At 43.6% G+C, this 72,089-nt stretch overlaps 1 protein-coding gene and 1 pseudogene across 1 annotated transcript; both read right to left on the bottom strand.

Moving 5' to 3' along the window:
• Window positions 1-14,563: 14,563 nt before the first annotated feature.
• LOC123403097 lies at window positions 14,564-19,473 on the bottom strand (annotated as a pseudogene).
• A 13,966-nt stretch (window positions 19,474-33,439) lies between these two features.
• On the bottom strand, window positions 33,440-35,253 carry LOC123404367 (flavonoid 3',5'-hydroxylase 1-like). The gene is made up of 2 exons (XM_045098284.1): window positions 34,318-35,253; window positions 33,440-34,227 (listed from the first exon to the last, which is right to left on the bottom strand). Exons 1-2 carry the CDS (start codon window positions 35,227-35,229, stop codon window positions 33,601-33,603), a joined length of 1,539 nt encoding a protein of 512 aa, XP_044954219.1. The 5' UTR covers window positions 35,230-35,253; the 3' UTR covers window positions 33,440-33,600.
• Window positions 35,254-72,089: the final 36,836 nt, after the last annotated feature.

Genomic DNA, 72,089 nt, shown 5'->3' with positions numbered 1-72,089 from the left:
CCCATCTCCTTCATATCTGATGATTTCTTCCTTGGATTGATCCCCCAAGGTAATCTCCTCCCCCATCCCTTCCCTTTCCCATCCTTCTATCCAATTGTATTAGGTTTTGGTTGAGTAGATTGATTTTAGTAGATTGATTTGAGTAGGTTCTTAGGATTTGACTAGTTAGGATATGAGTTAGGATATGAGTTAGTATATGAGTATATTAGTAGTAGTAGTTCATATTTGTAGTTAGTATTAATAGTTAGTATTAGTAGTTAGTAGTAGTAGTTAGTATTAGTAGTAGTTCATATGAGTTCTTAGGATTTGAGTATATGAGTAGTTAGTAGTAGTAGTAGTAGTTAGTAGTAGTAGTTAGTATTAGTAGTAGTTCATATGAGTATATGAGTCTTATTTGAATATGAGTATTAGTAGTAGTTCATAGTAGTTAGTATTAGTATTAGTTCATATGAGTATAGTTAGTATTAGTAGTAGTTCTTAGGATTGTAGGATGGTGTAATTTTTTGAATATGAGTCTTATTTGAATATTAGTTAGTATATGAGTATTTTTTTGTGATTTGTAGGATGGTGTGGCCTCTGAATAATGTTTATGACTTTGAACACCGGGCCTATTTCATGTCGGAGAAGAAGATGGTAAGTAGAAAATGATTAGTAGATGAGTAATTTTTTGAAAATGTAATAAGCACTTGATATCTTCTTCTCCTATATGTTTGCAGGAGCTTACGCCCTTGAAGATCCGGTCTCATGGGGCATCCTCTATAATGCACTACGATGAGCGATACACCCCGTACATCGAGATGACGGGACTCCTTCCATTCGTGCAGCTTGTGAGTCGGTCAACTCCCAATCTGAACGTTGCGGCAGTCACAACACTTATTGATCGTTGGAGGCCGGAGACACATAGTTTTCACCTCCGGACCGGAGAGATGACGGTTACTCTTCAAGATGTTTCCATGATCACCGCTCTTCTGATCGAGGGGAAGCCACTATGTATGAGCACTGATTCTGAGGGATGGCGGCAACAAATGGAGGCTCTTATTGGTATGTCGCCGCAGGAGCCGGAGGTAGAAGATGGAGGGAAGAAAGATAGAGTCCCTGCCGGCGCCACTTTCACTTGGATTGCCGCCAACTTTGCTCATTGTCCTGAGGACGCAGATGATGAGGTGATCCAGAGGTATGCTCGCGTCTACATGTGGTACGTCATCTCTAGGACTATCTTTGCTGACGGCACATGCAAGAATGCTCCATGGATGTGGCTGAAGGCGTTGACTGTTTTCGACAACAAGTTCAGCTGGGGCTCGGCCGCACTGGCTTACTTGTATCGGCAGGTAATAAATTGTTACTATTAAGTACTCTCTGTTATCTTTTTCTGCTAAACTGATGCATGTTTGTTGTTACTTGTAGTTGGACGATGCTTGTCGCAGGACGACAAAGGACGGTGGAGTTGGTGGTTGTATGCTCCTACTTTCAGTATGGAGCTGGGAACGCCTACCTGTTGGACGCCCTAAAAGCTCAAAGTGGAATACCTGGGATGACCACGGCAACCCTGTACGGCAACCTACATGGGCTTACAAGTGGGACTTGGTATCGGAGGTGGCAAGCGAAGTGAACCTATTGTACAAGCAATACACCAACGAGATGGATTCGCTTACCCCCGAGCAGGTAAGATGGTTTCAGAGTTGACTTCCAGCTTCTATGTTGCGAGTAAAATGAATTGTGGTATTCATCTTGTGTTGTAGGTTGAATGAGAGCCATATGGTGTCGGGCCAAACTTTGGTGATGCACACACGTTCGACCTGAATCCACTATGCGTGCAGGAAAGACATCTTTGGCTAATGCGTTGTCCCCTAATATGCAATTGGGCGGTTGAGTTTCATCTCCCGCATCGTGTGATGCGTCAATTTGGGTACTTTCAGCCACACCCGCCGGAGTGGGTGGACATGGACACACAACTTCACAGGTAACAAAAAATAAGTAGTGATTAGTTTTGTTCTTAGTGTTGAGCGAGCTACTGATGTGTTTTGTTCAAAGCAGGTTGGATAGGAGGAGGCAGCGAAAAATCAAGGATTGGCAGAAGCATCATAAGAGCTATGTCGTTATGTTCGAGCAAAGTGTGCAGGCAACTTCGAGCATACAACGAACCCAGTACTGCCAGCATTGTCCTCATGCGTTCAGCAACTACTTAAGATGGTTTCAGGCGAGTACTCGTGTCGAGATTTGTCCGCCGGCTTACGAGGAGGACATATTGGAAGAACCCACTGAGTACGATGCACTTGCCCAAGGCCGTTACAACAAGTTGATTCGCGAAGGGTACCAAACTTCCTTCGCCCCTGTCCTGAACTTTGTGGTAAGTGTGCTCCCCTATGAAAATTATGAATTCTAGTGGACCTATTCACTTGCACTTATTTGTTGTCATTGTCTTGTGATCATAGCGCAAAGAGGTCAAGAAACAAGCTGATGAGTCCGAAGATATTCTAGATAACACTGCCGGAGGAAAAAAGGGAGAATCTGCACTTCGTCTATTCATAAAGGTGTTGTGTCATTATTATTATTTTGCCCACGAATGCAACATTATAGGTTACCTAATATATGTCATTTATATTTGAATCTAATAGGAACAGGGCCAGAAGTTACGACGCCTATCCAACATTTTAGGTTGCCGTGACTCTGAATATGTTTCACCTTCGAGATCCGGTTCATCCGAAAGAAATACTCTTGACGATTCAGCTTCTTCGGGCGCTCGTATGGACGATGGTGACATTACCTCGGCAGCTAATACCCAAAGAAATACTGTAGAGGATGATGTTGACACTCCTGAGGTATGACATAGCCATACAATTTGCACTTTCAACCTTCAGCTTTGAACCTTCAAATTTGAACTTTCAACCTTCATATGTATTAGGCTGCGGACGACATGACGTTGAAGGCTTTCCAACGCTCCGCTTACATGTTGAAGCCCAGGAAGGAATTTAAGCGGTACTCACCGGATGATTATGCGAAAGGAAAGAATCCGATGGCCGGGGGCTCTCATTTGTCAAGGACGAGAAGCATGGACGATGAGGTTGAGGATGACGATGACGATGAGTCGGATGACCCGGAGCAATTTGTGGTTGCGAGAAGGAAGAAGCTAGTATCCAAGAGGGGACGAGGCCCCAAGATGTGAACCGGAGTGATTTGGAGTTGGTGTTGCACTTGTGTTGTGAACTATTTACTTTTGTTGTGAACTATTTCGAGTTGTGAACCATTTAGTTGTTGTTGCACTTGTTGTGAACCATTTAGTTGTTGGCTATGATGATGATGTCAATAATTGTTGCACTTGATGATTCCTTGGATTTCACATATATGATGATTTCACTTGTTGCACTTGATGCTGTCAGAAATGTTGTGTACATATATGATGATGCTGTTGCACTTGATGCTGTCAAAATTGTTGTATTGCTGTCTAAATTCAGATTCCAGCAGGTTTTCACATGTGTGGCGCCTAAGCCTTAGGCGCCACACATGTGCAACGCCTAAGCCTTAGGCGCCACACATGTGAAAACCTGCTGGAATCTCACCCCCCACTATTTCCCGCCACCTTTCCCTCCTCCGTTCCCGCCAAAATTTCCACGTCTTCTTTCCCGCCACCTTTGGCTCCTCCGTTCCCGCCAAAATTTCCACGTTTCCTTTCCCGCCACCTTTCCCTCCTCCGTTCCCGCCAAAATTTCCACGTCTTCTTTCCCGCCACCTTTGGCTCCTCCGTCCCCGCCAAAATTTCCACGTTTCCTTTCCCGCCACCTTTCCCTCCTCCGTTCCCGCCACCTTTCCCTCGTCCGGTCTATAAAAGGAGGCATTGGACTGCCTTCCTTCGTCATCCACCCTAGCTTGAGAACACTACCACCGCTTTAGTCAATATGAGTTTGCCTTGCTCGGATCAAAGCATCAGGCCTAAGAAAATGAAGAGTGCGAGTTTACCTCGGGGTGTGGAAGCAGTTGGATGTTGGTGCGGTGATCTCTGCAAGGTGAAGGAGGTGGAGGATTTTCAGATTGGTTGGGCATGAAGTTTTTCATGTGCGCCAATTATGAATCTGATCCACCCGAATGTATTTCTGCGTACATCAGGCCTCCGGTATGCTCAAGTCATCCAGATTATTGTTTATGTGATATTTTTGTTTACTTGAATCTGATCCTCCTCGTAGTCTCCTCCTCCTCTCTGCATGTACTATCGTTGGATTGACACGGAAATGCCGGACTGGGCGGTGACCGAGATTCGTGAAAGAGGTCGCCGTGCATGGGCTAGCTAGGACTTGGAAGAGCACCGCGAGAAGGCTGAAGCAGAGGAGAAAGCGGCGCAGAAGAAAGAGTGGGAAGAGTACTGTGTGGAGCAGAGGGCTTTTCTTGATGAGATGATAAGGAAAAACCAAGAAGAGAAACTACGGCTGGCGGAGGTTTACAGACAGCGGGAACAAGCCCGTGAAGCTGAGAGGGAGAGAAAGAGAGAAAGAGCTCGTGCGGCCAAGGCAGCAGAAGAAGCTAGTGATGGAAAAGGAAAACATCCACGTTGGACTCAGTAGATTTCACGAAGTTGTATGAGCAAGTTGTATCTTAATTTCAGCAAGGATAATGAAACAGAGTCTTGATGAAACAGAATCTTGATGAAATGAGAAACATAGTCTTGATGAAACAGAGAACAAAGTGAAACTAAGAGAAAAATGAGAACAAAGTGAAACTAAGACCAACATAGTGAAACTAAGACCAACTTAGTGAAACTAATACCAACATATTGAAACTAAGAGAAAAATTAGAACAAAGTGAAACTAAGAGTAGCCAAGTTACTCTGTTTCACATGTGTGGCGCCTAAGCCTTAGGCGCCACACATGTGAAATAGACTAACAGAAAGTGTGCATTTTCGATGCCAGTAGGTTTTCCATTGTGTGGCACCTAAGCCTTAGGCGCCACACAATGAAAAACCTACTGGCATCCAAAATGCACACTTTCTGTTACTCTATTTCACATGTGTGGCGCCTAAGCCTAAGGCGCCACACATGTGCAACGCCCAAGGCTTAGGCGCCACACATTCTGTCATGCTGAAAACTGCAGCACATAGTGGTGGAGGAGTTCAAATATACATCACAAATATACAACACATAGTAGTGGTGGAGGAGTTCAAATACATACGTTAAAACATACAACACAAAGCGCATAGTAGTGGTGGTGGAGTTCAAACATACATACGGTTCTTGAAGTAACATACGTCCAAAAGTGCATACATAGTGGAGTTTCATAGTAATAAAGCGCGGAACTGAACAAGGTTCAACAACACATAGAATAGAAGCATCCGACTCTATTGGGTCGAGCAAGGCCCCTTACCCTTCTTCTTCTTCCTCTCTTCTTCCTCTTCCTCTTCCCTTTTGCGCATTTTTGAAGCCTCTTCCTTAACCCTCTCCGTGAAGCGTTGATGCTCCCACTCTCTCTTTGCTGCGGCCTCTGCCCACATCTTCTTAAAGTTAGCTTCATATTCTTTTTTACGTTTCTCTAGCGTCTTCCTGTCATTCTCCTTTATCCTAGCCTCATATCTCTTATGCTCAAGGAACATTTGCCAGTCCTCATCCATCTTTGCCTTATGCTCCTCATCCTTCTTCTTTCGCGCTTCCGCTGCATCCTCCTCTCTCAACTTCTTTGCAGCCCTCTCCATCAACAGCTGCTCCTCACTGGCTGCATCCTTCTCCTCCCCCCACTCCGCTTTTGCCTTGTTGGGTTGAGAAGCGGCCATACCTACAAAACAGGCATCAAAACTCATAATTAGTAAAATAACACACAAAGGAGCATCAAAAACAACATGATAAAGATAAGTGAAATATGTGACAAACGGAAATGGTCCCCGTAGGTATCCACGCATACCAATCCTAGTAAGTCCACCACCTATCCCACCACTGCCTCTAGTAGCACCGCCACCTATCCCACCCCTGCCTCTAGCACCACCACGACCTATCACACCCCTGCCTCTAGCAGCACCCCTGCCTCTACCACCACCACTTCCTCTAGCACCACGTCCTCTAGTAAGCCCAAGTCGGCTAGGAACATGTTGAGTAGGAACTTGTTGGGTCGTGCTTGCTTGACCCGTCCCTTGTTGGCTCGTGCTTCCTTGACCCGTCCTTTGTTGGCTCGTGCTTCCTTGACCCATCCCTTGTTGGCTTGAACTTGGTTGGCTAGGACTTGGTTGGCTAGGACTTGGTTGGCTTGAATCATTGTTTTTGGACTTCTTCTTTCGCGTCGTACACCTTCTTGTGTTGTGCCCTGTTACACCGCAATCTCCACATTGTGATCTCTCAGTAGGCTCTTGGAATTGGTTGTTCCCCATTTCTCTGCCACCACCATGGCCCCATCTATCCATGTCTCCTCTAAAACGCTTTGTCTTTCGTCTTCCCAGTTTCACAACCTTCCACTCTGGGTCGGACCATAGTTGTACTCCATGATACTCCGGCCATTGTGATTGGTCAAAGTATGGTTCAAATCTAGGAGCCCATGTATGCTTCGTGGTCATGATCGAGAACTCGGACTCCCTCACGGTTAGTGGATGGTTGACGTCCACATTCCTACTGCGAGCTGCCGTGTACAAATGCGAGCATGCGAGATGAAGCAACCTTGGCCTCCCACAAGAGCAATCACACAAGGATAAAGATACCTTGAACGCCCTGTTTCCGTGTTGCTGGCCATCGTTTGTCGTTCCTCCGGGCTCATTCACTTCGTATGTCCAATCCTCGTTGTTGTACAGGGTAACCATTTGGGAGTCAGCCTTCCGTGATTGAAATACCATCCATTTGTCAACCTTTGATGGAAACTGGTACTTATACCTTTTCTTGTTCTCTCCCGCAATCTGATCATCTGTTTCTTGCGAGTACTTTAGAAAGTATGCTCTCAACTTGTCGAATGTGTATTGAACTATTGCCGTCACCGGCAACGCACGGACACCCTTCAACACCCGGTTGAAGCATTCTGCCATGTTACTGGTCATTTGACCATATCTTCGGCCATCTTCGTCATAAGCTCGTGCCCACTTGACCCGAAGTTCAATGTGCCTGTTAAGAAACTCAAGCCCACCTGCATCAAGTTTTTTGTTTACAAGCAAAGCATTGTACAATCTTGCAAATCGTTTGTCAGAAAATGCTTGACAACAATCTTGAAGATCATCCGCCAACTCCTTGCTACCACATGCCCGGTAGAAGTTTGCACAGAAATGCCTCATGCACCAACGATGATGCAAAGGAGCATGGCCGGGAATGACAATGTCAACCGCGTTAAGTATGCCTTGATGGCGATCCGATATGACACATATTTCCCTTTCAAACGGTAATACTTTGGTTCTCAAAATATGCAAGAACCATTCCCAGTTAACATTGTTCTCTGCCTCAACCAAAGCAAAAGCCAAAGGCATCAACCAGTTATTGGCATCACTTGCTATTGCAACCAACAAAGTGCCCTTGAATTGTCCGGTCAAAAACGTGCCATCGATGGAGATGACAGGACGACAGTGCTGGAAAGCCCTCACACATTGCTCAAATGCCCAAAATGCACGGCCAAATACGCGGACCCTATTTCCATTCATAATCCTTGTTTTCTCCCCATACGGCTCGACCACATGAACCATGCCCGGGTTAGTGTGGGCAATAGCTCCCAACAACCTAGGTATGCGGTTGTATGCTTCCTCCCAATCACCATACAACATCTTGAATGCGGCTTGCTTTGCTTTCCATGCCTTACCATATTTCACCTCGTAGTGAAAGAGGGCTTTCACAAGGTCTTGTACGCTTTTTATGCTCATTGTAGGAAGAGAGGAGATGGAGTTGGAAAGCCTATAAGCGATGAACTCGGAGGTTAGTTGCCTATGGCTTTGCGACGATAGGGCACCATCAACCCTCTTGCCTCGACACATGTGAGGCATACAACTGACAATGTTCCATCCTGGCCCTCCTTTCCATGGTCTTGCACGGACAATCCAAGGACACCCTCTATCCTCACATGCAACCGTGTAACGCAGCTTCATGTTTGAATGAACAACTTTGTGTGGCCTATAATGCGTAACAGAATATTCATCCAACCACATCTTCAGTTCAAAGAATGTTTCGAACTTTGACCCCGGCAAAATAATATTCTTCCCATGTGTGTCCCGATGAGAAGGTGGCCTAACTTCAAACAATATGCCTTCGCCTCCGTCAACCACGGCTTCATCCGCAAGGCTAAGATCCTCGAACAATGGTGTCCGGTGATCACGCTTTAATACATTCGTGAAAGCTTCAACCTCCTTTGCCGTGAACCCTTCTTCATCAACTTCTTCATTGGGACCCTCATCGTCAGACTCAGAGGCATAGCCACGTGAGTACGGAATGGAATGGTCCATTGTCTCTTGCAAATTATATTTGTCCAAATCACCAAGATTGTTGTCATGAAGAACATTACCATCATTCTCATCATCATCGTGCTCATCATTAGCCTCTACCAATGGTTCATGTTCAATGTTGACCTCTTCGTTAGCCTCATAGACACAAGAAAGAGGTTCAATGTTGGCCTCTTCGTTGATTGTTGCAGGAATAGCTTCAACAATCGAAGAGGCAACACGGTTCAAATCCAACAAGTTAGGAACATTTGTTTTGATGGCAAATAACTCTAGAGCCTTGTCTAGTGATTCGGCCACCGTATCCTTGTATGCAAGCCAACGTTGCTCGGAGTTGACACGCATGGTCTTCCAACGAATGTGCATTCCGAATCCCACATTATGCCTACCATCAAACTCAACTACATCACTAGGGTCCATCCAATTCAAATCCTTTCGGACTTGTTCCAACAATTCACCATAGCTAGGACACAAATCGAACACCATGTCAAGCTCATCCGGGTCCGGATCAATATTTCCTTTTAAAAAGGCATCCTTGTCCACGTGATGAACATAAACACATGTTCTTCCCATACCTAAACAACAAAACATACAACCTTTTTTATGAGCAATCATACAATTACAATAACCCTTGCCTAACTTCCAAATAACCCTAACCCCATCATAACCCTAACACAACCAAACATCCCTAACCCTAGCCTAACCAAGCCTAACCCTAGCCTAACCCTAAAACAACCATAATGCACACATCCAAACAACCCTAATCCTAACCCCATCATACCCCTTATCCTAACATACAAACAAATAAAACAATATCATATACATCCCACATTTCATGAAAAACTAGGGTTTCCTAAAATTTGCAAAAAAAAGAACACAAAATATTTTCCTTTGGATGAGAATGAGGGGAGAGGTGGGGATTACCTTAGGGGAGTGATTGGACAACAAATGCCCGGTCCAAACCTTCAGATGTGCTGATGTAGAGAAGGATTTGAGGGAGGGGGCAGTGGATGGGAGAGGGGCTGGGGGAGGGGAATGAGGGAGGGGGTGGGGAGGGGGTGGGGAGGGGGGCTGGCCCATGGCCAGTTAAGTCCATGTGTGGCGCCTAAGCGTTAGGCGCCACACATTACAATGTGTGACGCCTGAGGCTTAGGCGTCACACTGCCTGGGGGGTGGGCCCCTCCCTGCCACGTGGTCGGGGGTGTGGCGCCGAACCTCTAGGAGTCACACAGTACAGTGTGGCGCCTAGGTGTCGGGCGCCACACAAAAGGGTCAGGCCGGTGAAGTATTTCCCCCGAGGGGTCAATCCGTGAGTTCTTTCGCCCCAGGGGTCATTATTGTCAATTTTGCCTCGGTACAGTTGGCTTGAGCCTCCAGGAACTCACCCAGGTCTAAGGCCTATCATTCAGGACCAGCCTCATGAAAAAAGCTCCATAGGAAGCGGGTACTAGGATAGAAGGAAGAAAATATGGGACCCAGACTAAGAGACATCACAAAGAGGACACATATCATCACCCGGCCCATGATGCTGAGCCACCTCCTTTGTCCTTGAGGGGAGACGATTTCATATAATTTGTAAAACGAATATCTTATGTGGAACCAGGTCGTTTCATAACGATTGGTCCATGCTAGAATCGACGCACAACCTAGGTATCTGTAGGCCTAGCTCAGAAAGAAGAGCCGCGATAGGACGAGGTCCCAAGTCACCATGTCCGAAGAGCCCACCAACACAAGAGGGAGAGCCCCCCCCCCCAAATCGACCCAAGATAAGGCCTCCTCAGGATCAAATGTATGACATAATATGATGTTTTAATTCCCTCCTTGAACGATTAGAGGAAAACAATAGCATCAGGTCAAAAAAATCGCAAACAGGCTCGAAAACTCAATACGAAGTAGGGCATTGCCAAGCAACGGGTCAAGGCAGTTGGGCTTGTCCCACATGGAGATCAGTACCACGTGTACGCCACCTAGCACCTTATGTGTGAGTCCCACACCAAGGTTGAAATAATAACCATTTGTGCCTTAGTAGTTCATTTTCAAAACAAAATCGCGTGACCTATTGAGTTAGCTCGTGTTAAAATCATATATATCAAGATTTGTAGATAGCTCTCATGCGAGGCATCGACGTCGGGGCAAGACATTGAGATGTGGTGAGTGTGGGGTGACCATGGCCATAAAAGGATGTTGATGGTGGAGATAGAGAAAGAATCAAACTTATTGGGCGAGGAGGTTAGAAGAAGACGGGGAAGGCTTGCTGGAGGGGGCTGGTTTGGACTACGAGGGAATGGGTCAGAGATTGCTTGCGGCGAACAATTTATGAACATCGGTGGTTGAAGGTGGGTTTAAAGTGAATAGTGAGGTGCATCGAGAAATAAGAAAAAAATGTATTTACTGAAAATAATAATTAGTTAATGTTTCATAGGTAATTAATCTCAAAGAACCCTTTGTGTTCTCTCTACAAATGGGTAATACTGTTTAGGTAGTATCTATCTTTGTACCCCCTACCATGGTCTTAGACTACCCATAGCGGGGAGTAACTTTGACTAGTAACATGCGTATAGTCTATGTTAGTACCTCTTTAGTGGGATTAACATATGTGTCATTCTAACATCCCGTTACAATTGGCGGGATCTAGACTAGCCCCACAGAAGATTGAGAGCAAGGCCTAGAGAACATGTTCGCGTTGTCCCACCAGCGTGTGACTTGAGGTCTAGTTCTAACGTCCTGTACAATTGTTGGGTATGCAAAGCACATAGTAGGAATGTACTAAGAGTATCTACAGCCGAACGTCCCAAATCCACCTCAAATGCTCGGGCGGATGACCCGTTCACGAAAATGCAATCCAGACGGGCTTCTTGGTCCTCAAACGTTTGGGCCGACCGAAACCCCTCATATCCAGTCCAAATAGAATAAGGAAGAGAACCTTCCCAAATATGATCCGACAAAATCAAAATCAAAACTCAAAGATGATGCATACGAACTCCGTTTTCAATTAAATTGAGTTTTGACAAGAAGAAGAACACTCTAAAATCTCACATAGAGAAAAACAAATAAGAAACAAGAAAGATGATGTCAAGGATGAAGTGGTTTGAGCTTTCTATGAATGATATGATCAAGGTACTCACTCGATATCCCCCTCTTGATAGTACGACAATCAATCATATAACCTGGTCTCTCAACAAGCACCATGAGACCGGTAAAATAGAAAACATATCAAGGTCGAACCTCCACCTTGTGCATAATCCATTACGCTAGATGATGATGCTCTTGACCTTCTCAAGTTGGACCATCTTTCTTGATTGCACTGACTTGAAGAAGACTAATCAATTTCTCCTTCATAATCCACTATGGTTGAGCCTCTTTTACGCAAATCTTCACATGTCCATCATCACGAGAATGGACGACAAGCTTCAAGCATGATCTCTTCGTGATGCTCCACTTTAAGTTGCACATTGCAACCTTGATGACGATCACCATTTGATGTCATTCTCCTTGGGTTATATGAGATATACCTTTTGATGCAAGTCCATGGAAAGATACCTAACTCTATAAAGAAACCTCACATAGATCATGGGTTAGTACACAAAGAGTAATGGAAAATACTCACCATACGATGGGATCACTTAATCCCATTTGGTTTACCTTTTATGATTTGTGTGTCGATCAACGTGAATCACTCCTTGACTTAGTCTTGATCAACCTTATATCTTATCTTCTCTCTTAATAAAGATGTCTTCTTGAATAGAAACATAAATGTTCACACAATATTCTTCTTCAAGACATGCTTGCAATAGGCTCAACTCTTACATGACCAATCTTTAGATAACTCCTTGAATAGCCCCTTCGTCAACACATAATCTTCTACTTATAGACTTGAAGCTAGCGAATGATCTTCAATCAAAGTCTATGGACAAACCCTCCGAATGTAAATCAAGGCAACCATTATTCCATAGATATTATCATCAAATATCAAAATCAACCATGCGGTCACCATGCTCTTTGAATTACCTTGTCACAAATTAACCATGTTACACGATGACTAGAGGTAGCTTAAGGGTCAGTTCTTTCGGGCTACCTCTTCCCAGCTTAAAAGTAAGTTACTCCCTAAATTTGCTAAGGATTTAAAACTAGTTATCCCATAACTTGTTTAGAAGCCTCATTGAATGAGATTGACGACTTATGGAAAAAATTGGGAAGGATACGGCTAAGTTTTTAAACAGCCAAAGAAACTTGTCCTAACTCTCGTTAACCCTCTATTAAATAGGTAAGGAAATTCTCAAGCCACTAGACTGGTTGGGTTGGATTTGAAATTGCACGTGGGCATTTCTTGGGCCACGCTTTAAATATATCGACCCCAAAAACTCAAGCCCGACCCTGGCTGACCCAAAATAATTAAACAACATAATTTTTGTGCTCCCTCCATTTCGAGTTACCTATCTTAGATTTGTCTAGATACGATTTAGTGTTAGATACATACTTATCTAGACAAATTTAAGACACATAATTTGGGATTAAGGTAATATTAAATAACATTATTTTTATCAATTTTTAGATATATAAATACTATATTTTAGCTATATTTCTGATAAAACCTTTAATTTTAAAGTATTTCGGGTGGTCTTTTGTACTTTAAAATTTGGGTCAAATATGGAGCCCGAACCTGGCGCAACCATCATGTTTCTGGTTTGGGCCTTCGCTGCAGGCTTACCATGCTGAGATCTAGTTGAAAACGTTTGGATTTCAATGAACTTGTACATTTTGTATTAAAGCGTTGATGTAAGCAGCACGACGTAAGCAATTGAAGATTTTCATGGACAACCCATTTGTATGCACAGAAAATAAAACAAAAAATCATGTACTCTAGCCATTAATACATTTCTTGAGCATATTCCCCAAAATTATATTTGGTGAACTAGTAAACCATAGATCTGTATCAAATATTTAAGGGCACCTAGTTGGATACACACATTTACAAATACAACAAAATGCATCTAAATTCAAACCATAATAATGTTCCAGCTAAGTATCGACGAGTTGTCCTATATTTGTTAATTCTAAGGGGATTGATTACTTGATCCAATGGTTTCTTTGCGAGGAAAATTCTCAAACTAAAATTGAGAAATCCATTATAACATTCATTGCAAAATAAAATGTTATGTTGTGCACTAGTATATTTGCATGCTTGAGATGTAAAAACAATGTGCCTTCATATTTAGTAGCCCGGTTTTGTGATTAGTTAACACTAAATATAATAGGAAAGTAATATGATTTTTTGGCGGAGTTGATGTTCAGAGAGCAGGTTATACAAAAATCATATAAGTATAACAGTTTAATATAAATAAATAAGATATACATTACTAATTGTAGCAAATATAAACTAGATCAGATCGTGTTAAACTGCTCTTCAAATGTGAGACATTATGGAATTATGCAAAATAATTATTTAAACTAAATTTAATAATTGCGAAGGTGTAGGACACACTTCGATAATTGTAAATAGTTTTCATTTTTGTGGTGTTTTTACGTGGATTATATCTTACATGGATATTTCTCGATAATCAACTCAATTATAAAATAAATTAGATATCATTGGTAACTGATTTTTTGGTAAACTAAACGAGAACACCTCAAGGTTATCTCAAAGGAAGAGTTCATGAACATGAACAATGTTCCTCTTGTATGCGCAAGATGAACATCATTTTTGTTTATCACGTTGAAAAGGTGCTATGGTTATTGGCATGATCAAATTTATGGAATGCATATTTATGGTTTCTATCATAGTTTTAGATTTTGATGAAAGTGATATGTCTCCACTGTTTTTACTTAACGGTGTTATTGTCTGATCACCTCGATGATAAATTATCAATGTAAGGAAACTTTGCCACTTTTTATGCTTTTCATCATGTTTTATCTAGATGATGAATCTAAACACTATTTATTTAAAACAAAATTCCCTGTCATCAACATATACTATGCTTCCATAAACATTTTCATGTTTCTGAACATCAAGTTATTTGTTCGTGATTCCTGCAGCAATATGCAAGGTATCATAGTAAAGTAGGTTATTGAGAAGAAAGGAGTTGGTCTCACAGTTTTTCTAAAAGTGTTTCATATTCTTGTCTATTCTTTCTTAGCAACATAATCATATGAAAAATAAGAGATAGAAGTTACACCTTTGCGAGGACCGGTATGCTAGTTTCAATAGCAATCACAAGCAAAATACTTGCATGTCTTACATAACAAATCTTTGCAGCAAGACAAGCATTATGGCATATATGTATCTTCATTACGTCTGATTTATAATTTTTCAAGTGTCTAGAATCAAGAAATCCCACATTACAACTACAAGTCCACATTCCATATCGCACATACAGAAATGACTGCTCACATAATAAAGATGGTTATTTAGATTTATTATTCGACAGAAGTGTAAGCATTGTCATGCATTACTTTAGATATCTGACGTTGTGGTGCCCTCGTACTGCATTGGTCTTGTGCTACATATAATGTCCACTGTACGTTCATCTCAGAACATCCGGAAATCTTCTCAACTTTGGTCCATTCCCCACGCGTTTTGGCTTTATATCCTAATAAGTTAACAATGGAAATGTCATGCATCGGAGTTTTAAATAAAAATACTCATAATACTGAAAAGGGAATCATTTCCCATCCGCGCGCCGGCCGAACCGACGCGCCGGTCGTCCCCTCACGCGCGTGGACCCATGCAACATTTTTCCCATCCGCGTGCTTCGCTGGTCAGTGGATGCAACATTTTTAGTCTAAATATGTTGCAACCAGCGTCATATTTGTTGCAAGCGTTTTTTTACTAATTTTTGTCTCAGTAAAAAAACTGCATATACGTTTGGTTGCAACTCCAGTTTGTCGGATTTTTCGTTACAATCGATGTTTTTTACTTTTGCTACAACCGTGTTAATTTTTGCTACAACCGGCATCATGTTTTGCTGCAACCGTTCACTAAAAAAGTTGCGTACACGTCAGTAAATATTTGCTACAACCGGCGTTTGACTTTTGCTACCACGCACCATCAACTTCGTTTTTTTTGTTACGATCACGTAGATATTTTTTTGCTACAAATTTTGTTTTTGTTGCAACCGTTGAAAAAATTGTTGCATCGCATCGAAATTTTGCTGCATAGAGGAAAAAATGTTGCATGCGGATCCAACGGTGCGGACGAGCGGGGTTGGTGGATCCTGCGGCTCGCGCACGGCCGACCGAAAGTTTGGACCGGCGCGCCGGCGCAGATCAGTCCCCTACTGAAAATGCCTATAAATGAAGGAGATACTCTACTAGTACGGATCACCTTACAAACTAAGCAAACTATTACTGCCTACCAACTTCCTAACTACCAACTATGCTTTGCTGCCGGCATGCATGTTGGATATTTTTGCTGCTAGCCCTGACGCTTCGAGTGAAATCGGTGAATATCTCTTACTCTTGCTGACATGCATGCACTGCTGAAGATCATTTATTCTTAGGAAGCGTTAACCAGATTATTTGCAACAGTGTCCATTCTGCGTGTGTGGTGGGAAAACTGAAAACCCTGTAATATGCTTCCGCCGAGAGCTGTGAATCATTTGTGCTGGTTCCTACCATGGCTTGATAAAGTTGGGTCGGGGAACCCCTATGTTTTAAAAAAAAATGCAACACAGACATGGGTATATAGTCTATATGCAATTATACAAATATACTTATACTACTACTACTACTTCAGCCAATGACTGATTAAACTAACGTTTCCATGGAGTAATTGGGGACATATTTAGAATGCAAACCTAGCAATATGGATAGTTCACCACTTATCTGTTGTGATACAAAAACCTATACAAACATCTCAATTGATTGTCGTTGGACACCACCTTTTGGATTCCTCAAACAAATGTTGCACAAATAGATTAAGGTATATCCAAGATCATACGAAAGGCATCAACCACGACCTTGTTATATTCTTATTAAGAAGATGAAAAATTAAAGGTGCAACAATTAGCAGATATGATGCACATGGTTTAAAATGTCCAGATGACAGTGTGTTGGGGCTATTGTAGGATACCTGATCGAATATCGATGTAGGGATGGCAAGTGTCACCACTGCATTAGGGGCGTCTACTATTCCAGATATCCTACCTTCACATGGACAACATGACAGTAAAATATAGACCTGCATACAACCTGAAGTTAAGAACTTATGATAATATCCCTCTTACATGATACTAAAATTCGTTGTAGTAGTTAATAATCCTAGTCCCTACCTGCTCCTTGGAGCACCCAAATCTAGAAAGGTACTCAATGGCGTTGAGAACTGCACGCTTGTAGGCAACTGATGCATCAAGGAAATGTTGTTTCCCCGACTCATCCACGCTGATGCCCTCGAAGACTAACCATTCCGAGAAACGTGGCTCCACTGGACCTATCTCAAAGATAGGATTCACATGAAGTGGTGTTGGACCAACAGGAGTCAAGTATTCCTTCATCCCACCTCTTATGATCTCACACCTACATAAAATAAATCAATAGAGTTTCACAAACACGCCTTGAGAAGTAGATCGCATAGGCAATTATTTTGTTATGCAACTACCAAATTCAGTGGCTCCTCTAAGATTATTGATCAACTAAGAATTGCAGTTTGTTAGGTAGGATATTAATTAGCATGTTGTTAGAAGTATAGCTATATGCACTATTATATATTTCTCTCTGCCCATCTAAATCTTAAGCAAGCAGTTGTTTGGATGTTAAGATGCTTCCTGCTACTGTGCCAGCCTAGTTTCTTTATGAAGAATGGTGAAACTTAACAATGGGAATTTCTATTACATTAATGGATCTGGGTTGTCCAGTACACCGCTACTCCTATGAGATACGAGTCACATTTAAAACATAGTATAATGTGGCAAGTATTGAAAAGTGTAGAGAAGAACAAATTAAGGAAATTACTTTAGCTCAAGGAACCCACTCATTTCTATTGCTCCACAAAATGAGATTTCGCCATCACCTTGGGAGAAGTGCATATCACCAGTACTCAAATTTGCTCCTTCAACAAATACTGGTAGATAAACTTTGGAACCTCTGCTTAGATTCTTTATGTCGCAGTTACCCCCATTCTCTCTTCCAGGAATCGTTCTTGCTGCTTCACTTGCAATTTTTTCCCATTCAGCACTCCCTTCTTGCATCTGTGCAACATTGCATACGTTGTCAACATAGTTCTTTAACCATATATAAACAAAGTATTGATGAACATGGGGCTTGAGGTTGTTCTGGTAGCTAATTATATGAACCTGACCACTGAATCTGATTTGTTTTTCCTGATCGGCAATTTAATTTTTTGGAGTATATTTTATTAATATGTTCAGTTTGTCTCTTCTGACGGTGGTGTTATGTTTGTTGTTAACTTTTCCCCAACTGTTCTTTGACTCAGTGCCATGGTAGTTATCCAGACTTAGTTTGTCACCTCTGTAACGAGTGTTTACTAGAGGATTAGAGATCTTCTCAGCCGCATCATGCTTCATGGAGAAGAGTTGGGTGAGGTGAACAAATGGGGATCAACGGGGTGATCGAATGGCATGTCCATCATGATTAGATTCCATGTGACCATTTTCTGGGTACACACTGTGGCCATCTCTATTCACCGACAAAAACTTTTAGCAGTAGTACAAAAACACTATGTTATCTTTCAATTTTTGCAATGGTGTCTTGATGCCTTAAACTTCAATGTAGCACAGATAAACCCATCTATCCCTGAGGTCCGGTTATAAAACTCGTGCTGATTTTATTAATGCAAGGAAGATGAGGGAGCACCCATGCTTTCAAACACAAATACTTCAATAGATTTCCTAAATAAATACTATTCGTGTGCAAAACTACCATGCTGGAATAAATTATGCGCCAGATACAAGATTAATCATTTGTTATTTATTTTTTGAGAAAATGCAAAGCTTGCATCTCAGATGCATTGGCACTTCAGCAGAAAGAAAGTACTTTGTATATACAAGATGTTAAGGTGAAACCATTCATGAGGGAGCACATCATATATACCTTCCCAAGTAAGCAGTTCTCGGAGGTTGGTAAGCTAGCAAGGGGTCTCTGGTGTAGAACTTGACACAATTTCAGAGGCTCATGACCCGCCTCGACCAATTCTCGTTCCCTTTGGTTCCATATGTCAAGAAGGTCGGCTGACGGTGCAGTTCCCACTATACCAGGATGAGGTAACCCCGGAAACCGAACACCTGATATGCACAAGATGGACCTATCTGAGTGATCTCAAGATGAAATGCTCCATTTGTAGTAATATATAGCAAACACTTTTACCTGGTATCTAAGGGGAGTACGCGTAAATTCCTTCAAAATACCAAATGGCTTTTCTTGCACTCGGGAAGTGGTCGGTTAAGAAGCCGCCTCCATGCTCCCTTTCAAATATCCCAGTATAGCCCCACTCGTCACCGGGAAGCGGGCCGAGGTTGCAGATCTCCACTGCAAGAAGATCACCAGGTGAAGCTGGAACCCCTTCGGCATCGACCACTCTAAGGGGGCCACTGAGATAGTGAGGCTGCGGAAAACCCATTTTCAGCTTGGCACAATGAACACTTGCTTTTATTTGATGCATGCATGAGTGAAATGCTAATCTACCATAATAAACAGGACATCAAACCATAGTCAATGAACATGAGCAACCTCCAACCCCGATCTAGATATATAGAACGATCCTTGGAGCCTTGTCTAACAAATCAGGCAACTATTCATGAAACAACATTTCTTCCATAAAAATTAAGTAAGTTCATACTTACCGCTGCGAAATCCAGAGATTTGATATCATCCGCCGAGTCATCATCTCTAACCTGCCCTCCTGTGGCATCGACCATCTCAACACGGAATAATTCCCCTTGAGTCACATCAGCAACCGGAGGGATATCCGGGTGCCAGCGGTTGTGGAGAGGAACCTCTTGCTCCCATGGCTTCTTCTTCACATCTATGGGCACTACAAGCCTGGGAGTGAGAGGAGCCATCTCTTTGTTATGCCAGCGTCAGAGCTCCATCCCTTTGTAAGGCATCCTTCCTACATACATGCATTCCTGGAAAATACCGGCCGGGGTGGGAAATCTTTCAATGCATTCAGGCAGTGTGTGTGTATGTGTGTGGCGCCAAAGCTCGCTGATGCAGCACGTCTCGATCGATGTATTGTCACATCACCCACCGTCACCGTTTTCGAACGGTTCGGCAGTACTCTAATAATGCAGCCGGTGGAGGGTGGCGTATTGTCCGTCGTCTCTCACATGCATCTATGAATTACTCCTTACTAAAGTTTATATAAAGTTGAATCATTTATTTTGAAATGAAGGGAGTACTAAATTGAAACTGTGAAGCTGACCTTCTAGTGAAGTCTCTACATATATTCTGTTGAAATTTGGAGGTGGGCCTTAGGCCCACTAGAGAATTTCAGAAAATCTACAAGGGCCCATGTAGGTGGTGGCATGGCAAGGTGGTGGGAGTTTAGTCCCACCCCGCTAGTGGAGGAGAGTTTGGACCCCTTTATAAGGGTCTCTCTTCCACATGCTATTGGAGAGTGAGAAGAGAAGGTGCCCTCGCGCACTCCTCCTCCGCCGCGCCGCGGGAATGAGCCGAGCCGCGCTCGTGATCGTGATCCAAAAACCTAATGTCTGTAGGAATTTTTCGTTTGTGATAGAAGGTCAGGAAGGAAAGGTGTGTAAGTTGCTGAAATCTTTATATGGTCTGAGACAAGCACCTAAGCAATGGCATGAGAAGTTTAATACAACTCTGACATCTGTTGGCTTCGTTGTTAATGAAGCTGACAAATGTGTATACTATCGCCATGGTGGGGGCGAAGGAGTTATATTGTGCTTGTATGTTGATGACATACTGATATTTGGAACCAACCTCAAAGTAATTGAGGAGGTTAAGTCTTTTCTGTCTCAAAACTTTGAGATGAAGGACCTTGGGGTGGCTGATGTTATCTTGAACATCAAGCTGTTGAGAGATGATGAGGGTGGGATTACACTTCTGCAATCCCACTATGTTGACAAGATTTTGAGTCGCTTTGGATATTCAGACTGCAAGATTTGTCAAACACCATATGATCCTAGTGTGCTTATTCGAAAGTTTAAAGGCACAGCTATAGATCAATTGAGATTCTCTCAAATTATCGGTTCACTTATGTACCTAGCTAGCGCAACGAGGCCTGACATCGCGTTTGCTGTGAGCAAACTTAGCCGGTTTGTTGCAAACCCGGGCGAAGTTCATTGGCGTGCTGTTGGAAGAATTATGCGCTACTTGAAAGGTACTGTCAACCACGGGCTTCACTATACGGGATTCCCATCAGTACTTGAAGGGTATAGTGATGCGAATTGGATCTCTGATGCTGATGAGATGAAGGCCGCTACTGGGTATATGTTTACTCTTGGGGGTGGTGCTGTTTCCTGGAAGTCTTGCAAGCAAACGATCTTAACAAGATCGACAATGGAAGCAGAATTAACAGCATTAGACACATCTGGTGTCGAAGCAGAATTTCTTCGAGATCTTTTGATGGACTTACCTGTGGTTGAGAAGCCGGTTCCGGCTATCCTTATGAACTGCGATAATCAGACGGTTATTGTTAAAGTGAAGAGTTCAAAGGACAATATGAAGTCCAACAAACATATAAGAATGAGATTGAAGTCTGTCAGACGTTTGAGAAACTCCGGAGTGATAGCGTTGGATTATATCCAAACGGCTAAGAATCTGGCAGATCCCTTTACTAAAGGGCTATCACGTGTTGTGATAGATAGTGCATCGAGGGAGATGGGTATGAGACCCACATGAGTTGCCATGGTAGTAACCTAACCTATATGATCGGAGATCCCGTGAAGTAGGACCTGGGAAAACAAGCCAGTGGTGAACTGAGGAGAGTAACTTTACTAACCCACTCCGTTGGAGATGCAATACTCTCGGATACTGTATGGTAGGATGACTACTGTCTTAATATGTTCTAAAGCTTATATGTAAGCAAGATGCTGTCCTACAGAGCGATCTTTGGAGGAACACACCTATATGAGCTTGACTGCTGGTCACAGTCTATGAGATTTGGGTGATCTCTAGTAAACTCATGAATAGGCCAGGAGTGTGACTAATATGCTCCACCCGAGGGGTCACCTTCGGCAGCCTAGTACTAGTAAGACTTGTGGTGAAGCTCCTTTACGCCAAACTGACAATTCAAGGCATAGTCCATTGTTCAGTTGTGAAGGGGTGTAGCTACTTGTTCTAGGTGAAGCTCAACCTTAACAGGTCTTCACTGAAATGCTGGTATATTAAAACAGTGATTGGAACGAGGGAACACGATGTGCCCTTGAGATCTGGTGGGGGATTGTTGAAATTTGGAGGTGGGCCTTAGGCCCACTAGAGAATTTCAGAAAATCTACAAGGGCCCATGTAGGTGGTGGCATGGCAAGGTGGTGGGAGTTTAGTCCCACCCCGCTAGTGGAGGAGAGTTTGGACCCCTTTATAAGGGTCTCTCTTCCACATGCTATTGGAGAGTGAGAAGAGAAGGTGCCCTCGCGCACTCCTCCTCCGCCGCCCGCCTCGCCACGCCACGACGCGCCGCGGGTTGCGGGAATGAGCCGAGCCGAGCCGAGCTCATACCTACGCGCTTATTTTTGCCGGTCAGGAACGGAGAATACGTAACGGACAAGGAAACGATCTGAGACGTCGGATCGTGATCGTTACCGACTCGGACTCTCCACCCAGCCGCCTTTATAAGCACGCGATCGCCTACCCTAGCCGTCACGAAATCAGATCACATCTGCCTCACGCGTTCGTTCCTTGAACTGGTGCTGCCGCCGGCGACTCCGTCCCGTTTACCGCGTACACGGTCGACGGGAGAGCAGGCCTCCGAAACCTCGCCTCTCCGGTTCCTGTACGGGAGAGGGGCGATTAGGTTTTTGGGGAGCGATCACGCGACTGCTCGCCTCCGTCCGTCTGCTTCGTCTACGTCCGCGTCGCCCTCGTCATCGCCATGTCTTCACCAAGCGAAGCTGATCGTCTCCGCGAGGAAGCCGAGAAGAAGACGGCAGAGGATACTGCCTCCGCCGCCGCTGCTGCTGCTACGGCCAACTGGCCGATTGGAGGGTATGACTCGTTTATCCTCTTGTTCGTATTTATTCTAGCAGTACTACTTGTTTGCATAGATGTATCCACTATATGCGTAGTATGTGCTAGGTTAGCTCAAGATCAGTATGTCATTAGTCTAGTCAATGCCATGCTAGTTATTATTTTGTGGATTAATCTACTCGGAAAATTGCCTATTTTCTCAACAATCCAAAAACCTAATGTCTGTAGGAATTTTTCGAGTAATGGTTTTGCTGCTGCACTGAAACCGGATAAGTTTACCGGTACTTTTTTCAAGCGTTGGCAAACGAGAACCACCTTATGGCTCACGGCTATGAACGTGTTCTGGGTAGCCGGTGTCACTCCTACGGAAACTATCACTCCTGAACAGGAGAAGATGTTTAAGGAGGCCACCGTCCTATTCCTTGGAGCAGTCATTAGCGTGATCGGAGATAAGCTGGTTGATGCATATTTACATATGCATGTTGCCAAGGACTTGTGGGAGGCGCTCGAATCTAAATTCGGGGCCACCGATGCTGGGAGTGAGATGTATGTTATGGAGCAGTTCCACGATTACAAGATGGTTGACAACCGTTCTGTATTGGAACAAGCTCATGAGATAATATGCATAGCTAAGGAACTTGAGGTTCTTAAGTGCAATTTGCCGGGCAAGTTTGTCGCGGGCTGTATAATTGCTAAGCTCCCTAATTCCTGGAGGAACTTTGCTACTACTCTGAAACATCAGAGGCGTGAGTTCTCAGTAGAGGACATCATCGGCCATCTGAGTGTTGAGCAGAACTCGAGAGCAAAGGACTCCAATGGAAAAGCGGTGGAAAGCTCTTCTGCAGCCAATATGGTACATCAGAGGAACTTCAATTCTCACAAGCCCAAGGGAAAGAACTCTGTCCAACAGAATACCGACTTCAAGAAGAAGGGGAAGAAGCCCTTCAAGAAGAATAAGAAGGGAGATGGCTGCTATACTTGTGGTTCAGAGGAACATTGGGCGAACAAATGCCCAAACAAGTACAAGAAGCCGGCGCAGGACTCCAAGTCTGAAGTTTGGCATTCACGTCTTTGTCACATAAGTTTCGGTGTTATGTCGCGGCTAGCAAAACTGAATTTAATCCCAACTTTCACTTTAGCCAAAGGTTCTAAGTGCCACTCGTGTGTGCAAGCAAAGCAACCTCGCAAGCCTCACAAGGCTGCAGAGGAGAGACACTTGGCACCATTAGAACTCATACATTCTGATCTTTGTGAGATGAATGGTGTGTTGACTAAAGGTGGAAAGAAATACTTCATGACATTGATAGATGATTCCACTAGATTTTGCTATGTGTATCTGTTAAATACTAAAGATGAGGCTCTACACTACTTTAAAATCTATAAGGCAGAAGTTGAGAATCAACTTGAAAAGAAAATTAAACGAGTCCGGTCTGATCGTGGTGGAGAGTACTTCTCAAACGAATTTGATTCATTTTGTGCGGAACACGGCATTATTCATGAGAGGACGCCTCCCTATTCACCCCAGTCAAACGGGGTTACCGAGCGGAAAAACCGTACTCTAACTGATTTGGTTAACGCCATGTTAGATACATCGGGTTTATCCAAGGCATGGTGGGGGGAGGCTATATTGACCGCGTGTCATGTCCTGAATAAAGTTCCTACAAAAGATAATGAGGTCACTCCCTACGAGGAGTGGTCGAAGAGAAGGACGACACTCTCGTACTTACGTACTTGGGGCTGCTTGGCGAAAGTCAATGTACCGATCCCCAAGAAGCGCAAGCTTGGACCAAAGACTGTGGATTGCGTTAATTTGGGATACGCTAAGAATAGCGTAGGCTATAGATTTCTAGTAGTGAAATCTGAGGTACCTGACGTGAAGGTCGGTACAATAATGGAGTCGAGGGATGCTACATTCTTTGAGGATATATTTCCCATGAGAGATATGCAAAAGCACTTCTAGACAGGAATCTGAGATAACTCCTGAGCCTGCCATTCCTATGGAATATTATGAACAAACACATGATGAAAATCCTGAGGAGGATGACGAGGAAGCCCGTGGTAGGGGCAAGAGACAAAGGACTGCAAAGACCTTTGGTGATGATTTCTTCGTATACCTCGTGGATGATAATCCCACTTCTATTTCAGAAGCGTATGCTTCTCCAGATGCTGATTACTGGAAAGCTGCTATCCGTAGCGAGATGGACTCCATCATGGCTAACGGGACATGGGAAATCACTGATCGTCCCTATGGTTGCAAACCATTGGGATGCAAGTGGGTGTTCAAAAAGAAGCTTAGGCCCGACGGTACAATTGAAAAGTACAAGGCTAGGCTTGTGGCCAAGGGCTATGCCCAGAAAGAAGAGGAAGATTTCTTCGATACTTATTCACCTGTGGCTAGACTGACCACCATTAGAGTACTACTCTCATTGGCGGCCTCTCATGGTCTTCTCGTTCATCAAATGGACGTTAAGACGGCTTTCCTGAATGGAGAGCTAAATGAGGAAATCTATATGCAACAGCCAGATGGCTTTGTGATAGAAGGTCAGGAAGGAAAGGTGTGTAAGTTGCTGAAATCTTTATATGGTCTGAGACAAGCACCTAAGCAATGGCATGAGAAGTTTAATACAACTCTGACATCTGTTGGCTTCGTTGTTAATGAAGCTGACAAATGTGTATACTATCGCCATGGTGGGGGCGAAGGAGTTATATTGTGCTTGTATGTTGATGACATACTGATATTTGGAACCAACCTCAAAGTAATTGAGGAGGTTAAGTCTTTTCTGTCTCAAAACTTTGAGATGAAGGACCTTGGGGTGGCTGATGTTACCTTGAACATCAAGCTGTTGAGAGATGATGAGGGTGGGATTACACTTCTGCAATCCCACTATGTTGACAAGATTTTGAGTCGCTTTGGATATTCAGACTGCAAGATTTGTCAAACACCATATGATCCTAGTGTGCTTATTCGAAAGTTTAAAGGCACAGCTATAGATCAATTGAGATTCTCTCAAATTATCGGTTCACTTATGTACCTAGCTAGCGCAACGAGGCCTGACATCGCGTTTGCTGTGAGCAAACTTAGCCGGTTTGTTGCAAACCCGGGCGAAGTTCATTGGCGTGCTGTTGGAAGAATTATGCGCTACTTGAAAGGTACTGTCAACCACGGGCTTCACTATACGGGATTCCCATCAGTACTTGAAGGGTATAGTGATGCGAATTGGATCTCTGATGCTGATGAGATGAAGGCCGCTACTGGGTATATGTTTACTCTTGGGGGTGGTGCTGTTTCCTGGAAGTCTTGCAAGCAAACGATCTTAACAAGATCGACAATGGAAGCAGAATTAACAGCATTAGACACATCTGGTGTCGAAGCAGAATTTCTTCGAGATCTTTTGATGGACTTACCTGTGGTTGAGAAGCCGGTTCCGGCTATCCTTATGAACTGCGATAATCAGACGGTTATTGTTAAAGTGAAGAGTTCAAAGGACAATATGAAGTCCAACAAACATATAAGAATGAGATTGAAGTCTGTCAGACGTTTGAGAAACTCCGGAGTGATAGCGTTGGATTATATCCAAACGGCTAAGAATCTGGCAGATCCCTTTACTAAAGGGCTATCACGTGTTGTGATAGATAGTGCATCGAGGAAGATGGGTATGAGACCCACATGAGTTGCCATGGTAGTAACCTAACCTATATGATCGGAGATCCCGTGAAGTAGGACATGGGAAAACAAGCCAGTGGTGAACTGAGGAGAGTAACTTTACTAACCCACTCCGTTGGAGATGCAATACTCTCGGATACTGTATGGTAGGATGACTACTGTCTTAATATGTTCTAAAGCTTATATGTAAGCAAGATGCTGTCCTACAGAGCGATCTTTGGAGGAACACACCTATATGAGCTTGACTGCTGGTCACAGTCTATGAGATTTGGGTGATCTCTAGTAAACTCATGAATAGGCCAGGAGTGTGACTAATATGCTCCACCCGAGGGGTCACCTTCGGCAGCCTAGTACTAGTAAGACTTGTGGTGAAGCTCCTTTACGCCAAACTGACAATTCAAGGCATAGTCCATTGTTCAGTTGTGAAGGGGTGTAGCTACTTGTTCTAGGTGAAGCTCAACCTTAACAGGTCTTCACTGAAATGCTGGTATATTAAAACAGTGATTGGAACGAGGGAACACGATGTGCCCTTGAGATCTGGTGGGGGATTGTTGAAATTTGGAGGTGGGCCTTAGGCCCACTAGAGAATTTCAGAAAATCTACAAGGGCCCATGTAGGTGGTGGCATGGCAAGGTGGTGGGAGTTTAGTCCCACCCCGCTAGTGGAGGAGAGTTTGGACCCCTTTATAAGGGTCTCTCTTCCACATGCTATTGGAGAGTGAGAAGAGAAGGTGCCCTCGCGCACTCCTCCTCCGCCGCCCGCCTCGCCACGCCACGACGCGCCGCGGGTTGCGGGAATGAGCCGAGCCGAGCCGAGCTCATACCTACGCGCTTATTTTTGCCGGTCAGGAACGGAGAATACGTAACGGACAAGGAAACGATCTGAGACGTCGGATCGTGATCGTTACCGACTCGGACTCTCCACCCAGCCGCCTTTATAAGCACGCGATCGCCTACCCTAGCCGTCACGAAATCAGATCACATCTGCCTCACGCGTTCGTTCCTTGAACTGGTGCTGCCGCCGGCGACTCCGTCCCGTTTACCGCGTACACGGTCGACGGGAGAGCAGGCCTCCGAAACCTCGCCTCTCCGGTTCCTGTACGGGAGAGGGGCGATTAGGTTTTTGGGGAGCGATCACGCGACTGCTCGCCTCCGTCCGTCTGCTTCGTCTACGTCCGCGTCGCCCTCGTCATCGCCATGTCTTCACCAAGCGAAGCTGATCGTCTCCGCGAGGAAGCCGAGAAGAAGACGGCAGAGGATACTGCCTCCGCCGCCGCTGCTGCTGCTACGGCCAACTGGCCGATTGGAGGGTATGACTCGTTTATCCTCTTGTTCGTATTTATTCTAGCAGTACTACTTGTTTGCATAGATGTATCCACTATATGCGTAGTATGTGCTAGGTTAGCTCAAGATCAGTATGTCATTAGTCTAGTCAATGCCATGCTAGTTATTATTTTGTGGATTAATCTACTCGGAAAATTGTCTATTTTCTCAACATATTCTCTGAATATCAGCGTCGCCGGCCGGCCGGCCGGCAAGGCGATGATTGAATCCTGGATGATTACATATTTGCCGTTACTCGCTGCCCACTGCATCCGGCCAGCACAATGGCCGGTCCATCCTCGCCAAAACAAACAGGAAAAACCGTTATTTATTGATCAATCTTTGACTAGCTAGCACGTAGGTACACTCGACGGCCAGCAAGCCGATGGCTGTATCTTTCTCTTTGTGTTTTGACGATGGCTGGATCTTGACTGACTTGAAAAAACATATACCGGGGCGGATCCAGACAAAATTTTAACTGGGGACGCAATATTTGACTGTGGGCACACCTTCTATAAAGTTGCTCATTTTAAAGTGTTTTGTTTCAAAATGTGCATAAATACAAAGGAAATTCGAAAATTTGAGTGGGCCCCCACTCAGTTGAACTTAGGTCCGCCCTATATATACTAAGGCCCGGCTTGGTTGGTCATTTTAGGCCCCAATACACCTGTAAAATATACCTCTGTAAAAAAATATACGGATGGGCCTTGCATAGCTATTTGGAAACGTCATCATCCAACAACTGGTGGCTTTGTTCTGTTCTTTGGTCCCAATTTAATTTCGTGGTGTGCAACGAAACAGGCCGTAGTTTCCAGATCCAGCACAAAGACACAATACAAATCATTAGCAAATGCTACAGTTGAGATTATATGGGTACAATCCATGTTGAAAGCGCTTGGTGTCAAGAGTTCTGAAGCTCCCTCTCTATGGTGTGATAACTTGGGTGCCACATATTTATCTGCTAATCTAGCTTTTCATGCTAGGATAAAACACATTGAAATTGATTTTCCCTTCGTGAGAGAACGAGTAGCTCAGAATCAACTTGACATTCGCTTTATGCATTCCAAGGATCAAATTGCAGATGGATTCACAAAGCCCCTTCTCACAAGAAGCTTTGAAGACTTCAAACAATATGTCAACTTGATGAATTTGTCATTAAGGTAGATGTTAAACACAACATATGAGGCATGTGACAATACAATCCTGGAGGCGCACGACGAGTAGGTTCAGGATAGCTAGGTTGTTAGTTCGTTGTCATCCATCTTGTAATCTCTCTTATCCTCTCTTATCCCTTGTCTCCCAAGTTGTAATCTTCCTGGAATATCTCTAACCGATTGTATGTGCTGCTGTTGACAGGGAGGCGCCCCCCCCCCCCCCTGAGGTAAGACGCTTCCACCAAATCGCACAAGGGGAACCATCTCTTTGTTATGCCAGCATCAGAGTTCCATCCTTTTGTAAGGCATCCTTCCTATATACATGCATTCCTGGAAAATGCCGGCCGAGATGGGAAATCTTTCAATGTATTTAGGCACGTCTCGATCGATGTATTGTCACAGCCCGTGGAGGGTGCCGTATTGTTCGTCGTCTTTCACATGCATCTATGAATTACTCCTCATTAAAATTCATATAAAACTGAATCATTTATTTTGAAATGAAGGGAGTACTAAATTGAAACTGTGAAGCTGACCTTCTCGTAAAGTCTGTACATATATTCTATGGATATCAGCATCGCCGGCCTGAGGGCATCGTTTTGAAGTACGTGCTGGGTGGACGGGACAAGAGGAGGAGCGGTGTTTGATCTACCGTGAGACCTACGGTGTAGCCCGGCGGCATGGGCTGCGGTGGTTCGTCGACAGGCGCGTGTAGGCGGATACGTGCAGGATGGTGGCGCTGTCTGGCATCGTGGTGGCGTCGACGGCAGACCTCACAAGGATGATGCGTTTGTTCTAGCTCTGGAGAGGATACGGTGGTAGATGGTGGAGGCGGCCTCTGCGCCGGACCAGTTTGGGATCCATGTTGGGGAACGTCGCATGGGAAATAAAATTTTCCTATGCGCACGAAGACCTATCATGATGATGTCCATCTACGAGAGGGGATTTCAGATCTACGTACCCTTGTAGATCGCACAGCAGAAGCGTTAAGAAACGCGGTTGATGTAGTGGAACGTCCTCACGTCCCTCGATCCGCCCGGCGAACCGTCCCACGAACCGTCCCGCGATCCGTCCCACGATCCGCTCCGATCTAGTGCCGAACGGACGGCACCTCCGCGTTCAGCACACGTACAACTCGACGATGATCTCGGCCTTCTTGATCCAGCAAGAGAGGCGGAGAGGTAGATGAGTTCTCCGGCAGCGTGACGGCGCTCCGGAGGTTGGTGGTGATCTAATCTCAGCAGGGCTCCGCCCGAGCTCCGCAGAACGCGATCTAGAGAAAAAACCGTGGAGGTATGTGGTCGGGCTGCCGTGGCAAAAGTTGTCTCAAATCAGCCCTAAAACCCCACTATATATAGGAGGGAGGGAGGGGAGGAGGCAGGCTCAAAACCTAAAGGTTTGGCCGAAATTGGAGGTGGAGGAGTCCTACTCCAATCCTACTTGAAGTAGGATTCCACCTTCCCACTTGGAAACTCTTTCCACCTTGTGTTTTTTCCTTCTCAAACCTTATGGGCCTTAGTGGGAACTTATTCCAGCCCACTAGGGGCTGGTTTATCTCTTCCCATAGCCCATGAGACCCCTTGGGGCGTGACACCCCTCCTGATGGTCCCCGGCACCCTTCCCGGCACTCCCAGTACACTACTGATGAGCCCGAAACTTTTCCGGTAATGCACGAAAACCTTCCGGTAACCAAATGAGGTCATCCTATATATCAATCTTCGTTTCTGGACCATTCCGGAAACCTCGTGACGTCCGTGATCTCATCCGGGACTCCGAACAACATTCGGTAACCAACCATATAACTCAAATACGCATAAAACAACGTCGAACCTTAAGTGTGCAGACCCTGCGGGTTCGAGAACTATGTAGACATGACCCGAGAGACTCCTCGGTCAATATCCAATAGCGGGACCTGGATGCCCATATTGGATCCTACATATTCTACGAAGATCTTATCCTTTGAACCTCAGTGCCAAGGATTCATATAATCACGTATGTCATTCCCTTTGTCCTTCGGTATGTTACTTGCCTGAGATTCGATCGTCAATATCCGCATACCTATTTCAATCTCGCTTACCGGCAAGTCTCTTTACTCGTTCCGTAATACAAGATCCCGCAACTTACACTAAGTCACATTGCTTGCAAGGCTTGTGTGTGATGTTGTATTACCGAGTGGGCTTCGAGATACCTCTCCGTCATACGGAGTGACAAATCCCGGTCTTGATCCATGCTAACTCAACGAACACCTTCGGAGATACCTGTAGAGCATCTTTATAGTCACCCAGTTACGTTGCGACGTTTGATACACACAAAGCATTCCTCCGGTGTCAGTGAGTTATATGATCTCATGGTCATAGGAACAAATACTTGACACGCGGAAAACAGTAGCAACAAAATGACACGATCAACATGCTACGTCTATTAGTTTGGGTCTAGTCCATCACATGATTCTCCTAATGATGTGATCCCGTTATCAAGTAACAACACTTGCCTATGCCCAGGAAACCTTGACCATCTTTGATCAACGAGCTAGTCAACTAGAGGCTTAGTAGGGACAATGTTTTGTCTATGTATCCACACAAGTATTGTGTTTCCGAGCAATACAATTATAGCATGGATAATAAATGATTATCATGAACAAAGAAATATAATAATAACTAATTATTATTGCCTCTAGGGCATATTTCCAACAATCCAGTCTCAGTGGTGGCTGGGCTGGAGCATCAGACTATAGATGTTAGGATTTGATGCGATATCTGTTTGGTATTTGGCCCGGATATTCAGCACACCTTCATCAAGGAATAGGAGTAGCAACATGTGTTGCCTAGATGATGGCTTCAGGTTAACTGATGTATTACTTTGTATGGTCTCTGTGAATAATTAATAAAATTTTGTAGCATATAGGGTTTAGGGTTAGAGGAGGTTTTCACGTGTGAGGTGGAATGAAGACTATTTTTTTTCTTTTGTATCCTATGGAGAACTATTCATGTAGGAAGTGGAATAAAGCGTGAGGACTTCTTAAGATACTTTTTTTTCTTTTGTTTGTACAATAAAAAACTGTTCTGGCTAAGGATTTCATGATTAGATCTACACCGCAATAATTCGGTCCCACCAGATGAAACGGCTCGTAAAACCTAATTAACCTAGGAATTTCTTGAGAGTCTACAATAAAAAACTGTTCTGGCTAAGGATTTCATGATTAGATCTACACCGTAATAATTCGGTCCCACCAGATGAACGGCTCGTAAAATCTAATTAACGTGGGAATTTTTTGAGAGTCTAGAATTAGTATCTATTACCTAATTTTTAATAAATAATTAAAGAGATTATCGCTTCCGTCGGAAAACCTACCACGTTATTTTTATAAAAAAACCTTGTAATTTTTGTTATTCAACCGCGTTTCATCATTATTTTAATAAATCAAAATGATTATAAAAAGATTAAAAACGTGTATTTTTTTTCTCCCGTTGCAACGCACGGGCCCTTTTGCTAGTAGATATAGATAGATGGATGTATGCATTGTCTAGATGCATAGGCCGGGGGTATACCATCCTTTTCTAAAAAAAAATAAAAAAAATCAGCATCGCCGGCCGGCCGGCAGGGCGATGACTGAATCCTCGATGATTACATATTTTCCGTTACTCGCAGCTCACTGCATCCGGCCAGCACAATAGCGGGTCCACCCTCGCCGAAAGAAACAGGAAAACCCGTCATTTATTGAACAATCTTTGACTAACTAGCACGTAGGTACAGTCGACGGCCGGCAAGCCGATGGCTGTATCTTTTTTCTTTTGAGGCGATGGCTGGATCTTGACTGACTTGGAAAAATGTATATATTCATCCATTTCATTTCGTCATAAATATTAAGGCCCCGCTTGATTGGCCATTTTGGGCCCCAATACATCTGTAAAATATACCTTTGTAAAAGAAAATACGATGGGCCTTGCATAGCTGCTTGGACACGCAACCATCCACTATGTTCTACTCTTTCATTCCAAAATAAGTGACTTAAACTGACTCAACTTTGTACTAACTTTAATGTAAAGTTGGGTCACTTTTGAATCACTTATTTTGAGACGATGGGAGTAAAAAAATAGAAGACATGGGTTCCCTTTGTCTTAGGTCCATTTATGTCTCAAATAATGACACGTGCTATCATTTATCTTAATTCCAACACTATCTTTTTGAGCAAAGGATTGGACATCCTCCAAGAACCATCAAAACGCTTCCCTTTTAGTGCCCATTTCATTTCCTTGGACAACTTGCGGCATTTTCGTTCTGGGTGTCGATTTCATCTCTTCTTTTCCGAGTAGTTCACGTAACTTCACCTTGGTTTACTTGTCATTTTCATATTTTGGGTCGTACTTTAATTATGATTTTAAGTAATAAATTATGAGTTAAACATAATAAAAATAATATCATCGGAAACACATTCAAACATGAATCCAATATTATAATTTCCGATGACACGCATTAACATTTTGCTAGTCAAATATGTGATCAAATCTTGATTCACACGATGGTGCTCCACTGCTTTTGAGAAACAGTATGCTCATTGATAATTTGTACTTACAATACTTTTAACAATCCGCTTGTGATCTTGTACCTACTCTGAACGAATGTACCCCATTTGTTATCTACATCAATGCACCATAATTTGAATTACTAAATGTTTGTCAAATATTTCTACTGCCTGATTAAATCATGAGTCCATCATTGGCCAGTATTTGAGGAAGTTCAAGTAAACTTGAATTCCATGCTTCGTGTCTCAATAAATTTCCCAAAAATCGGACTATTCCATTTCATTGTAAAAATAGATGTGCGCCATAGCCATCATGGTTTGTCATACATGATATCATACATGATATACAAATATTGGAGATGCCCTCAGCAGTACGGTTCGAGTCCATGAGTCCATTCTGCAGGGACTTTTACTTCATTTATTCTACTAGCAGAAACATCATAGCAGCATTGAGCGTCATCAGATCACTGGTACGCGCCGGGTGCAAGGCGCTGGCGCACGATGGCCCTGAGAGGCACCTTCTTCTGCAGCGCGAGGCCGAACTCCTCCTCCATGTCCATCGTGCTCACCTCCGGCACCTCCCAGTCGAAGGCGTGCACCAGCGCGCCCAGCATGTGGTGCACCAGCGTCACCCCCATGCGCGCGCCCACGCAAATCCTCCTGCCAGCGCCGAACGGGATGAGCTCGAAGTGGCTCCCCAGGGGCTCCACCTTCCTCCCCTCCTCCGTCATGAACCTCCCGGGGTCGAACCTCGCCGGCTCCGGCCACACCGCCGGGTCGCGGCCGATGGCCCAGATGTTGACGAGCAGCCTCGTGCCCTTCGGGATGTGGTACCCCTGCACCGTGCATGGCTCGGTGGAGAGACGGGGCAGGCTGAGCGGCGTCGAGGGGTGCAGGCGGAACGTCTCCTTGCAGATGGCGTGGAGGTAGGGGAGGTGCGGGACGTCGGATTCTTGGAGGAGGCGGTCTCGGCCTACAACGCCGTCCATCTCCGCCTGTGCTCGTCGGAGGATCGCCGGGTTCGCCAGCATCTCCGCCAGCGCCCACTCGATGGTGCTCGACGACGTGTCCGTCCCCGCCGTGAACAGGTTCTGCATGCATGCAAGTGTCATGTCATGTGTGATAAGTGCATGCATGTCGTTGGAAATTTACAGAGAGGAGGGGATCGAGAGTGTAGGTACGTTGAGTAGAGCTTTGATGTTGATGTCTGTGACGCCGTTCCCTCGGGCACCGGCATCGTCACGACAGACGATGAGCCGGTCGACAAGGTCCGGCTGGCGGCCGCTCCCCTCTTGCAGTCTATCACAGTCAGTCACGGCCGCCTCGTGTTCGGACAGCAGCCGGCTCCAGACCCTGTCCAGCCTCGCGGACAACCGGCGCATCCTGCGGCCGAGCCCCTGCAGGTCCATCCACGCCACGGCCGGCAGGAAATCGCCGAGGTTCACCAGCCCGGCCGTGGTCATCAGCTCCACCACCATCTCCTTGAACTCCCTGGCATCCTCGCCCCCTGCCTCGTCCAGCACCCGCCGGCCCACCACCGCCTGCCCGATGATGTTGGCCATCGCGCAGAACAGGAACTCCGGCACCTCCACCGCCGCTCCCCGCCGGCTCATCGCGCGGACCATGCGGCCAACCTCCTCGCGGCGCTCGCCGGCCCAGTCGGCGAGCGCCTGGGGGCCGAGCAGGCTGAGGCTGCACTCCCGGCGCAGGCGGCGCCACCTGGGGCCGTAGGGCGCGAAGACGAGATCCTGGGCGCCGTAGGCCAGCACCATGGGCGCCACGTCGTCCGCGGGCCGGTCGAGGAAGCTGCCGCCGTGGTCCCTGAGGAAGAGGCGCGCCGCGTCCGGCGTGGAGGCCACCACAACGCCCTGCCTGCCAAGGGTCAGGTGCATGATCGGCCCGTGCAGCCTCGCCAGAGCGGCGAGAGCTCGGTGCGGCGCGCGGCCCAGCAGCGGCAGCGCGCCGACCACCGGGTAGCCCCGCGGGCCGGGAGGAAGCGGCAGCGGTGATGCACGCTTGGTCCGGAGGACGGTGCGCGTGAGGTAGTGGAGAAGGACGTAGAAGATCGCTAGGACTAGGAGCTCTTGAAACATGGTGATGGTAGTAGCACTGCCCAACTCCAAGCTCGACCTCGTGTGCACTGCCGATGGACATATGGATAAAGCATTTTATAGGGCGAAATTGACCGTACGACTCCCTCGTAGAATAGACCGTTTCAAGACTTTTGGACGAGGTAAACGTTTGTCGCCGGCCGCACGCGACCGCACGCACAGCTGATTGGTATGCAACATTTTTCTCGTCTAAATTTATTACAACCAGTGTTTATGGTAGATACAAACGTTTTTTATTTGCTATATTTTTTCAGTAAAAAAACTGCATATACCTTTGGTTGCAACTCGAATTCGTCCAATATTTGCTACAACCGGCGTTTTGACTTTTGGTACAACCGTGTTATTTTTGCTACAACCCGCATCATCTTTTGCTGCAACCGTTCACTAGAAAAGTTGCTTACACGTTCACGTAGATATTTCCTACAACCGGCGTTTGACTTTTGCTAACACGCACCATCAGCTTCGTTTTTTTCTACGATCACATAGATTTTTTTTGCTATAAATTTTTTTGTTGCAACCGTTGACGAAAATTACTGCATCACGTTAAAATTTGCTGCATTGAGGGAAAAATGTTGCATGAAGATCTAACGGTGCGGACGCACGACGGTTGACGGATCGGCCGGCCGCGCGTGGCCGACCGAACACTAGGGGACAGAGCCTTTAGTCCCGGTTCACCAACCGGGACTAAAGGCCTAACCTTTAGTCCCGGCCCTGTTCCAAGCCGGGACCAAAGATGCTCCACGTGGCCGCCTCTGATGACAATTTAATTTCAAATCACCCATCCTCACTTCTCTAGCGTGGATCATTCATTTCAAATCGTCTAACTTTCCGGTCGATCACCCATCCTTTCACTACTTCAGCCCGACCACGCTTAACTTTCTGGTTCTATCGCCCCTAGTTGCCAAGTGTGCACTTGTTGTTTTCTTGACAATAGTAAGCTATCAATCCTAAACAACTTGGGTCTTGATGTCATGTTACATGATTTAATTTTTTGAATTACAAACAATTATTAAAATAAACTTAATAAGTAACAATAATAGTGAATTTCAATGAAAACAACCTAATATTTTTAAATAAAATTATTTTTCTTTTTTTTTGGAAAAAACTTCTTTTCGAAAAAACTTTTTTTCCATATGGAATTTTGAGCAAGCCCGGGTGAAATCGAGTACCAATTTTTTCTAGTTTTTTTTATTATTAATTTTTTTTGGACATCGTATGCAAAAGTTATGGCCGTTTATTTTTTTTCCTTTTTTTGCAAAAACGGTAAAAATTCATATCCCAAAATTTCTATACGGACTAGACACTAAAACCTAACAACATCTCAAAGGATTTTATTTTTTGAAGATTTTATCATTTTTGTTTATTTTTTGAAGATTTTATCATTTTTTTTATTTTCTACAAAACTCAAAGTATCAAGGTTTCAGACGAAAACTCATCTGCTACAAAGGCATTTTTTAAAAATTAATTGAACTGTAGATTTTTTTGTGCATTAAATTGCACCATACTACGTCATGTTAAAATCTACAGAAAGAACTAACTAAAAATAATAAAAAACAACAATTAAATGACTAAAACATAAGTTGGAGCAAAACAATATTTTTTTAATTAAAATCCTAATTTAAATTATTCTAAAAATAACCAAATAAATCTTACTGTGACAACAATCTAACACATGAGTGGGAGCAAAAAGAATTAAATTAAAAACTATTTGTAAACTCAAGTTATTCAAAAACTGGGTTTGAAGCAAATTTAAACAAATTCAAATTTAAACCATTCAAATTTGAAAACTAATGACACAAACAGAAACTAAACAAAATTTTGAATCTAATGCAAAAAGAATCAATCAAAAACATCAAATATCCTAAAAGATATAAGCAATTTAAAACAGAAACTACAAACAAGAATTTAAAAAAAAAAAAAAATCTGAACACCTTTAGTCCCGGTTCGTGTCACGAACCGGGACTAAAGGTCTACCCTTTAGTCCCGGTTCAAGACACCAACCGGGACTAAATCCTCCTAACCCTTTAGTCCCGGTTCGAGACACGAACCGGGACTAAAGTTCCAAGACACGAATCGGGACTAAATCCTCCAAACCCTTTAATCCCGGTTCGAGACACAAACCGGGACTAAAGGCTCCTTACGGGCCAGGACCAAAGCCTCGTGCGATTTGGGGCGACGTGGTCGGGCCTTTAGTCCCGGCCCAGTCCAGGCCAAAGACCCTTTTTCTACTAGTGGAAAGTTTTGACCCGCGCGCCGAAAATGGTATATTGAGGACCAAGGTTCGGTAGGAGTTGCTAACGGCCCGCGCGCGTGCCGATATGAGCCAGTGAAGGTGGTTGTTGCTCACCAGGGGCCGCCGTACCCCAACAGAAATTATTTGCGTACGATCTCCGAATGACAACACTACTTTTGTTGTTCAAGTGGCGATTTGATCCCTGGGTGGTGATTAGCGTACGTCCGACAAAAATTGGATTGAAATGAATTAAATGCACATTTGGAGAATTGGTAAATCTCGCGGTGAGGCTATGTAACGGCAAAGGATCAATCGTTCGTGCTGCCATAGAGATACATACGGTGACTTCGGGTATAAAACTGTAAATTATTTTGTTGCAGCAATACAGAGTTACACATTTAAAATATTCCAACGGACAAAAGAAGTGTAATCATGGGATTTCAAATGAATTAAATGCGCATTTGAAGAATTGGTAAATCTCACGCGATGGGGGTATATAACGGCAAAGAATCAATCGTTGGTGCTGCCTTGAAGATATGTACGGTCACTTGAGGTATAGAACCGTGCATTGTTTTTTTTTTGCAACAATACAGAATCACACATTGAAAACATTTCAGTGTGTACATAAATACTAAAACACGACCCCAGTAACGCACCTGACCATGTGGGGCTTGTCGTCCTCCCTAGCTGCGGCCTACGGGTGATGGATCAAGACATGGTGGCCCCACTAGCCTCGCCATAAGAGACATCTTTGCGGTCTATAGACCAAGAGCTAGGAGGAGTGGGAATTTTGGATCAATCCATGACATAAGGAAATTCTTCCGGCTTCACCTTTGTTGGCATGGTTGTTGTCTAATTGTCGTGGACACAAAGGACAGTCGATGGAGTAATGTTTAAAAGACAACAACATATATTTTAGTTTTACTATTAATGTTACAATTTTATGGTTTAACGAAGAGCATGTGAGCTTGGGTTCCATTTTATATAGCTGGTTATGTATACATTTCTTAACTCTCTTATTAAAAAAGTCTCTTAAAAAACTCCTATTAAAAGGAACCATGTGAGCTCTACTTGTGGATTATAAATAAGGTGTAGAGTTTAGATGTTAAATGTGCACTCTGTTTGAACAATCTGAGGCACTCGGTTAATCATTCGAGGACCAAGAAATCATACGAGCACGACATCGAAATTTGTTAACGAGGTTCACCGACATAGCTACATCCCCGGAGCCTAACTACGGGTGTTACTCCCCATGACACCGTCACAATACCGCACCCCGACCACCGGGGTGCCGGCACACGCCGCCGGCTCCCCCGCATACATGTTCTATTATGTTGGCATAGATTACATTGTATGTCTATCCTCTTATTATATAAGAGGCCTACGGGTACATGTGTTCAAATAGGACATGACTCCTACCCTTTCTACACACAGTCCAAAACCAAGTCCAACTGTGACCTACCTTCAATAATAATATCCGACACAGTTTTAACAAACTCCACCTTGGCGAATATTCTCCGCCACCTTGTATTCGTCCATTCATCGAACCTTCATATACATTGGACTTGAGATACGCCATGAGCATCGCTGCTACTCCCAGACTTCATGTGAGTCCACCTGCAACTTTAGTCCCTTCTTGTCTTCTTCACAGTCAATACTCGAGCAAAATTAAGTTTCTCATTACTCTACCTTGTGCTTCCAACTTCCAGAGTATCCTTTCAACGCTGTCACACACCAATCGCTATCTGCGTGAAAATGAACAACTCACATATTAGACGTTGATACGTCTCCAACGTATCTATAATTTTCAATTGTTCCATGTTGATATATTATCATTTTAGAATGCTTTTGGGGTACTTATTTACCAATTTATATTATATTTGAGCACTAACCTATTGACCCAACGCCCAATTGAAAGGACGTAGACGTCGCCTAGAGGGGGGTGAATAGACGCTTTAAAATAATTACGGTTTAGGCTTGAACAAATGCAGAATAAAACTAATGTTTAATTAGTCAAGCACAAAACCTGAAACAACTAGGCTCACCTATGTGCACGAACAACTTATGGTAACCAAGATAAACAACTAAGTGATAGGAAGATATATAACAAGAAACATGTGCCTATCACAAAGTAAAGTGCAAAAGGCCTTGGGTATAGATAGCCGAGGCACGCGGAGACGACAATGTATCCCAAAGTTCACATCCTTGCAGATGCTAATCTCTGTTTGGAGCAGTGTGAAGGCACCATGCTCCCTAAGAAGCCACTAAGGCCACCATAATCTCCTCACGCCCTCGCACAATGCATGATGTCGTGATTCCACTAAGGGACCCGTGAGGGTGGTCACCGAACCCGTACAAACAAGGTTAGGGAAATCTCCACAACTTAATTGGAGGCTCCCAACAACACCATGAAGCTTCACCACAATGGATTGTGGCTCTGAGATGACATCAAATGCTCGGGGCAATCTCCACAAGCTAATTGGAGCCCCCGTCGCTCGCCCGGAGCTTTACACCATAATGATTGAGCTCCGAGGCACCACCCATCTTCTAGGATGCCAAAGCACCCAAGAATAACAAGCTCTAGGGTACCAAGCACCCAAGAGTAATAAGCTTCTCAAAGTTCACCTCCACGTATCACCGTGGAGAACTCAAAGCTATGCACCAAATGCAATGGCAAGAGCACACAGAGTGCCCAAGTCCATCTCTCCCAAATCCCTCCACAACAACTAATGCTATGAAAGAAAATGGGAGGAAGAATGAAGAAGAACATGAAGAACTCCAAGATCTAGATCCAAGGGGTTCCCCTGAGATAGAGGAGAAAATGATTGGTGGAAATCTGGGTCTAGATCTCATATCTCTTTTGCCTCAAAAACAAGCAAGAATCATTCGAGGGATTGAGAGTTAGCAAGCTCGAAGAAGGTCAACAATGGGGGAAGAACACGAGATCAAAGGATAGGGTTCAATGGGGAAGAAGAAGGCCTTTTATAGGAAGGGAAAAATCCAACCATTACCCCCTCAGGACACACATGAGCGGTACTAGCTCTCTAGGGAGCGGTACTACCGCCCATAAGAGATAGTACCGCTGAAGTGGAGAGCAGGACCATCGATGGGGCACAGAGCAACAATCAACGAGGGAGGCAGAGGCTGGTAGTACAGCCGGAGCGGTACTACCGCTCCCAGGAGCGGTACTATCGATCATAAGAGGTTGTAGGGCCTCCTATATTCGCTTAGGACATGCTGCAGACCTATCCCAGAAATACCGAGGGGTTCTAGCGCGGTAGTAACGAGCAGTACTACCGCCCTGCACTACCGCTTCAGAAACCGCTCAGTCCGACACAAAAAGTGTCGACACCCATGGGCAGCGGAACTAGCAAGAGCACATCTGCCCAGAGCGGCACTGCCGCTGCTAGGGCAGTACCGGGGCAACAAATGAAAAGCATAAACACCAGAACTGCCATATCATTCACATACGATCTCTGAATTGAGCAAACTCAAGCTAGATGGATTCAGGATGACAAGAGCTATCGAACAACGATATAGAGATGAGAAACCTCTATGTGTGAAGAATCTACAAAAACTCCAACATCAAAAACATTATAGAAGATGCATATGGACTCCGTTATCGATGAACTCGAGCTTGTCATAAAGATGACCATAAGCTCTGAAACTCACAAAGAGAAACACCAAATAAGAACCAAGAAAGATGAGGCAAGGATGCAAATGGTTTGAGCTCTCAACGAATGTTACGATCAAGCTACTCACTTGAGAGCCCGCCTTGACGGTACGACAATATATCCTATCCTGACCGCTCGAGCGCCGGCACACGCCAGTGGCTTCCCCGCGTACCTATGCTATTATGATAGCATAGGTTACATCGTGTTCCTAGCCTCTCATTATTTAAGAGGCCTAGGGGTACACCGGTAATAGAAAAGAGGGCTTTGGTCGAGGGCCTGAAATCCCATTAGTCCCGGTTCACACACGAACCGGGACCTATGGTGTCATTGGTCCCGATTCGTGAGGCCAGGGCGCCGGCCAGACATAGTGGGCCATTGGTCCCGGTTCGTGTCACCCCTTTGGTCCCGGTTCCATACACGAACCGGGACCAATAGGCCGGCAACCGTTCGTATCCCCCTTTAGTCTCGGTTGGTGGATCAAACCGGGACTAAGTGATGGTGGCAACCGTGCATATCACCCTTTAGTCCCAGTTGGTGGCTCAACCCGGGACTAAAGGTCCAAACGGTTCGCCTCCAGCGTCGTTTCCAGCGATGGAAAGCACAACCGAAGCAGAGTCTCTTGCCATTCTATGTTCTTCTCCTCTCTCGCTCTCCTCTCTTCTTCCCATCTCTTCTTCCCTCCTCTTCTTCCACCATGCCAAGAACTCGCTTCGGAGAGGTGCTCGCACATGTCACGACCCAACTCGATGTTGTGTACACGAACGACAACACGGAGTAGCCGCATTTTCTTGGACAGTTGCAGGGAATGGCTTGACGCCATGGAGGAGCATGAGAATTTCTTGGGGATTGATGTGGAGTACACGGCCAATCAACAAGGTGTTGCCGTCATCCAACTATGTTTCAAACTCCATGTTTTGGTTTTCCAATGGGCGAGGTAAGTTTTGAGTCTTTCTTTGATCCAAGTTTATGAAAATTGCATATAGTGATCTCTCTAGGTTCCATTGGATAGCAATATGCAGTTTCTATATATGTTCCATTGGATAGTTAATTGAGGGTTTCTTGCATAGGATAGCAATATGTTCCATTGGAATCCTATAAAGATCAATTTCTCTTTAGCTGTAGCGAAACAATTTTACTTGTTGCATATTTGCAAAACCGTGAGAGAATATATATATATATATATATATATATATATATATATATATATTTCATAGTTAACTTATAGTTTCTTAATCAATTCATAGGATATGAAAATTGCATAGGATAACAATATGTTCCATTTGAATCATAAAGATAAATTTCTCTTTATTTGTAGTGAAACATTTTTCCTTGTTGCAGCAGTATGTAACATTTGTTCCATTTTAATTTGTTGTTGTTGCAGTAGTGACAAGCATTGTCCAGAACTCATGGACTTCCTTCGCAGCGGTATACGTTTTGCTAGCATTGACATAAGGAACGACAAGCTGAAGATGAGGGTAAGTTTGGTATTGATATACTAGCTCACTGCCACATTGATATCCAAGACAAATTCAAGCTTCAAGATAAGAGGACTTCGATGGCTCATATGGCAGTCGCCTTGATCGATGAGGCGTACGCTGATATGAAGACCAAATTCCCAAAGTATCAGCACAAACAGTGGGAGAGGACCCCACTTGACCCTATTAACATTGTGTATGCAGCAAAACATGCATACATTTCATACTAGTTGTACCGCAAGATTCGAATCATGAACTATGGCCAGCGTTACGTCACACCAGCTTGGGGATATTCTGATTCAAACGAGTAGTGTTCACAACGGCGAACACTTGTATATATACCTGTGCTAGCTATTATTATGTACTGCTTGGACGAGTATTATTATGTACTGCTTGGACCAATTTATATATGTCTAATTTCTGTTTGTGTCATTATAGTTTCCAAATTTGAATGGTTTAGCCCTTTCTAACTTCATTTGCTACTTTTCATGGTATCATGCATTTTGACCACATATATATATACCACACTTCATTTGCTATAACCCTCTTAACTTCGTGTATAAACTAATGACCCTGAAATTGAAAATCATTAAAAATGAAACCCTCATGAAGTCAGGTAAAAATTAGTAAATGCATGAAAAATACCAAACGAAGTCGGAAAGTGTTGAAAATTGATGATGTGGCTTTGAATGGTTCATTTTGAACACACAAAAAGTCTGGAGTTCAAATAAGTTTTAGAAAATGAAATCCCTTTTGTAACAAATGAGTTTTCATAAGGAACCTTGATACTTCGAAAGAGATTGTCCGATATGTACACGAAGTGCATCTAGTTTTTGCCGCAACCCTCTCAACTTTTTAACACATGCTATGTGGGTGAAATGAAGATACCATGCCAACTTTCAACCTACTCAGAGTTTATTTGTAGTGCTTTTCAATTTCTGGGTCATTTAGATCAAAAAAAAATCAGTAAATGCATGAAAAATACCAAATGAAGTGAAAGTGTTGAAAATTGATGATGCGGCCTTGAATGGTTCATTTTGAACACACAAAAACTCTATATTTCAAATAAGTTCAAAAAATAAAATCCTTTTTGTAACAAATGAGTTTTCGTATGAAACCGTGATACTTCGAAAGTGATTGTCCGATTTGTACACGAAGTGCATCCAGCTTTTGCTGCAACCCTCTCAACTTTTTAGCACATGCTATGTTGGTGAAATGATGATACCATGCCAACTTTCAACCTGTTTAGAGTTCATTTGTAGTGCTTTTCTATTTCTGGGTCATTTAGCTCAAAAACAAATCAGTAAATGCATGAAAAATACCAAATGAACTCACAAAGTGTTGAAAATTGATGTTGTGGCCTTCAATGATCCATTTTGAACACACAAAAAGTCTGGAGTTCACGTAAGTTCAAAAAAATGAAAACCCTTATGTACAAATCTGTTTTTGATTAAAACAGGCATTTAAAATAACCTAAAACCTACCAAATTGAATATAATGATAAAACACAGTAATATTAAATAGCAGGAAAAAGAATCACTCAAAAATCTAATTTTTTTAGTAAAGTTATTCAGAAAATAAAATAAGTAAGGTAGTAAAGTTATTCAGAAAATAGACAAAAGAAAACAAAAAAAATAGATTTAAAAAAATGCCACCTACTAGGCCACCACGGCCTGAATACGACTAGAAACCCAACCAGATAGTTGGGCCAAGATTCAGGCCCGCAGAAGGCCCAATGGACCCACAGGCAGTGACATATTAGGCCCAGAAGCGTGCAGTTGAGAGGAGCTCGACAGGGTGTGCACACCAGCGCTTATAAACCACTCCCGAGCTCTCTCGGCTAGCGAGGTGAGACTAAACATCCAACCACACCACGGCTGTGGCAGGCACATGCCTTTCGTGTCGGTTGGTGGCACGAACCGGGACCAATGACACCCTTTCGTGTCGGTTGGTGGCACAAACTGGGACTAAAGGTCTCTTCTTCCCGCCCTTTGCGCTACTGAAAATTGACCTTTAGTCCTGGTTTGCGGCACCAACCGGGACGAAAGGGTGGCATTGGTCCCGGTTTGTGCCTCCAACTCGGACAAAAGGTTTTCGCATATAAGGCGGGAGTTCTCAAAATTTCCCCCAAACTCTCCCATTTGCCCCGACGCCTTCAGGCTTCTAGAGCTCGCCGTCGCCCCCGAGCCAGTCCTCATCGTCGTCGCCGCCCCAATCCAGTCCTCCTCGTCGTCGCCGCTGCCCCCGAGCACGTCGCCGTCGCCCGAGCACGTCGTCGTCGCCGCCCCGAGCACGTCGTTGTGGCCGCCCAGAGCCCGTCATCGTCACCCCCGATCCCGTCGACGTCGCCCCCGAGCCCGTCGCCGTCGCCCCGAGCCCGTCGTTGTCGAAGCCGCCCCGAGCCCGTCGTCGCCGCCGCCCCGAGCCCATCGGCCCCGGTGAGCTCCTCCGCTACCTAATTAAATTGCTACCTAATTAAATTGGATTTGCATATTTGATTCTCTATTCCTGCAAATTTGTTTCTCCATTCCTGCGCATTTCTACCTACTTAAATTGGAATTTGCAAAAAAACATCAACGACATATATTAATTCCAGATTTATTCTTTAAATAGTAGGGCCTTAAATAGTTGTAGAAATTGTTCTCGACGTCGACGATGCCCATCCCGCATCCTCGTCGTCGACTCTGTGGCGACCACCTTCTTGATAGGCGCAAGCATGTACGGGACTAGGCTCCGCCGGGCTAGCACTAGGAGGTGCTACCTTTTGGGGCGCGCATCTTGGCGAGGAATCAGGCTGCCGTCGTCGACCAGAGCTTCTTTGGTGGCGGTCGCTTGGGCCACTTTTGGTGTAGAGGCAGCCGACCCCCGAGGAGGAGGCACTTCGTCGTGTGAGGGAGGAGGACAAGCACGTCCATCGCTACTTGGTTGCGTTGGACGCCAGGTTCTCCAATACCTGGCTGGTTCTTCAGGGATCTCAACCGAGCTATGTTCCTATTATGGTTCCTTCTCTGTGGGTTTCCACCGCCCGTGCCTCAGTACAATGACAACTTTTTGGGTGATCAGTTTGATGATGTACAGCGAGTGGAATAGATTATACTAGAGATGTATTCGAGATTATATTAGATAAAATTCGAGATGTATTAAGTTGATTATTGGTTGTAACTGAAATAAAACGTTTTTGCCTCTTGAGATCCATTGCATTATCACTACTGGAATCAGAGATTTTGCCGTCTGCCTATTCTTTGCCGTCAGCTAGTGGACGACAAAGACACTCTTTGCCATCAGCTTCAACAAAACTGACGACAAAGAACTAGCTGATGGCAAAGAAGGTCTTTGCCAGCAGTCAGCTCTTTGCCGTCCGCGGCAGACGGCAAAGAAGGCGCCAACAGACGGCAAAGAAGCTCATCTGGCCGGGGGAACCTTAGGTCAACCTACTCCCTTCTTTGCCGTCTGCTGGCGCCTTCTTTGCCGTCTGCCAGCAGACGGCAAAGAGTATAGATCCCTTTGCCGTGTGCCAGCAGACGGCAAAGATCTTGAATCTAGTAACGGCTGTCCCGCCCCCACCGCGGCCCCCTCTCTCTCTCAAACGGCCCCTCCCTCTCTCTCTCCTCCCCCGACGCCCAACGCCGCCAGCACTGTTGCCCGGCCACCCCCGGCGCCGCCCCTCAAGCCCCACCGCCGGCGCCCCGTGGCCCTGGTGCGCCGCCGCTGCCCCACCCCCGGCGCCCCTGATGTCGCCGCCGCAGCCCCACAACCCCCCCGGCGCCCCTGGTGCCGCTGCCGTAGCCCCACCGCCGGCGCCGCCGCCCCGAAGCCCCACAACCCCCCCCGGCGCCCCTTGTGCCGCCCCTCAAGCCCCAACGCCGGCGCCCCGTGGTGCCCCTGGTGCGCCCCCGCTGCCCCACCGCCGGCGCCCCTACTGCCGCCGCCGTAGCCCCACCGCCGGCCCAGCCACTGCCCCGCAGGCCTCGGCGCCGCCCCCGCAGCCCCACTGTCGGTAAGCCCATCCACCCCCGCCCCCTTGATTTTTTATTTTTTGGTATTTAGTTCTTTGGAATTAGATTATAACTACCGGCATGATTTTTTATTGTTGTTGTAGTAGTTATTCTTGTTATTGTAGTTGTTGTTGTTATTGTAGTTGTTGTGGCATATATAGTTTAGTTGGTAGGTTAGTTAATTAGTAGTTTTAGTGGTAGTTTAGTTAGTTGGTAGATTTAGTTAGTTAATTAGTAGATTTAGTTGGTAGTTTAGTGGTAGATTTTGTTTTGTTATTTAGTGGTAGCTAGATTATTTTTTAGTTACTTAGTGGTAGATTCTATTTTTTTTTGCTGTTTAGTGCTATCTAGGTTTAGCGATAGGTTTAGTTAGCTTGGTTAGTTAGGTTAGTTAGTTAGTTAGCTTACTAGAAAGAATAGGAAGAAGAAGAAGAGGAGGAGGAGGAGAAGAGGAGAAGAGGAGGAGGAGGAGGAGAAGAAGAAGAAGAATAGGAGGAGGATAAGAAGAGGAGAAGAGGAGGAGAAGAGGAGAAGAAGAATAGGAAGAAGAAGAAGAGGAGGAGGAGGAGGAGAATAGGAGAAGAGGAGGAGGAAGAGGAGAAGAAGAAGAAGAATAGGAAGAAGAAGAAGAAGAATAGGAGGAGGAGAAGACAAAAAGAAGATCACATGTTTGGTATTTAGTTTTTTGGAATTAATTAGCCCACTTAGCTCCAAAATACCATAATAAGCTCAAAATGGCACAAGAACCTTGGTTAGCTCATTAATATTATATACTTAGCTTGTTTTCCTCTAAAATGACATAATTGGAACATTTAGCTCGAAGAAGACATAATTAGATAATTTAGCTCCAACAAGAGGAGAAGAGGAGAAGAAATAGGCAAAATGAAAAGATAGAAGAAGAAGAAGAAGAGAAGAAGAAGAAGAGAAGAAGGAGAAGCAGGAGGAGGAGGAGGAGAAGGCCAAGGACCTTCTAGTCCTTCTCCTCCTCCTTGATTTCTTCTTCTTCTCCTCCTCCTCCTCTTTCTTCTCCTCTTTCATATTATCGTTGCAATTGCTTTAATTTCCCGAACAATGACATAATTAGTCCATTTAGCTCCAAAATACCATAATAAGCTCAAAATGGCATAAGAACCTTGGTTAGCTCATGAATATTATATACTTAGCTTGTTTTCCTCTAAAATGGGATAATTAGCCCATTTAGCTCAAAAAAGACATAATTAGGTAATTTAGCTCCAACAAGAGGAGAAGAGGAGAAGAAATAGGCAAAATGAAAATAAAGAAGAAGAAGAAGAAGAAGAAGAAGAAGAAGAAGAGAAGAAGGAGAAGGAGGAGGAGGAGGAGGAGGAGGAGGAGAAGGCCAAGGACCTTCTATCCTTCTCCTCCTCCTCCTTCTTCTTCTTCTCCTCCTCCTCCTCCTCTTTCTTCTCCGCTTTCATATTATCCTTGCTTTAATTAACCCAACAATGACATAATTAGCCCATTTAGCTCCAAAATACCATAATAAGCTCAAAATGGCACAAGAACCTTGGTTAGCTCATGAATATTATATACTTAGCTTTTTTTCCTCTAAAATGACATAATTGGAATATTTAGCTCAAAAAAGACATAATTAGGTAATTTAGCTCCAACAAGAGGAGAAGAGGAGAAGAAATAGGCAAAATGAAAAGATAGAAGAAGAAGAAGAGATGAAGAAGAAGGAGGAGGAGGAGGAGGAGGAGAAGGCCAAGGACCTTCTATCCTTCTCCTCCTCCTCCTTCTCCTCCTCCTCCTCCTTCTTGATTTCTTCTTCTTATGCCATTTTCTTTCTTATCCTCTTTCATATTATCCTTGCTTTAATTAACCCAACAATGACATAATTAGCCCATTTAGCTCCAAAATACCATAATAAGCTCAAAATGGCATAAGAACCTTGGTTAGCCCATGAATATTATATAGTTAGCTTGTTTTCCTCTAAAATGACATAATTGGAATATTTAGCTCAAAAAGAAGGAGAAGGAAGAAGAAGAAGAAGAAGAGAAGAAGAAGAGAAGGAGAAGGAGAATAAGAAGAAGGAGGAGGAGGAGAAGAAGAGAAGAAGAAGGAGAAGGAGGAGAAGAAGAAGGAGAAGGAGCCCTCCTTCTTCTCCTTCTTCTTCTCTCCTTCTTCTCCTCCTTCTTCTCCTTCTTCTTTTCTTCTTTTTTCTTCTTCTCCTCCTCCTTCTCCTTCTCCTTTCCCTTCCCCTCCTCCTCCTCCTCCTTCTTGTTTTTCTTCTCCTTGTTCTCTTCTTGCTTCTTCTCTTTCTTCTTTAATTTAGCTTATTTGTAATATATATGTTGTTGTTCTTCTTCTTCTGACTTTCTTATTCCCATTTTGCAGATTGGATGTACTACATGCATGGAAGCTGGCGTTGGAGTGCTTTAGTTTCCGTTTTTATTTGAGTTGATGAACAATGTGTTGCTTCTTTGTATGTGTTGATGAACAATATATGTGCAACTATATATATGTATATATGGATGAAACTTTGTATGTGTTGGTTCTTTTGACATATGGGATGTACGTGTTGGGGAACGTCGCATGGGAAACAAAAATTTTCCTACGCGCACGAAGACCTATCATGGTGATGTCCATCTACGAGAGGGGATGAGTGATCTACGTACCCTTGTAGATCGTACAGCAGAAGCGTTAGTGAACGCGGTTGATGTAGTGGAACGTCCTCACGTCCCTCGATCCGCCCCGCGAACAATCCCGCGATCAGTCCCACGATCTAGTACCGAACGGACGGCACCTCGGCGTTCAGCACACGTACAGCTCGACGATGATCTCGGCCTTCTTGATCCAGCAAGAGAGACGGAGAGGTAGAAGAGTTCTCTGGCAGCGTGACGGCGCTCCGGAGGTTGGTGATGACCTTGTCTCAGTAGGGCTCCGCCCGAGCTCCGCAGAAACGCGATCTAGAGGAAAAACCGTGGAGGTATGTGGTCGGGCTGCCGTGGAAAAGTCGTCTCAAATCAGCCCTAAAACCCCACTATATATAGGAGGAGGAGGGGGGAGACTTGCCTTGGGGTCCAAGGACTCCCAAGGGAGTCGGCCGAGCCAAGGGGGAAGGTCTCCCCCTCCCAAACCGAAATCCACTTGGTTTGGAAGGTGGAGTCCTTCTTCCCTTTCCCACCTCCTTCTTTTTTTCCTTTCCTCTTTGATTTTCTTTCCTATGCGCACAGGCCTCTCTTGGGCTGTCTCACCAGCCCACTAAGGGCTGGTGTGGCACCCCAAACACCCATGGGCTTCCCCGGGTGGGTGGGCCCCCCCGGTGAACTCCCGGAACCCATTCGTCATTCCCGGTAACTCCGAAAACCTTCGGTAATCAAATGAGGTCATCCTATATATCAATCTTCGTTTCCGGACCATTCCGGAAACCCTCGTGACGTCCGTGATCTCATCCGGGACTCTGAACAACATTCGGTAACCAACCATATAACTCAAATACGCATAAAACAACGTCGAACCTTAAGTGTGCAGACCCTGCGGGTTCGAGAACTATGTAGACATGACCCGAGAGACTCCTCGGTCAATATCCAATAGCGGGACCTGGATGCCCATATTGGATCCAACATATTCTACGAAGATCTTTTCGTTTGAACCTCAGTGCCAAGGATTCATATAATCCCGTATGTCATTCCCTTTGTCCTTCGGTATGTTACTTGCCCGAGATTCGATCGTCAGTATCCGCATACCTATTTCAATCTCGTTTACCAGCAAGTCTCTTTACTCGTTCCGTAATACAAGATCCCGCAACTTACACTAAGTCACATTGCTTGCAAGGCTTGTGTGTGATGTTGTATTACCGAGTGGGCCCCGAGATACCTCTCCTTCACACGAAGTGACAAATCCCAGTCTCGATCCATACTAACTCAACGAACACCTTCGGAGATACCTGTAGAGCATCTTTATAGTCACCCAGTTACGTTGCGACGTTTGATACACACAAAGCATTCCTCCGGTGTCCGTGAGTTATATGATCTCATGGTCATAGGAACAAATACTTGACACGCAGAAAACAGTAGCAACAAAATGACACGATCAACATGCTACGTCTATTAGTTTGGGTCTAGTCCATCACATGATTCTCCTAATGATGTGATCCCGTTATCAAGTGACAACACTTGTGTATGGCCAGGAAACCTTGACCATCTTTGATCAACGAGCTAGTCAACTAGAGGCTTACTAGGGACAGTGTTTTGTCTATGTATCCACACAAGTATTGTGTTTCCAATCAATACAATTATAGCATGGATAATAAACGATTATCATGAACAAAGAAATATAATAATAACTAATTTATTATTGCCTCTAGGGCATATTTCCAACAGTCTCCCACTTGCACTAGAGTCATTAATCTAGTTCACATCACCATGTGATTCCAACGAATCCAACACCCATATAGTTTATGGGGTCTGATCACGTCTTGCTCGTGAGAGAGGTTTTAGTCAACAGTTCTGAAACTTTCAGATCCGTGCGTTCTTTACAAATCTTTATGTCATCTTATAGATGCTGCTACTACGTGCTATTCGGAAATGCTCCAAATATCTACTCTACTATACGAATCCGTTTCACTATTCATAGTTATTCGGATTAGTGTCAAAGCTTGCATTGACGTAACCCTTTACGACGAACTCTTTAACCACCTCCATAATCGAGAAAAAATTCCTTAGTCCATTAGTTACTAAGGATAAATTTTGACCGCTGCTAGTGATTCAATCATGGATCACTCTCTGTACCTCTCAACAGACTTTGAGTCAAGGCACATATCAGGTGCGGTACACATCATGGCATACTTCAGATTCTACCGCTAAGGCATAGAAGACGACCTTCGTCTATTCTCTTTATTCTGCCGTGGTCGGGTTTTGAGTCTTTACTCAAATTCACACCTGACAACGCAACTAAGAACTCGTTCTTTGCTGATCTATTTTGAACTCCTTCAAAAACTTGTCAAGGCATGTATCTTGTTGAAACTTCCATTAAGCTCTTTCGATCTATCTCCATAGATCTTTTGATGCTCAACGTTCAAGTAGCTCAATCCAGGTATTCCTTTGGAAACTCCTTTCAAACAACCTTGTACGCTTTACAGAAATTCTACATTACTTCTGATCCAAAATATGTCAGCCACATATACTTATCAAAAATTCTATAGTGCTCCCACTCACTTCTTTGGAAATACAAGTTTCTCATAAACCTTGTACAAACCCAAAATCTTTGATCATCTCATCAAAGTGTATATTCCAACTCCGAGATGCTTGAACCAGTCCATTGAAGGATCACTAGAGCTTGCATACTTGCTAGTATATTTAGGATCGACAAAACCTTCTGGTTGTATCACATACAATGTTTGCTCAAGGAAACCGTCAGAAAACAATGTTTTGACATCCTACGTGCAATATTCATAAATAATGCATCAACAACTAACATAATTCTAACAGACCTTTAGCATCGCTACGAGTGAGAAAGTCTCATCATAGTCAACTGTTTGATCTTGTCGAAAACATCTTTGCGACAAGTCGAGCTTTTCTTAATAGTGACTTATCACCATCATCGTCTGTCTTCCTTTAAAGATCCATTTTTACTCAATAGTCCTATGATCATCAAGTAGTTCTCCCAAAGCTACACTTTGTTTTCATCCATGGATCCTCTTCTCGGATTTCATGGCTTCCAGCCATTTGTCGGAATCTGGGCCCACCATCGCTTTCTCCATAACTCGTAGGTTCACTGTTGCTCAACAACATGACCTCCAAGACAGGGTTACCATACTACTCTGCAGCAGTACGCGACCTTGTCGACCTACGAGGTTTGTAGTAACTTGATTCGAAGCTCAATGATTACCATCATCAGCTTCCACTTCAATTGGTGTAGGCGCCACAGGAACAACTTCCTGCGCCCTGCTGCACACTGGTTGAAGTGATGGTTCAATAACCTCATCAATTTTTACTACCCTCCCACTCAATTCTTTCGAGAGAAACCTTTCCTCGAGAAAGGATCCGTTTCTAGAAACAAACACTTTGCTTTCGGATCTGAGATAGGAGATGTACCCAACTGTTTTGGATATCCTATGAAGATGCATTTATCCGCTTTGGGTTCGAGCTTATCAGACTGAAACTTTTTCACATAAGTGTCGAAACCCCAAACTTTCAAGAAACGACAGTTTAGATTTCTCTAAACCTCAGTCTATACTGTGTCATCTCAACGGAAATACGCGGTGCCCTATTTAAAGTGAGTGCGGTTGTCTCTAATGCATAACCCATAAACGATAGTGGTAATTCGATAAGAGACACCATAGTATCCACCATACCAAATAGTGCGCGGCTATGACGTTCAGATACATCATCACACTATGATGTTCCAGGTGGCATGAACTGCGAAACAATTTCCACATTGTCTTAACTGTGTACCAAAACTCGTAACTCAGATATTCATTTCCATGATCATATCGTAGACAGTTTATCCTCTTGTTACGACGAACTTCACTCTGAAACGGAATTGAACTTTTCAACATTTCAGACTTGTGATTCATTAAGTAAATACTCCTGTATCTACTCAAATCGTCAATGAAGTAAGAACATAATGATATCCACTGCATGCCTCAGCACCCATTGGACTGCATACATCAAAATGTATCACTTCCAACAAGTTACTATCTTATTTTATCTCAATGAAAACAAGGCCTTGCTCATGTGGTATGATTTGCATGTCACCAGTGATTCGAAATCAGGTGAGTGCAAAGATCCATCAGCATGGAGCCTCTTCATGCAATTTATACTAACATGACTCAAGTGGCAGTGCCACAAGTAAGTGGTACTATCATCATCAACTCGTATCTTTTGGCACCAATATCATGAACATGTGTAACACTACGATCGAGATTCAATAAACCATTGAAGGTGATTATTCAAGAAAATAGAGTAACCATTATTCTCTTTAAATGAATAATCATATTGCAATAAACACGATCCAATAATGTTCATGCTTAACGCAAGCACCAAATAACAATTATTTAGGCTTAACACCAATCCCGATGGTAGAGGGAGCGTGCGACGTTTGATCATATCAACCTTGGAAACACTTCCAACACGTATCGTCACCTCGCCTTTAGCCAGTCTCCGTTTATGCCGTAGCTTACACTTCGTGTTACTAATCACTTAGCAACCGAACCGGTATCCAATACCCACATGCTACTAGGAGTACTAGTAAAGTACACATTAACATCATGTGTATCAAATACAGTTCTTTCGACTTTTGCCAGCCCACTTATCTACCAAGTCTCTAGAGTTGCTCCGCCTTAGTGACTGTTCCCCTCATTACAGAAGCACCTAGTCTTGGGTTTGGGTTTAATATTGGGTCTCTTCATTAGCGCAGCAACTGTTTTGCCATTTCACGAAGTATCCCTTCTAGCCCTTGCCCTTCTTGAAACTTAGTGGTTTTACAAACCATCAACTATTGATGCTCCTTCTTGATTTCTACTTTCGCAGTGTCAAACATCGCGAATCGCTCAAGGATCATTGTATGTATCCTTGATATGTTATAGTTCATCACGAAGCTCTCACAGGTTGGTGGCAGTGACTCTGGAGAACTATCACTATCTCATCTGGAAGATTAACTCCCACTTGATTCAAGCGATGTCGTACTCAGACAATCTGAGCACATGCTCAACGATTGAGCCTTTCTCCTTTCCTTTGTGGACAAAGAATCTTGTCGGAGGTCTCGTACCTCTTATCAAGGGCACAAGCATGAAATCACAATTTCATCTCTTTAGAACATCACTTATGTTCCGTGACGTTTTACAACATTTTCGGCGCCTTGCTTCTAAGCCATTAAGTATTTTTGTACTGAACTATCGTGTAGTCATCAGAAACGTGTATGTCGGATGTTCACAGCATCCACAGACGACGCTCGAGGTGCAGCACACCGAGTGCTGCATTAAGGACATAAGCCTTCTGTGCAGCAACGAGGACAATCCTCGGTTTTACACACTCAGTCTGCAAAGTTTGCTACTATCAACTTTCAACTAAATTTTCTCTAGGAACATATAAAAACAGTAGAGCTATAGCGCAAGCTACATCGCAATTCGCAAAGACCATTAGACTATGTTCATGACAATTAGTTCAATTAATCATATTACTTAAGAACTCCCACTCAAAAAGTACATCTCTCTAGTCATTTGAGTGGTACATGATCCAAATCCACTATCTCAAGTCCGATCATCACGTGAGTCGAGAATAGTTTCAGTGGTAAGCATCTCTATGCTAATCATATCAACTATACGATTCATGCTCGACCTTTCGGTCTCATGTGTTCCGAGGCCATGTCTGCACATGCTAGGCTCGTCAAGCTTAACCCGAGTGTTCCACGTGCGCAACTGTTTTGCACCCGTTGTATGTGAACGTTGAGTCTATCACACCCTATCATCACGTGGTGTCTCGAAACGACGAACTGTAGCAACGGTGCACAGTCGGGGAGAACACAATTTCGTCTTGAAATTTTAGTGAGAGATCACCTCATAATGCTACCGTCGTTCTAAGCAAAATAAGGTGCATAAAAGGATTAACATCACATGCATTTCATAAGTGACATGATATGGCCATCAACACGTGCTTCTTGATCTCCATCACCAAAGCACCGGCACGATCTTCTTGTCACCGGCGTCACACCATGATCTCCATCATCATGATCTCCATCAACGTGTCGCCATCGGGGTTGTCGTGCTACTCATGCTATTACTACTAAAGCTACGTTCTAGCAAAATAGTAAACGCATCTGCAAGCACAAACGTTAGTTATAAAGACAACCCTATGGCTCCTGTCGGTTGCCGTACCATCGACGTGCAAGTCGATATTATCTATTACAACATGATCATCTCATACATCCAATATATCACATCACATCGTTGGCCATATCACATCACAAGCATACCCTGCAAAAACAAGTTAGACGTCCTCTAATTTTGTTGTTGCATGTTTTACGTGGTGACCATGGGTATCTAGTAGGATCGCATCTTACTTACGCAAACACCACAGAGATATATGAGTTGCTATTTAACCTCATCCAAGGACCTCCTCGGTCAAATACGATTCAACTAAAGTTGGAGAAACTGACACCCGCCAGTCATCTTTGAGCAACGGAGTTACTAGTAGCGATGAAACCAGTCTCTCGTAAGCGTACGAGTAATGTCGGTCCGAGCCGCTTCGATCTACGAGAGGGGATGAGTGATCTACGTACCCTTGTAGATCGTACAGCAGAAGCGTTAGTGAACACGGTTGATGTAGTGGAACGTCCTCACGTCCCTCGATCCGCCCCGCGAACAATCCCGCGATCAGTCCCACGATCTAGTACCGAACGGACGGCACCTCCGCGTTCAGCACACGTACAACTCGATGATGATCTCGGCCTTCTTGATCCAGCAAGAGAGACGGAGAGGTAGAAGAGTTCTCCGGTAGCGTGACGGCGCTCCGGAGGTTGGTGATGACCTTGTCTCAGCAGGGCTCCGCCCGAGCTCCGCAGAAACGCGATCTAGAGGGAGAACCGTGGAGGTATGTGGTCGGGCTGCCGTGGAAAAGTCGTGTCAAATCAGCCCTAAAACCCCACTATATATAAGAGGAGGAGGGGGGAGACTTGCCTTGGGGTCCAAGGACTCCCAAGGGAGTCGGCCGAGCCAAGGGGGAAGGTCTCCCCCTCCCAAACCGAAATCCACTTGGTTTGGAAGGTGGAGTCCTTCTTCCCTTTCCCACCTCCTTCTTTTTTTTCCTTTCCTCTTTGATTTTCTTTCCTATGCGCATAAGCCTCTCTTGGGCTGTCTCACCAGCCCACTAAGGGCTGGTGTGGCACCCCAAACACCCATGGGCTTCCCCGGGGTGGGTGGGCCCCCCGGTTGAACTCCCGGAACCCATTCGTCATTCCCGGTACATTCCCGGTAACTCCGAAAACCTTCCGGTAATCAAATGAGGTCATCCTATATATCAATCTTTGTTTCCGGACCATTCCGGAAACCCTCGTGACGTCCGTGATCTCATCCGGGACTCCGAACAACATTCGGTAACCAACCATATAACTCAAATACGCATAAAACAACGTCGAACCTTAAGTGTGCAGACCCTGCGGGTTCGAGAACTATGTAGACATGACCCGAGAGACTCCTCGGTCAATATCCAATAGCGGGACCTGGATGCCCATATTGGATCCTACATATTCTACGAAGATTTTATCGTTTGAACCTCAGTGCCAAGGATTCATATAATCCCGTATGTCATTCCCTTTGTCCTTCGGTATGTTACTTGCCCGAGATTCGATCGTCAGTATCCGCATACCTATTTCAATCTCGTTTACCAGCAAGTCTCTTTACTCGTTCTGTAATACAAGATCCCGCAACTTACACTAAGTCACATTGCTTGCAAGGCTTGTGTGTGATGTTGTATTACCGAGTGGGCCCCGAGATACCTCTCCGTCACACGGAGTGACAAATCCCAGTCTCGATCCATACTAACTCAACGAACACCTTCGGAGATACCTGTAGAGCATCTTTATAGTCACCCAGTTACGTTGCGACGTTTGATACACACAAAGCATTCCTCCGGTGTCCGTGAGTTATATGATCTCATGGTCATAGGAACAAATACTTGACACGCAGAAAACAGTAGCAACAAAATGACACGATCAACATGCTACGTCTATTAGTTTGGGTCTAGTCCATCACATGATTCTCCTAATGATGTGATCCCGTTATCAAGTGACAACACTTGTCTATGGCCAGGAAACCTTGACCATCTTTGATCAACGAGCTAGTCAACTAGAGGCTTACTAGGGATAGTGTTTTGTCTATGTATCCACACAAGTATTGTGTTTCCAATCAATACAATTATAGCATGGATAATAAACGATTATCATGAACAAAGAAATATAATAATAACTAATTTATTATTGCCTCTAGGGCATATTTCCAACAGTACGTTGATGAACAAATGGCATTGATGAGCTTTATATGTATATCATATATGTGTTGTGATCTATTTATGATATATGTGCTATCAATTATATGTATATGTGCTGTGAAATAGAAAAAATAAATAAAAATGGGACAATATAGGCTCTTTACCGTCTGCCAGCTGATGGCAAAGGCCTTTGCCGTCAGCCAGCCGACGGCAAAGGTGCCACGTGGCGCCCAGCTGTGCAACCTGGGCAGTAGCAGCTGGTCATATAGTCTCTTTGCCGTCCGCTTCCTGGGGGGCAGACGGCAAAGAAGAGGGCACAGACGAGGAGGCAGACGACAAAGAGTGGAGAGAGGGGGGGGGGAGGACCCAGCAGACGGCAAAGATTGTCCTGGAGGCAGACGACAAAGATGGAGGGGAGGGAAGGTGAGTAGAAGGCAGACGACAAAGATTGATGGGGAGGCACACGGCAAAAATTGACGGTGAGGCAGACGGCAAAGGCTCCGTTAACCCCTAACGGAGGCAACGTCTGTCGGCTGCCGTCTCAAAGGCTTTGCCGACTGCTCCTAAGGAAAGCTGACGGAAAGCTCTTTGCCGTCCGCTTTGGGGGGGGGGGGCAGACGGCAAAGAAGGTCCTATGCCGTCGTAGGCTGACGCAGAAATTTTGCCGGCCGTGACAATCTTTGCCGTCTGTGGTATTGTCTTTGCCGTCAGGGATACTGTCTTTGACGTTTGTGATGGCAGACGGCAAAGAAGCTGATTCCTGTAGTGTATATATCATAATGTACATCTATGAACTATTCAACAGTTGGAAATGAAATATAAAAAAGTTTGTGCATGTTTAAAACATAGAAGTTCGTGTAATTCGGTTATTCATACAAGGAGCTGAAATATTTGCAAAAATTATGGATCAAAGAGACTTGGAACAAGACCAGTTGTTGGGAGAGATAATCCTCGGCGGAGGTGATTTCTTGTCGTATCTCAACGACATCGATGGTGTGGAAGGAGAGGATGACGGCTCGGGTGATCGAACAATGGAGGAGGAAGGACATGATCATGACGGCTCCGGTGATCGAATGCCGGAGGAAGAAGGAGACCATGATGACGGATCCGGTGACCGAATGGAGGAGGGAGTTGTTGCAAAGTCCGGCGAGGATTATATATTAATTAAGCCTGAAGGTATGTACATATATTAACTCTTCTTTCTTCTTTTATAGCCCTCCGGATCGAGCCAAACTTCGATAAAGAGACGAGGCCCGAAGAGAAGGTTGCGCATGGATGAAAAGTTCATGATCACATCACTCACGGACGATGGCCTACCGATTCTACCCATTCGAACCAAGGACGCATTTTTTGCTGAGTGCGGAGCTATTGTTAGGGACAACATCCAGATCAACATCAAAGCAATGGAATATGCCTAAGGGCGACGACGTCCCTGAAGGTGATTATGTCATCGATAGGCAGAAAGATGATCTTTGGACCGCGCTGAATGCAAATTTCACCCTACCTCCAGAGGAGGATCCGAATAAGCCAGTTATAGAGCTACTGGTTAAGGCATGTGCTCTTAAGAAGAAGGCACATATATTCAGGAGGTGGAAGAATGATTTGAAATCAACGTTTGTCGACGAAGGGAAGACTCCAGAATTCATCGGCCGATTTGAGAAGATAAGAGATCACTGGCCCGCATTTGTGGCCTACAAGACATGGGACGAGAGTAAGAAAATGTTAGAGACAAACAAGAACAATGCCGCAAAGAAGCAGTATCACCATCACACGGGGTCAGGTGGCTACCTCAAAGCCCGACTGTTGTGGGACAAAGCTGAGAATGACCTGATTGCGAAAGGGGTCGAACCACAAACATTGAACTGGCCAGACCGTTCAAGGACTTGGTTCTTCGGGGTTGGGGGAACTTTGGATCCTGAAACTGAGAAGTGCCGTTGGACGGACGAGCAACTTGCAATACCCATCAACAAGCTTCAGAAGTATATGACCGCAGGGCAGGAAGGCACTAGTAGAAAAAGGTCCTTTTGTCCCGGTTCGTAAGGGCCTTCTGTCCCGGCTTTTGGAACCGGGACAAAAAGGTCGTTACTAATGCCCTTAGCCTTTAGTCCCGGTTCTTACACGAACCGGGACAGAAGGGCCTCCACGTGGCCGCTGCGGCCAGGCCAGGCAGGGGGGCCTTTATTTCTGGTTGGTGACACCAACCGGGACCAAAAGGCATCCACGCGCCAGCACCTGGCTCGAGCTGAGGTTTTTTTTTTAAAAGGTTGGTTTAGGGGTTAATTTAGGTTGTTATTAGCTAGCTAATAGAGAAAAGTTTCCTCTCTTATATATCTCCGTGCTTGGTTTACCAACGCTACTGCTATGCCTAACGTTAACACGACTTAGATTGAAAAGTGTCCTCTCTTACATATCTCCGTGCTTGGTTTACCAACGCTACTGCTACTGCTATGCCTAACATTAACACGGCTTAGAAAAGTGTCCTTTCTTATATATCTCCGTGCTTGGTCATCCGTCGTGCTTTGTCGAACATATTTACAAAATGTAGACACGAGTTACATGCACATATATGCATCTTTTTTACACCATATCATTTCATATCATTTCCGTCGAATGGCAATAGTATTCTAATCGATCATCTAACAACTCATCATCAACTTAATCATATACCAAGTTATCATATGATACACATAAAACAAAACAGAGAAACATCATAATATATATATAGTCATCATATGCATCATGCATCCTAATTAATCGATCATGTCAAGTAATAATATAAACTAGAATAACTTGTCTCTCTAAGACCTAGTCCTCGCTCTTAGATATAATGTCATAAGCAGAATAAGACCTATGGCTCCATGATGAATCACAGAGATCCAACGGTCTCCAGCTTGTGGCTTGCGAACCTTCTTTATTTCTCTCCATGCTTCAATTTGTAGTCTTTTTATCTTGATTCGAAGTTAATCAAGTATGGAGCATAGAACTCAGCCCTCAGCGGGCTTCTAATTCTCATTTGACCTTCTGGGTCCATTAACGGAGGCACTACATCATGTGGCAGTTTCTGTTGAAGAACATAATAATAACCTAGTTAGCAATGTAATGAACACCATTTATGCAATAGTGGAGCGTACTTAATTAGGAAACTCTTACCAAGACATTTCGGCGAATGTTATATGGACTCAACCTATGCACTAGTGGCATGTAAAATGAATAATTTTGGCCAATTCCAAAATGATACGGGAAGGTATCCCTAGAGAAAAGAACACCAGCAACAAGAAAGTGGAGAAGATCATCCTTCTCCTCCCAAGTTAGATGTGATCCATACGTGTAGTGTGTCGTGTCAATTAATTTCCGTAATTCAATTGAAGCAACGAAATAAGCTGTAAATTGTAATTTAATAAATTTAGTATATGGATGAACACCAACTATTTCTAAATATAAATGCAAATTACTTCACATGGAGGTAAAACAGGAAGCATATCATCGACAACCACCCAAATTTTGTAATAATTTAATGTTTCAAAAATACTTATAAATTTTGTAATTGTCCACAAGATATGAGTATAACTTGTTAAAACATCAAATTCAATTTTGTAATAGTACACCTTGAGCTCTAAACAGTTCCACACAATGTGGGCATTATATAAACAATTCAAAACGACCACATGTGCTACGATCATTCAAAGGACAATTTGGGTTGTTGTTGTTGTTGTTTGTACAACATGTAACATGAGACAATTATAACTATGGCCCAATAACTAGGAACCTGCAACGTGTGGCCAAAGTTTTAATAGACGATGAACACCACATGACATGTAAATTGCGAGAGGAAAACAGGTTGACTACACAAACTATTTCTAAATATAAATGCAAATTACTTGAAAAATATGGTTGAGAAACTCACATGGAGGTAAAACAGGAAGCATATCATCGACAACCACCCAAATGTTGATGTTGTCTGGCATATTATCTTTAGGACGAAGATCGAAGGTGATTTCCATTCCCTTTTGAAATCCATATGCCTTGCAAAGATCTTCCCACTTTGGGCACCCAAATTTTGTTTGAAAAACTGAATTAAATACTTGGATAACAAATGTGTGACCATGTATAGTCCTCAGCTTAGCGCTCCTCGTCTCAATTCTCTCGTGGTCTTCGAAACCGAGCCTCTCCAACACATATCTTCTTGCATGGCAAGGGAGGCACATATCGCCGTTCTCGTCAAGCTTCATGCTGAAGAACCTATCGTCTCGCAGGTGAGGCATGTCGCACATACCCCAAGAGTCGCCGCAATATTCACACTCCCAATATCCATCGTCAGACATTTCCTGTTTTAATGTGGTAAATGTGTGTAAACAACAATATAATCGTGACACACTATATATATCGAAATAATTGAACATCTATATATAATAACTCTTCATGCTCGCATCATGCATCATCATATATAATAACAAGTCCTATTAATTAATTATCATCATACCACTTCTACTCGTTATTAATAACAATTCATACGATCATCATCCTCATAGTCATCGAACCAACCCTACTTAATTGTTCTTAGCACATGATCATCAGTATTAGGTAGGACCAATAAGCAAAACCAAATCGTAAAATAAAGTAGTATTCAAATTAGCATGCATTCCATTGTAAGCAAAACTACATCATCTCTTGCGTCCGTACATTGTCGAATATTATCACTAATACTCCTCGAATACTATCATATATATAACATCACTAATACATCTAGAACCGTAGTGCCCGACGGGTATCGTCGCGGGCGGTGGACACCCAAAGAGAAGGAGCCATCACAGGATCATAGCTCCAGTGAGATCCCTGAAGAACCTGCCAGGTATTGTCGAACCTGCCCTCCAACGCAACCATGTAGCGACGGACGTGCTCATCCTCCTCGCTGACACGGTGACGTATCACCTCCGCGGTGTCCGGAAGCCTCGGCACCGTCACTGGCCCACGCGACCGCCACCAAACAAGGATTGGTTCAACAACGGGCTGGCTCCTCATCAACCTACGTCCCCCGGAAGGTAGCACCTCCCAATACCAGCCAGGCGGAGCCCAGTCCCGGACAGGGCCCTTCTGATCAAGCAGGTGTCCTTCGCCGAGTTGACGACGAGGATGCGGGATAGGCATCGTAAAATGAACTAAAAAAAAATAAACTAGTTCTATTAATTTTCTTGCTAAAAATAAACTACTTCTATATATAGTAAAATAAAGTAGTTTTATTAAATCAACTAGTTCAACTACTAAGCACTTACTATAAATAAATAAAATAAAGTAGTTCTTACTAAAATAAACTACTTCTATATATAGTAAAATTTAATAAAGTAGTTTTATTAAATCAACTAGTTCAACTACTAAGTACTTACTATAAACTAGTAATATGTGCACGTGCAACGCAAGCCTAAAATGTTGACGAAATGAGACCACATCAATATAAAACAATGATCCCAAGTATGTATGAATTAAATAGATACACAATATTTGTGATGTTGCTCAAGTTATATTTTCAAAACTGAGACGTCATTATAGGCATGCTGTTGCATATAAACAATAGGGATTGATCGTCCAAATCCCTATGGTAAAATAGATTGAGTCACTCAACAAGCTAATTCCAGCGTGATACCTAATACAACATGATTCACTGCAACTACTATTTACACTATTCAATATCCTATATTGTAGATTACTCCCTCTTTTCCGGACTGTAGCACACATATTTCTCCACGGACTCAGTAAAACTCATCATTTCCTATGATTCATTCAGATTTAAAGGGACATTGTCAAATAGTCATATGAATACATATCTCAGAAACTAAAATCATTAAGTAGGTCCACCATTCTAAAAGAACTTGCAATTAGAAGTTTAAAAACAGTCTTTGATGTAAATACACAAGAGATTGGAATCTACAATGTTTGAAGTGGTAATTCTGAAAGGAGTAAGAGTTCTCCTTGCAACCAGAAACATATAAAGAAAATGAGAACTACATAATTTTTCTATGGTCAACCATTCAGAAGATTAATGCATGACAAAACTACAATACATCTATAGAAGATCTCCATTGATCATGGAGAGGCACAACCAACATACTGCTAAATGATAATATGCACTAAACAAAAGTTGGTAGAATATGATTTTGGTTTCACATCCATCTTCTATAAAGCAGCGGCCCTGCCATCAAATGCTTATGGGGAGACTCTGACATGTGAATGTCCATTACTTTCTTCCTTAATAGCTACAAAAAATGTGTAATACTTCCTCCATTCCTAAATATTTCTCATTTTAGAGATTTCACTACGGACTACATACGGATGTGTATAGACATAATTTAAAGTGTAGATTCACTCGGTTTGCTTCGTGTCTAACCGTAGTTGAATCTTTAGAAAGACAAATATATAGAAACGGAGGGAGTAGACGAATAGGGGCTGCTTCTACAACAAGACAAACCAAGAGGAACATCTAACCTACAACCATGTTAGGAACCAAAGAAATATAGCTACTGAAACATATTATTAAAATGAAGCCAACAACAAACAGAAATAAATTTAGTTAACTTACATATATTGGCTATAGTTTTTCCCCACCCCATCTTTACTAAAATGAATCCAACAGCAAACAGAAATAAATTCAGGTCATGAATATTGAACACACAACCACACAATGAGGAAGCTACCTACATACAAATGAAAATCACCAGTCGCATTTCGCTAGCGGCAAGCACCGGTACACAGGATTTATCTCATCACTGATTTGAAAATCAAAGATGGCACGCACGTATGCATCAGCCGGCTGGCACTGGATCTAGAGGAGGAGAGGGAGGAGTGGCAGCGGAGGATCTCACCGTGGGAGGAGGGCCGAGCTGCTCGTCGGCGGGCAGATGGAGGAGGCGCAGGCGGCCGGCGTAGGTGGCGGCGACGACGAGGACGGCGTCGACGGGGCAGAGGGATGACGGCGTCGACGGGGCAGGCAGCGTCGGGGCGGCGTCGGCGTTGGGATCAAATGGAGAGAGGGAGAGAGATCAAAATTTCTAAACTGCCGCTTATATAGCCACACCTTTAGTCCCAATTGGTGTTAACAACCGAGACCAAAGGTCTCTTTTCAGCAGCCCAAAGGGCGGGAAGCAGAGTCCTTTGGTCCCGGTTGGTGGCACTAACCGGGACTAATGGTGGCATTGGTCCCGGTTGGTGTCACCAACCGGGACTAAAGGTCTCTTTTCAGCAGCCCGAAGGGCGGGAAGCAGAGGCATTTGGTCCCGGTTGGTGGCACCAACCGGTACCCATGCCCCCCTTTAGTCCCGGTTGGTGGCACCAACCAGGACCAAAGGCCTTGCACTGGCGCGGTGCTATGTTTAGTCCCACCTCGCTAGCAGAGAGGGGCTCGGAGTGGTTTATAAGCCTTGCCGAACCAACCACTTCGAGCTCCTCTCTACTGCAGGCATACGGTCCTAAAATCACTCTATGTGCTTGTGGGCCTATTGGGCCTACTGCGGGCCTGCATCCTTGCCCTAGTAATGTGTTTCTAGTCGTATGCAGGCCGTGGTGGCCCTGTAGGTGGCACTTTTTTTAAAAAAAATCCAGTTTTTTGCTTTCTTTTTTGTTTCTAATTACTTATTTATTTTCTTTTATGATAATTCTTTTTGCTATTAAAGTTTGTAACAAAATTAAAATTACTTATTTACTTTCTTTTATGATAATTCTTTTTGCTTTTAATGTTTTGAACAGAATATACTTTGATAATTTTAGTTGCATAAATTCTATATAATTTTAGTTTCAATAATACTAGAGGTTTGTAAAAGTTTTTTAGTTCATTCCTTTAGTAGCAATTCTAAGGCTGTTACAAAGGCATTTTATTTGGTACAGGTTCTAAGGCTGGGGCCCCACGTGCACCTTTTAGTACCGATTTCATACGGAAACTCGGCTGTTACAAAGGGATTTCATTTTTTTGAACTTATTTGAACTCCACAGTTTTTGTGTGTTCGAACTGCAACATTCAAAGCCACATCATCAATTTACAACCCTTTCTAACTCCATTTGTTATTTTTCATGCATTTACTGATTATTTTGAGCTATAAGACCATGAAATTGAAAAGCATTTGAAATGAACTCTCAAATGGTTCCAAGTTGGCATGGTATCATCATTTCACCCACATAGCATGTGCGAGAGAGTTGAGAGGGTTACGACAAAAACTGGATGCACTTCGTGTACAAAACGAACAATCTCTTTCGAACTATCACAATTTCATACGGAAACTCGTCTGGTACAAAAGGATTTCATTTTTTTGAACTTATTTGAACTCCATAGTTTTTCTGTGTTCAAAATGCACCATTCAAAGCCACATCATCAATTTACAACCCTTTCTAACTTCATTTGTTATTTTTCATGCATTTACTGATTATTTTGAGCTAGAAGACCATGAAATTGAAAAGCATTTGAAATGAACTCTGAAAAGGTTCCAAGTTGGCATGGTATCATCATTTCACCCACATAGCCTGTGAGAGAAAGTTGAGAGGGTTACGGCAAAAACTGGATGCACTTCGTGTACAAAACGGACAATCTCTTTCGAAGTATTACGGTTTCATACGGAAACTCGTCTATTACAAAGGACTTTCATTTGTTTGAACTTAGTTGAACTCCATAGTTTTTCTGTGTTCAAAATGCACCATTCAAAGCCACATCATTAATTTACAACCCTTTCTAACTTCATTTGTTATTTTTCATGCATTTACAGATTACTTTGAGCTATTAGACCATGAAATTGAAAAAGCATTGAAATGAACTCTGAAAAGGTTCCAAGTTGGCATGGTATCATCATTTCACCCACATAGCATGTGCGACAAAGTTGAGAGGGTTACGACAAAAACTGGATGCACTTCGTGTACAAAACGGACAATCTCTTTCGAAGTATCAGGGTTTCATTCGGAAACTCGTCTGTTACAAAGGGATTTCATTTTTTAGAACTTATTTGAACTCCATAGATTTTCTATGTTCAAAATGCACTATTCAAAGCCACATTATCAATGTACAACCCTTTCTGACTTCATTTGTTATTTTTCATGCATTTACTGATTCTTTTGAGCTATAAGACCGTGAAATTGAGAAGCATTTGAAATGAACTCTGAAAAGGTTCCAAGTTGGCATGGTATCATCATTTCACCCACATAGCATGTGCAAGAAAGTTGAGAGGGTTACGGAAAAACTGGATGCACTTCGTGTACAAAACGGACAATCTCTTTCGAAGTATCAGGGTTTCATACGGAAACTCGTCTGTTACAAAGTGATTTCATTTTTTTGAACTTATTTGAACTCCATAGTTTTTTTGTGTTCAACATGCACCATTCAAAGCCACATCATCAATTTACAACCCTTTCTGAATTTATTTTTTATTTTTCATGCATTTACTGATTATTTTGAGCTATAAGACCATGAAATTGAAAAGCATTTGAAATGAACTCTGAAAAGGTTCCAAGTTGGCATGGTATCATCATTTCACCCACATAGCAAGTGCTAGAAAGTTGAGAGGGTTACGACAAAAACTGGATGCACTTCGTGTACAAAACAGACAATCTCTTTCGAAGTATCACCGTTTCATACGGAAACTCGTCTGTTACAAAGGGATTTCATTTTTTTGTACTTATTTGAACTCCATAGTTTTTCTGTATTCAAAATGCACCATTCAAAGCCACATCATCAATTTACAACCCTTTCTAACTTCATTTGTTATTTTTCATGCATTTATTGATTATTTTGATCTATAAGACCATGAAATTGAAAAGCATTTGAAATGAACTCTGAAAAGGTTCCAAGTTGGCATGGTATCATCATTTCACCCACATAGCATGTGAGAGAAAGTTGAGAGGGTTACGACAAAAACTGGATGCACTTCGTGTACAAAACGGACAATCTCTTTCGAAGTATTACGGTTTCATACGGGAACTCGTCTATTACAAAGGGATTTCATTTGTTTGAACTTATTTGAACTCCATAGTTTTTCTGTGTTCAAAATGCACCATTCGAAGCCACATCATTAATTTACAACCCTTTCTGACTTCATTTGTTATTTTTCATGCATTTACTGATTACTTTGAGCTATTAGACCATGAAATTGAAAAGCATTGAAATGAACTCTGAAAAGGTTCCAAGTTGGCATGGTATCATCATTTCACCCACATAGCATGTGCGACAAAGTTGAGAGGGTTACGACAAAAACTGGATGCACTTCGTGTACAAAACGGACAATCTCTTTCGAAGTATCAGGGTTTCATTCGGAAACTCGTCTGTTACAAAGGGATTTCATTTTTTTGAACTTATTTGAACTCCATAGATTTTCTATGGTCAAAATGCACTATTCAAAACCACATTATCAATTTACAACCCTTTCTGACTTCATTTGTTATTTTTCATGCATTTACTGATTCTTTTGAGCTATAAGACCATGAAATTGAGAAGCATTTGAAATGAACTCTGAAAAGGTTCCAAGTTGGCATGGTATCATCATTTCACCCACATAGCATGTGCGAGAAAGTTGAGAGGGTTACGGCAAAACGGGATGCACTTCGTGTACAAAACGGACAATCTCTTTCGAAGTATCAGGGTTTCATACGGAAACTCCTCTGTTACAAAGGGATTTCATTTTTTTGAAATTATTTGAACTCCATAGTTTTTTTGTGTTCAAAATGCACCATTCAAAGCCACATCATCAATTTACAACCCTTTCTGACTTCATTTGTTATTTTTCATGCATTTACTGATTATTTTGAGCTATAAGACCATGAAATTGAAAAGCATTTGAAATGAACTCTGAAAAGGTTCCAAGTTGGCATGGTATCATCATTTCACCCACATAGCAAGTGCTAGAAAGTTGAGAGGGTTACGGCAAAAACTGGATGCACTTCATGTACAAAACAGACAATCTCTTTCGAAGTATAACCGTTTCATACGGAAACTCGTCTGTTACAAAGGGATTTCATTTTTTTGTACTTATTTGAACTCCATAGTTTTTCTGTGTTCAAAATGCACCATTCAAAGCCACATCATCAATTTACAACCCTTTCTAACTTCATTTGTTATTTTTCATGCATTTATTGATTATTTTGATCTATAAGACCATGAAATTGAAAAGCATTTGAAATGAACTCTGAAAAGGTCCCAAGTTGACATGGTATCATCATTTCACCCACATAGCATGTGAGAGAAAGTTGAGAGGGTTACGGCAAAAACTGGATGCACTTCGTGTACAAAATGGACAATCTCTTTCGAAGTATGAGGGTTTCATACGGAAACTCGTCTGTTACAAAGGGATTTCATTTTTTTGAACTTATTTGAACTCCATAGTTTTTCTGTGTTCAAAATGCACCATTCAAAGCCACATCATCAATTTACAACCCTTTCCGACTTCATTTGTTATTTTTCATGCATTTACTGATTCTTTTGAGCTATAAGACCATGAAATTGAGAAGCATTTGAAATGAACTCTGAAAAGGTTCCAAGTTGGCATGGTATCATCATTTCACCCACATAGCATGTGCGAGAAAGTTGAGAGGGTTACGGAAAAACTGGATGCACTTCGTGTACAAAACGGACAATCTCTTTCGAAGTATCAGGGTTTCATACGGAAACTCGTCTGTTACAAAGGGATTTCATTTTTTTGAAATTATTTGAATTCCATAGTTTTTTTGTATTCAAAATGCACCATTCAAAGCCACATCATCAATTTACAACCCTTTCTGACTTCATTTGTTATTTTTCATGCATTTACTGATTATTTTGAGCTATAAGACCATGAAATTGAAAAGCATTTGAAATGAACTCTAAAAAGGTTCCAAGTTGGCATGGTATCATCATTTCACCCACATAGCAAGTGCTAGAAAGTTGAGAGGGTTACGGCAAAAATGGATGCACTTCGTGTACAAAACAGACAATCTCTTTCGAAGTATCACCGTTTCATACGGAAACTCGTCTGTTACAAAGGGATTTCATTTTTTTGTACTTATTTGAACTCCATAGTTTTTCTGTGTTCAAAATGCACCATTCAAAGCCACATCATCAATTTACAACCCTTTCTAACTTCATTTGTTATTTTTCATGCATTTATTGATTATTTTGATCTATAAGACCATGAAATTGAAAAGCATTTGAAATGAACTCTGAAAAGGTCCCAAGTTGGCATGGTATCATCATTTCACCCACATAGCATGTGAGAGAAAGTTGAGAAGGTTACGGCAAAAACTGGATGCACTTCGTGTACAAAATGGACAATCTCTTTCGAAGTATGAGGGTTTCATACGGAAACTCGTCTGTTACAAAGGGATTTCATTTTTTGAACTTATTTGAACTCCATAGTTTTTGTGTGTTCAAAATGCACCATTCAAAGCCACATCGTCAATTTACAACCCTTTCCGACTTCATTTGTTATTTTTCATGCATTTACTGATTATTTTGAGCTATAAGACCATGAAATTGAAAAGCGTTTGAAATGAACTCTAAAAGGTTCCAAGTTGGCATGGTATCATCATTTCACCCACATAGAATGTGCGAGAAAGTTGAGAGGGTTACGGCAAAAACTGGATGCACTTCGTGTACAAAACGGACAATTTCTTTTGAAGTATGAGGGTTTCATAAGGAAACTTGTCTGTTACAAAGGGATTTCATTTTTTTGAACTTATTTGAACTCCATAGTTTTTTTGTGTTCAAAATGCACCATTGAAAGCCACATCATCAATTTACAACCCTTTATGACTTCATTTGTTATTTTTCATGCATTTAGTGATTATTTTGAGCTATAAGACCATGAAATTCAACATAATTTGAAGTGAACTCTGAAAAGGTTCCAAGATGGCAGTGGTGACAATTTTAACACAACACATGATATCCATTACATCTAGGGCACACCATTACATTTGCTCAAGTTCACAACAGTGCACAAATGATAGAATTACATCTAGGGCACAACACACTAGCAGAAACATAACATACTCACTACCACTTAATTGGATTTCTTAGACCAAATAGAAACTAAACTAGCCAAAATGCTGATGCCAAGAACAAAGATAAAACCCATTGTTTCCATGAGCTCATTCCTTTTCTTCAACTTCAATTGCATTATCTTGTTTTCATTGTTCAGATCCATAACCTTCTTCTCCATCCTACTAGATTTGATCCAACTATGTTCAAGGCCACCATGGAGCTCCTCAATAGCTTGCCCCACTAGCTCAGTGGGAGGGGGGTCAATCCAAACAACCCAATCACACTCATCAGGAAGCTGTTAAATTAGAGTTCACATAATTAGGTGAAATTCATAACTTTGCAATAAATTGATGAAAACAGAGTACCAAATGATGTTTTGAGGAATTACATCGAGTGGACAACGCAAAAACCTTCTTCCCGTGCTTGCTTCACCCCAAGAAACAAGACGAGCAGGAAATAGCCCATGCCCCAGGCAACGGTGATTCGAGCGCTCGTCAAGGTCGTAGAAACTTGGATTGGGAATGAAAAACTCGGATTGGAACTGCACAATCCCGCATCCATCCACCTACGAGCCAGAAATGCACATATTACGGCCCATCCCGCGAAACCCTAGATGAGAAATCCTGAATCCAATGTCAACCGAAAATCCAAATCGACTTACCTTACTGTCCGTGGAGGAGCTTGCAGACGACATTGCGGACGTACACATGGACGTGCCCCAGCGGTGAAAACGGGGACGGGCTTAACTAGTGTGGCTCGGGCATTTAATCTAACACCTCATGTGCATAGGAGGTGAGCTAGAGCACCCAAATGCCCTCCCCTCACCGGCCAGAAAAAACAGAGTGCTCTGCCGCGGCGATGGGTATATATAGGCAAATTATTTGTCCCGGTTCGTGGCATAAACCGGGGCTAAATCCCCCTTCTAAACCGGTTCAAGGCACGAACCGGTTCCAATGGATGTGGGCTAGGAGCGCGGCCCATTGGTCCTGGTTCGTGCCTAGAACCGGGACAAATTGGTCCAGACGAACCGGGACCAATGCCCACGAGGCCCCGGCCGCCCCCTTGGGGTCATGAACCGGGACTAATGCCCCCCATGGGTCCCGGTTCGTGAAGAACCGGGACTAATGGGCTGGCGAGGCCCGAACCAAAGCCCTGTTTTCTACTAGTGAGGGACGTTCATTCCCGACAGACAGAAGGACGAGCTGATTGAGGCCCTAGGGAATCCTTGATATGTCCCAAGCGTATCTATTATTTTTGCTTGTTCCATGATCTTTTGGCTGATATTGTTATATGTTTTGCTACACTTCCATAATTTTTTACACATATTTGGACTAACCTAGTAACTCAGTGCACCCAGTACTAGTCTTTGTCTGCTGATGTCTTTTTTGCACAGACTTTTACCCAAATTTACAAAGCCCCAAAAATCCCGAGAAAAATATATAAAAATCAGCGTGATGGAATCTTCGAGAGGCATCAAGTGGGGCTAGAGGGGAGCAAGTGCCTGCCCAGGCGGCCTCCTTGCGCGCCCCCCACCAGGCCGCGC

Source organism: Hordeum vulgare, chromosome 6H (assembly GCF_904849725.1).
Source record: "Hordeum vulgare subsp. vulgare chromosome 6H, MorexV3_pseudomolecules_assembly, whole genome shotgun sequence".
Lineage (NCBI taxonomy): Eukaryota > Viridiplantae > Streptophyta > Magnoliopsida > Poales > Poaceae > Hordeum > Hordeum vulgare.
Note: the sequence above shows the minus strand (reverse complement) of the source record. Positions and strands in the feature narration are given on the sequence as shown.

Excerpts from the sequence above, each read along its gene's own strand:
- LOC123404367 (XM_045098284.1), bottom strand. The coding sequence starts at position 35,229 with ATGTTTCAAGAGCTCCTAGTCCTAGCGATCTTCTACGTCCTTCTCCAC. Across the intron at positions 34,228-34,317 it reads ACATCAAAGCTCTACTCAAC|AACCTGTTCACGGCGGGGAC; the intron begins GTACCTACACTC and ends GCATGCATGCAG.